Source organism: Leucopleurus acutus (genome assembly GCF_964270905.1).
Source record: "Leucopleurus acutus genome assembly, chromosome: 5".
Classification (NCBI taxonomy): Eukaryota; Metazoa; Chordata; class Mammalia; order Artiodactyla; family Delphinidae; genus Leucopleurus; species Leucopleurus acutus.
In genome coordinates this window covers 96,800,833-96,872,921 of record NC_139147.1, presented here as the reverse complement: position 1 = coordinate 96,872,921, position 72,089 = coordinate 96,800,833, and the positions used below count along the sequence as shown (strand labels likewise).

The following is a 72,089-nucleotide window of genomic DNA, read 5'->3' as shown; positions in this document are numbered from 1 at the left end:
TAGAAATCCACTTTACAAGAAATGCGTTGGTTGAGAGGATCAGAGGAGGGTCAGATCTAAAGGAAACCTCTCCAAAATCCTGGTCTCAATCCCCCAACCCGCTTTCTTCCTGGAGAAGGAACATGTAAGTGTGGGCCTTGGGTACAAAACTGACATTTTTTAATTTCTTTATTTCTTACTTTATTCCTCAAAAATATAAATGTATGAAGTTTAAAATTTTCTAGGCAAACCACACGTTGAAATTTTAAAAAATAAGCAAAAAACCTTCATGGGTATGTAACAAGATCTGAGCATAAATTTTAACAGAACTAGCTAAAAACTGTTAGCTTAACCTCTCTAATTCTCGCCTCAGACTGTCTACCTCTCCGTTCTCTTTGTTCACTGCATCCAGCAGCCTTTTCTTGGAGCCGCCCGCCTTTCTACCCTGGAGTCAAAGAAGGCATAGTTTTCATCTACTCATATACTTTTGTACCCCTTCAACCAAAATTTTAAAAGTAAGATTATACTGACATGCAAACTGTTTCTGTCTTCAGTTTTACAATTTTAAATAGACTGATTTCACTCTACAGGGTGGGAGGGAAAAAAATCTAAGTCTGTAGTCATTACTGTGATTGAGGTTTTTGCTACAGGTGAACAGATATTGCCATCTACTGTTGAGAAAAAATAAAATGGTTAAGCCAAAAGCTTTCAGCCTTAAGGTTTTGACAGATCATAAATTTAAAACAGAAAAAAAAAAAAAATGGTTTTGGGACTCCCCTGGTGGCGCAGTGGTTAAGAATCCGCCTGCCAATACAGGGAACCCGGATTCGAGCCCTGGTCCAGGAAGATCCCACATGTTGCGGAGCAACTAAGCCCGTGCACCAAAACTGCTGAGCCTGTGCCCTAGAGCCCGTGAGCCACAACTACTGAAGCCTGCATGCCTAGAGCCCGTGCTCCGCAACAAGAGAAGCCACCGCAATAAGCCCGCGCACCGCAATGAAGAGTAGCTCACGCTCGCCGCAACTAGAGAAAGCCCGCGTGTAGCAATGAAGACCCAACGCAGCCAAAAATAAATAAATAAATTTATTTTTTTTAAAAATGGTTTTATGAAAGTAGGATTTAGTATTCATAAGTAGTTTGAAAACTAAAGAGGATAGAAAATATAACAAACAAAACTTTCTTTCCTAAAATCAGAAAAATTGTTATGTGCAATTATTCCTACTTTTGATTAAAAGTTGAAAGCAAATCATTGCTTTATCGGTTTCTATTTGGCTCACCATTTTAGATACTACAGTGAAGAAGAAATATAAATAAATCATTCCTTTTTAATTATCTTACTTCATTTCAAAATTTAACTTAAGGTATATATTAACTTATTTTCTTTGTTTTCTCATAAAGCCACTAGAAGTGCTTATCAGTTTTTAACTTTAGATTTAGCTAGAAATAAATTTTCTTTAGAAAAATAGGGTAGTTAACACAGCCTTCTTTGGGGCCTCTAATAGTACATAGTTAAGCTCAAATATAGAGAAAGCCCCTTTAGGGCAAAAGGCTACCACGAAAGCAATGCATCTGAGTCAGAAAATCCAGGCACATTAAAACTCTCCTACTAGTAACAATCAACGTGAAGAATGACCTGTCATTTTTCTGATGGCTGGTGATGAGCTGGAGGAAATGATTTGGTGGCTGAAATTCAGTTGTTTTTATGCCTAAGAAAGTATTTTTCCCTTTAAAGAGTATTTATTTAACTCTATCAACAGTCGAGCACCCTGCAACGTCCTGTGTCAACTATCTCATGCTGGAGAGAAGTGGATGTGAAGCGTGATGTGTGGATGGTACCATGCAAGCCCCAATGTGAATGTCTATGTAAAGAAAGGAAAGAAACCTTTCATCTTTGTAGAGTGTTAATCCAAGTATAAAAGCTGACTACCCACCATGCACCGTGTATGGTGTGTACGTACGTATATTTGTGTGTGTATGCGTGTCTGTAAAGGACTTAAAGTTTTTAAAAATTGGTAATTGACTTTGCTATATCAGCATTTCTGGTTCCAACTATTATGGCTTATTACGCTGGATGCTTTAAGGGATTTTCATCATATCTAACACTGGTAGAGCATTTACTGTTTTCAAGGGGCCCTCACTCAAGTCAGTTTATTTGCTCATTTAACAAATGTGTACTGAACACCAGCCATGTGCATGGCTCTCACAAGCATCAGAAAGACAAAGCTGGAAGACAGACCAGCCTATCCTTCAAAGAGTCTCGAAGTCTAAGGGAGGTGAGAAAGAAGCATCCTCGCAACTGGGTTTACAGAACACTGTTAGAAGTTCCCTGGCAGAGGAATGAAGGAGCACCAGGTAAAATGAAAAATAACAGATCTGTTTCTGCTTGGGGAGTACGGCAGGAATCAGGAAAGTGCAGGTGATAGAAACCTGTATAGTACACGAACCAGCAGAGAGGACACTTTTTGAGAACCACAGGTCATTACTGGATGCCACATGCTCAGCAGGTATCGGCAGGTGAGTCTAGGGAGGAAATGTCATGCAAACAAGTCCCAGGTATATATGCCTAGTGTCGTATATGCAGGGAAGATAAAACGGTTATAGGAGAAGCTTATGAGCAGAGAAGTGGCGGAGTGTCTGTAATCCCTTGAACTCTCATTATAATTATAGATGCACAAGAATTTGCAAACATAGTACGGAGAAGTCCCATACACCCTTCACCCAGTTTCCCCTAATGAGACCATCTTACACAGCTATAGCACAATATCGAAACCAGGAAAATGACATTGGTACAATATATGTGTATAGTTCTTTGTCATTTTATCAAATATGATTTGTGTAGCCACCAATACAATTCTGAACTATTTCACGAAGATGTTCCTCATGCTACCCACTTACAGATACTTCCTCACCTACTTCCCTCCATCATCCCTATTTCTGGCAACCACGATCTCCCTCTCTATAATTTTTTCATTTTTAGAATGTCATGTAAGTGGAATCATACTTATATGATCTTGTGTGACTGACTTCTCTCACTCAGAGTAATTCCTGAGATGTATCCACGTTGTTGCAAGTATCAATGGTTCCTTTTTAGGGACTTCCCTGGTGGCACAGTGGTTAAGAATCCACCTGCCAATGCAGGGGACACAGGTTCGATCCCTGGTCCTGGAAGACCCCACATGCCGCGGAGCAACCAAGCCCGTGCGCCACAACAAAGAGTAGCCCTGGCTCACCGCAACTACAGAAAGCCCGCACGCAGCAGCGAAGACCCACTGCAGCCAACAACAAAAATAAAAATAATTTTTAAAAATCATTAAGAAAATTCAAACAATAGTAGCTACAATACAGTTTTGTACTAATAAAATAAGTATTTTAAAGTATTCAGTGAAGGGTTATTTGAGTATTAGAAGAATGAAGGAATCCTTGCAGGTGACCTAGGCTCTAACTTCATGTGGAGGGGTGGGACTGAAAGTTTCAACCCCTAATCCCCTGTTTGATTCCCCTAGCAACCAGCCCCCCAACCATAGGTACTTTCCAAAAGTCACCTTATTAACATAAACTCAGGTGTAGCTGAAAGGAGTTTGTTATGAATATCAAGACATCTTTATCACTCTTACCACTTAGGGAATTCCAAGGGTTTTTAAATTTTATTTTATTTTATTTTGCGGTACGTGGGCCTCTCACTGTTGCGGCCTCTCCCGTTGCGGAGCCCAGGCTCCGGACGCACAGGCTCAGCGGCCATGGCTCACGGGCCCAGCCGCTCCGCGGCATGTGGGATCTTCCTGGACCGGGGCACGAACCCGTGTCCCCTGCATCGGCACGCGGACTCTCAACCACTGCGCCACTAGGGAAGCCCGTAATTCCAAGGGTTTTAAGAGTTCTGTGCCAGAAAAGGGGAGGAAGACTAAACAGACATTTCTTTTTATAATATCACGCCTCCCTAATCCACGAAAACTAATATTACCAATACATAAGATGACCGTGTAACACACTGTATAAACCAAAATTTTTGAGAATGAAAGGGACATTTTTAATCACTACACTGGGATGATAGGCATAAACAGGGACTGTCCTACACACAAACTAGAACTAATGGCAACTGTATAATATTTCCATTTGGATGTTTCACATCTCACTCAACATAAAAACGCTGAATCATTGACGTTCCTACAAAATCTATTTTTCCTCATATTATTAAGTCCCTGTATCCATCCCATTTGCTCCAGCCAGAAACCTAGGAATTATGATCGATTCCCCCTTCCCCTCTCTCACATGCATTTCATAAATCTCTATCATAGATCTATCTACAAAGTATAATCCGAATATATACACCTCCCTCCTCCTCCATCTACCACCTAAGTCCTCCTCTCCCATCCATTGTATTCTAGCACAACACCCTGTTCATTTCCTTTACACTCTGTAATTATATATTTATTAGTTTATTTGTCACTGTCTGTCTTCTCTAGTTTACTGCCAAGGACCCTGAGCCTTGGTCACCCAGTGCCTGGCATTCCTAGCACCTAGCATAATGCTGACACATAGCAGGTACTCAATAAATGTTTATTGGGTGAATGAATACGTGAATAAAAGATGGAAAAATATAAGCAAATAGCTGTGGAACACTCTCAAGAAATACTAGCATAAACAGTGTGAAATTGAGAATAATATAGCTGAGTCCTTGTGCCCTATTAAAAAATCAGCGTCTGAATCTCTGAGACAAAGACCAAACAACCAAGTAGGTGGGGAAAGACAAAAATGAAGACAAGAGAGGAGAAAAGTAGAAAGAACTGGTGAATTCAAACCATTCCCTCTACTTAATATGATAATCTCTAGGTCCATCCATGTTTCTGCAAATGGCTTTTTTTCTTTCTTTTTTATGGCTGAGTAATATTCCACCATATATATACCACATCTTCTTTTTCCATTCATCTGTCAGTGGACACTTAGGTTGCTTCCATGTCTTGGCTACTGTAAATAGTGCTGCAATGAACACTGGGGTACATGTAACTTTTCGAATTAGTGTTTTCTCCAGATATATGCCTGGGAGTGGGATTGCAGGATCATATGTATTTTTTGTTTTTTAAGTTTAAAAAAAAATTTTCTGTAGTCCTCTCCTTTGCCCTCTATATACAGTAACTGTTTTAATTCCATATCTTGCACTAGCAGAGAAAATTACATTATTGAACATATAAGAACAATCTTTCTGGAACAGCATTCTGTCAGACAGAGAAGGGGAGACCTGTTGAAATGGAAGTCAACCCTTCAGAAGCATTATCATCAGCAGTGCTATTCTTTGCTAGAGTCAGCTTGTTGCAATGAATACCAAAGGAAGATTTGTTCTGTACCAGGAATAACACATTAGACAGTCATCCAATAACATGTATTAACTCTTTTTAAATGTTAACTTTTAGACAAAAATTAAAGTAGATGGATATTCTCACTTCAGTTATAACATTATTCATATGAATTTCCCTGTAATAAACAACCAACCAAATAAGGTGAGGGCCTGTTCTAGGGAAAGGAAAGTATGGGAGTGGGAGATGGAGAAGGGCAGAACTTCAAGTTTTCATTATTGTATATCTCATTATTGAAAAGCTACACATCAATACCCCCCCCCCCCCGCCCACACACACACACACACACACACAGAAAAGATTCTTTCTTCTCTTAGGATAAGCATTCCAAGCACACTCTGTGGTTTCAACTTCCTAGCCTTTGGGCCTATATCCTGAATAGCATAGGTCTATTGTCAAGATTGCTTCTGCCTCAACATTACAGCCCCTGTGCCTCTGCTGTTTGATATTATAAATAATCACAAGCCACATCCATGGCATTTGATAGCTACAAAGCATCTCTAATAGGATAAAATTTACTTGCAAATACAGTATCTGAAAGTTGCAAGTCCTGTCTTTAGAAAGGGCAATGCTGGGACTTCCCTGGTGGCCCAGTGGTTAAGACGCTGTACTTCCAATGCAGGGGGTGTGGGTTCGATCCCTTGTTCTTGGGAACTAAGATCCCACATGCCGCCTGGTGCCGTAAAAAAAAAAAAAAAAAAAGGCAAAGCCACTTATCATTGGGGGTCCAGGGTATGGGAGTTTAAAGTGGCAGAAGAGCAGATCCCAGAGGTCTCTGAGGCAGGCTTCCTATCTTACGGAGAACATTTCCTTCTAGGACAGAAGCCATCTTAACCCCTCTTTTAGGACAGGACCACTGTACCATTCCTTGGCAAGGTAGCAGTAAAACTGGCAGTCATGCCAGTCCTTCTGCATCGTTAACGTAATTTTAGTAGAAGCAACAAGAACCTCGACTCCAACTGGATTAAATAATCAAGGTGATCTATCAGTTCATGTATTTGAAAAGTCCAGAAGTAGAGCAAGATTTTCAGTACAGTACATTAAGGATTCCACCTCTCTCTCTGTGTTTCTCTGGATTCAGCCTTTCTTTATGTGTTGACTCTGTCCTCAGAATAGTTTCCCTCTTAGTTGCTAATAGCAGCAACACTCGTTTCTAGTTTCTTCATTCCCATCTGAAGAGAGAGACCCTTACTTCACTCAACCATTAAACTGAAGTGCTGGACTTGTTTCACCTGGACCATCCCAAAACAATCACAATGGCAAGGGAGATGGGATTAGAACCATTCCGGAAATAGGCAAGGGTCAATCCATCCCACCTACAATGCCTGGCTGCAACTGAATGCACGAGGAGGGTGTGATGTAGGAGAGGCACCATTATGTCCATGTTCAGCCTCTGCACCGATATGCTTTGTCCCTGTAACTCAGAACCACAAAGCTGCCCAAAAAATAGACTCACTCTGTTTTTAGCCATTCTCTCTCTCTCTCCCCTTTTTCTTCTCTCTTTCTCTCTCTCTCATTCCCCCTGTCATCTTTACCTTCTGCTTTGTTAAAACTGACTGGCTGTGAAAGCAAGGTAGGAAAGAGGATGAGGAATAAGACAGGAAAGATATAATGTGTCCTTCATTTTAGTAGAAGAACTCTAGAAAACTCTAGACTCTAGAAAACTTCTAGACTCTAGAAAATTTCTAGACTCTAGAAATCAATGATTAAATCTACACAGTTACCCAAAGTCTGAAGCTGTGGCCAGAACTAGTGCTCTAGATTAGCAGATGTATGTGGTAATCCAGAAAAAAATTTTATTTTGGGAAATTTTAGAAGAGAAAGCAAAATAGGTAGATTACCCAGACGTACTATACAAGTCTGGACAATTCTCCTTCAAACCAATACTATCCCTTGTGTTAGTCATGCACTCTGAGTAATTAAATAAATGAATAATCTAAAAATATGGCAGGGAGTTCCCTGGTGGCCTAGTGGTTAGGATTCTGGGCTTTCACTCCTGTGGTCGGGGTTCAATCCCTGGTGGGGGAACTAAGATCCCGCAGGCCACTCAACGTAGGCAAAAATAAAAATAAATTAAAATATGGCAAATGTGCATAATAATTATTCACAGTAGCAGGAAAATAATTGAAATTAACTTAAATATCCATCAGTAGGCAAAGTGTTATCTAGATTATTGTACAATCATTCAATGGAACATTAAGTAATAGTATTAAATAATGGTTCTGAAGGATCTGTAATATCAAAAAGTAATGCCTATGATTTACTACCAAGGGTAAAAAGCAGAATTTGAAAATTAATTACATTAAATGTACATATCAGCTATAATCATATAAAATATATGTACAAAAAGGAAATAGAAATATATCAATGGTACTTGAGTTTTACTGAAATGTGATTGTTTTCTACTTCTCAACGTTTTTGTGGTACTGTTACATTCATTTTATAACTGAAAAAAAATTAGAAAGCATTATTACTTGGCAGATATCTATTTAGCACTTTGCCTCTGTGCTGCTAAAATAGCAGTTACGATTAGGTGGTCTGTCCTCTGTCCCAATAGCACTCATTCATTTACTTGACAAATAATTATTCAGTACCTATTATGTACTAGGCACCAGGGATATTTCACTGAGGTAAATGACTTGGTCCCTGCCTCTATCCTTACAGCCCAGTGAGGGAGACAGACAATAAGCAAATCATTTATTACAAATCAGGAGAACATGGTATGAAGGTAACCAACATAATGTCATACTAGGAAGGGGAAGCTGCTTTAAAAGGGGGCCAGAGAGGCTTCCAAGGAAATGGTATCGAAATTGAGATGACGATGAGAAGGTGCCCAAAACTGCAAGTGCCAGGGCAGAGCAGTTTAAGCAGGGGAGCTAAGGTGAGAAAGATCTTAGCAAGTCCTGGGAACCGAAAGGAGGCGGCCCCGGGTGGCTGGAGCACAGTGCAAGAGGAGAAGAGGAGTTAAAATGAGGTTGGAGACGTAAGGAGGGACCAGATCATGCAAAACCTTGATCAGAATTTTGGATTTTATTCCCAGTGCAATGTGAAACTACTGAAGAGAAAAAATACGGTTCAGTTAGTATTTTAATAAGCTCACTCAGGCTACTTTGTGAAGAATGACTTGGTGGTGAGTAGAGGACATGACAAGAAGCAGAGAACTAGTCAGAAGGTCTATGAAGGACATGATAGTGAACTGGAGTAAGGTGGTGGCAATGGAATGAATTAGAGAAAGACCAGAGGATATGATGAGGTGAGGGGAGAATGAGGCAAGGGTGATGCCCAGATTACTGGTTTGAGCAATTGAGTGTATGGCAACGGTGTTTACCGAGATGGGAAAAGTGAGGAAGAATTTGGGGAATAAAATGAAGAATTTACTTAAATTTAAAGAACACTGAACTGCAAATTACAATCTGCTTATATAATCTTACTCTCCAGGAAGACCTTTAAGGATGGGGAATATGTTTTTCACCTTTGAAGTCTCAACAATGCAACATGTTACAGACTAGGCATTTAGTAAGTGTTTGTTAAATGAATGTCACAGCTTTGCAAATATTTCATTCCTTCCAGTGTAATAAGAGTCTACTTATTGTGCAAAGCCTGATTTTAGACAGTTTTCCTTACCAAGGCAAACAAGGACAAAATGATTGACCATTTATTATTCTCTAACTGAAAAGGAGAAAGAAAAAGTATGAGATGCTTATTTTTTAAATGCTTTGTTTAGTTTTCTGTAGTTAAACTAAAATGGGAGTTCAAAGCTTTAATGTGTATGTTTAAATTCTTGGGCCCGCTACTGACCTTCTTCAAGTGACTTTACCTCCCAGTGTCTTAGTTTCTCCATTTACAAGATGGAGATAATGGTAGTTGCCTTATCTCACAAGGATGTCATGAAAATAAGTCAGATAAATTGCTTTGCCCTCCTTAGAGAGGGGCTCTAGAAAGTAAGCATTATTAGATATGATGATGAATACCCACAACTTCAAAGATATTTTTAAATTGCCCCCCAAGTCTTTGAACATGTTAAGCCTATGAATAGCACCGTGTTAGGTGTTTATACATTTCTGGCAAGCTTTCACCTCTTGTTAAAGCAGTAAATGGTCTTTGAACAAATGTATTTCTCATTCTTTGATAACTGTGCTTCCTTGTTTGTACACTTGAAAGATGATTATCACCTGGCATATGAGGTCGAGTTGAACTCCTTGGTGCCATTACAGTTCAATTGCAGCTTTAATTGAGTTTTTCTCCCAAGGTTGAAAATAAGTCACTTGGTTCACTTTAGTAAGCTACTTTCTTTGTAAATAATGGTGAGATGAATTCAACTATTTTCTGCAAATGATATGTATAAACAATGCTTTTCATTTTAGCTATAATATCCTCATTCAAAAATTGACATAAAACTTCAGTATTTTTATTTCTTCATTGCTGTATTTTTTTTCTGATGGGTTTTCCTAGAATTGCTTTAAATATCTATATTTATTCATTTTAACATTTCTAACATAGACAGCCATGGTACACACATAAATATCACCAAAATAAACACCTACAACTCTCAAGACAAAATATAGGATAGTGAACATCATCTAGAACAACTTTATTATCTTTTTTGGCCAGCCGTGAAGCATGCTGGATCTCAGTTCCTTAATCAGGGATTGAACCCATGCCCCCTGAAGTGGAAGCATGGAATTTTAACCACTGGATCACCATGGAAGTCCCTAGAACAACATGTCTGATTGCAGATGTGCATCAAGTTCATAATCAGTGTTATATAAAAAACCTGACATTAGCACTTCCACCCTTATCCACACATCCTTTACCTGTATACCCAACACAAATCAAAACCACTTTCTGTTGGAGTAGCCACAATGCTCTTATCAGATTGCTGTAAAATCATTCCTTGCAAACTATGAGAATAAGACCTACCTCTCCTCTTTAATAAAACCATTAGAGGAGCTTCCGGGAAGATGGCGGAAGAGTAAGACGCGGAGATCACCTTCCTCCCCACAGATACACCAGAAATACATCTACACGTGGAACAACTCCTACAGAACACCTACTGAACACTGGCAGAAGACCTCAGACCTCCCAAAAGGCAAGAAACCCCCCACGTACCTGGGTAGGGCAAAAGAAAAAAGAATAAACAGAGACAAAAGAATAGGGACGGGACCTGCACCAGTGGGAGGGAGCTGTGAAGGAGGAAAGGTTCCCACACGCTAGGAAGCCCCTTCGCGGGCAGAGACTGCGGGTGGCGGAGGGGGAAAGCTTCGGGGCCGCGGAGGAGAGCGCAGCAACAGGGGTGCGGAGGGCAAAGCGGGGAGATTCCCGCACAGAGGATCAGGGCCGACCGGCACTCACCAGGCCGAGAGGCTTGTCTGCTCACCCACTGGGGCGGGCGGGGCTGGGAGCTGAGGCTTGGGCTTCGGTCTGTCAGAGCGCCGGGAGAGGACTGGGGTTGGCGGCGTGAACACAGCCTTCAGACTTTTCCGGGGAAAAGTCTGGACCTGCCGAAGAGGCAAGAGACTTTTTCTTCCCTCTTTATTTCCTGGTGCGCGAGGAGAAGGGATTAAGAGGAGCTCCAGAGACGGGCGCGAGCCGCGGCTAAAAGCACGGACCCCAGCGACGGGCATAAGACCCTAAGGCTGTTGCTGCCGCCACCAAGAAGCCTGTGTGCGAGCACAGGTCACTCTCCACACCCCCCTTCCGGGGAGCCTGTGCAGCCCGCCACTGCCAGGGTCCCGGGATCCAGGGACAACTCCCCCGGGAGAACGCACGGCGCGCCTTAGGCTGGTGCAACGTCACGCCAGCCTCTGCCGCCGCAGGCCCGCCCCGCACTCCGTGCCCCTCCCTCCCCCCCGGCCTGAGTGAGCCAGAGCCCCCGAATCAGCGGCTCCTTTAACCCTCTCCTGTCTGAGCAAAGAACAGACGCCCTCCGGCGACCTACACGCAGAGGCGGGGCCAAATCCAAAGCTGAGCCCCTGGGAGCTGTGCGAACAAAGAAGAGAAAGGGAAATCTCTCCCAGCAGCCTCAGAAACAAAGGATTAAAACTCCACAATCAACTTGATGTACCCTGCGTCTATGGAATCCATGAATAGACAGCAAATCATCCTGAATTGAGGAGGTGGACTTTGAGAGCAAGATTTATGATTTTTTCCGCTTTTCCTCTTTTTGTGAGTGTGTATGTGGATGCTTCTGTGTGACATTTTGTCTGTATAGCTTTGCTTCCACCATTTGTCCTAGGGTTCTATCCGTCCAGGTTTTTTTGTTTGTTTTGTTTTTCTTAATAATTTTATTTTAATAACTTTATTATATTTTATCTTACTTTATTTTATTTTACTTTATCTTCTTTCTTTTTTTCCTTCCTTCCCTCCTTCCTTCCTTCATTCCTTCCTCCCTCCCTCCCTCCATTGTTTCTTGCTTTCCTTCTTTCCTTCTACTTCTACTAATTCTTTCTTTCTACTTTTTCTGCCTTTTATTCTGAGCCGTGTGGATGAAAGGCTCTTGGTGCTGCAGTCAGGAGTCAGTGCTGTGCCTCTGAGGTGGGAGAGCCAACTTCAGGACACTGGTCCACAAAAGACGTCCCAGCTACACATAATATCAAACGGCGAAAATCTCCCAGAGATCTCCATCTCAACACCAGCACCCAGCTTCACTCAACGACCAGCAAGCTACAGTGCTGGACATCCTATGCCAAACAACTAGCAAGACAGGAACACAACCCCACACATTAGCAGAGAGGCTGCCTAAAATCATAATAAGTCCACAGACACCCCAAAACACACCACCAGATGTGGACCTGCCCACCAGAAAGACAAGATCCAGCCTCATCCACCAGAACACAGGCACTAGTCCCCTCCACCAGGAAGCCTACACAACCCACTGAACCAACCTTAGCCACTGGGGACAGACACCAAAATCAACGGGAACTACGAACCTGCAGCCTGCGAAAAGGAGACCCCAAATACAGTAAGATAAGCAAAATGAGAAGACAGGAAAACACACAGCAGATGAAGGAACAAGATAAAACCCCACCAGACCTAACAAATGAAGAGGAAATAGGCAGTCTACCTGAAAAAGAATTCAGAATAATGATAGTAAGGATGATCCAAAATCTTGGAAATAGAATGGACAAAATGCAAGAAACATTTAACAAGGACCTAGAAGAACTAAAGATGAAGCAAACAACGATGAACAACACAATAAATGAAATTAAAAATACTCTAGATGGGATCAATAGCAGAATAACTGAGGCAGAAGAATGGATAAGTGACCTGGAAGATAAAATAGTGGAAATAACTACTGCAGAGCAGAATAAAGAAAAAAGAATGAAAAGAACTGAAGACAGTCTCAGAGACCTCTGGGACAACATTTAACGCACCAACATTCGAATTATAGGGGTTCCAGAAGAAGAAGAGAAAAAGAAAGGGACTGAGAAAATATTTGAAGAGATTATAGTTGAAAACTTCCCTAATATGGGAAAGGAAATAGTTAACCAAGTCCAGGAAGCACAGAGAGTCCCATACAGGATAAATCCAAGGAGAAATATGGCAAGACACATATTAATCAAACTGTCAAAAATTAAATACAAAGAAAACATATTAAAAGCAGCAAGGGAAAAACAACAAATAACACACAAGGGAATCCCCATAAGGTTAACAGCTGATCTTTCAGCAGAAACTCTGCAAGCCAGAAGGGACTGGCAGAACATATTGAAAGTGATGAAGGAGAAAAACCTGCAACCAAGATTACTCTACCCAGCAAGGATCTCATTCAGATTTGATGGAGAAATTAAAACCTTTACAGACAAGCAAAAGCTGAGAGAGTTCAGCACCACCAAACCAGCTTTACAACAGCTGCTAAAGGAACTTCTCTAGGCAAGAAACACAGGAGAAGGAGAAGACCTACAACAACGAACCCAAAACAATTAAGAAAATGGGAATAGGAACATACACATCGATAATTACCTTAAATGTAAATGGACTAAATGCTCCCACCAAAAGACACAAATTGGCTGAATGGATACAAAAACAAGACCCATATATTTGCTGTCTACAAGAGACCCACTTCCGACCTAGAGACACATACAGACTGAAAGTAAGGGGATGGAAAAAGATATTCCATGCAAATGGAAACCAAAAGAAAGCTGGAGTAGCAATTCTCATATCAGACAAAATAGACTTTAAAATAAAGACTATTAGAAGAGACAAAGAAGGACACTACATAATGATCAAGGGATTGATCCAAGAAGAAGATATAACAATTGTAAATATTTATGCACCCAACATAAGAGCACCTCAATACATAAGGCAAATACTAACAGCCGTAAAAGGGGAAATCGACAGTAACACATTCATAGTAGGGGACTTTAACACCCCACTTTCACCAATGCAAAATGAAAATAAATAAGGAAGCAAGCTTTAAATGATACATTAAACAAGATGAACTTAATTGATATTTATAGGACATTCCATCCAAAAACAACAGAATACACATTTTTCTCAAGTGCTCATGGAACATTCTCCAGGATAGATCATATCTTGGGTCACAAGTCAAGCCTTGGTAAATTTAAGAAAATTGAAATCGTATCAAGTATCTTTTCCGACCACAACGCTATGAGACTAGATATCAATTACAGGAAAAGATCTGTAAAAAGTACAAACACGTGGAGGCTAAACAATACACTACTTAATAACGAAGTGATCACTGAAGAAATCAAAGAGGAAATAAAAAAATAAGGGTAGGGTAAGCTGTGACAAAGCGAGAGAGAGGCATGGACATATATACACTACCAAACGTAAGGTAGATAGCTAGTGGGAAGCAGCCGCATAGCACAGGGAGATCAGCTTGGTGCTTTGTGACCGCCTGGAGGGGTGGGATAGGGAGGGTGGGAGGGAGGGAGACGCAAGAGGGAAGAGATATGGGAACATATGTATATGTATAACTGATTCACTTTGTTATAAAGCAGAAACTAACATACCATTGTAAAGCAATTATACTCCAATAAAGATGTAAAAAAAACCATTAAAGGTAAGTCTTAGCATATCCATTTAATAAATGTGGAATCTGAAGTTGGGAGACTTATACTAGATTCTTTTGGCCAGGTCAGAACCCATGTTAAAATCGTTTGACCATTTCTTCCTGTTTCCTTTTTCTCTCAAGGAAGAAATGAGAATTTGAAGATACTGTTATAAAACAAAGTTTGTGTGCATGACGCAGAGTGAGGACAAATAAACCTAAACGTCAGAGTTTGGAGCAGAGAAAGGTTTATTGCAGGCCCAAGCAAAGAGAACTGGTGGCTTGTGCTCAGAAAACCTGAACTCCCCATTGGTTTTGGGGGAAGAGTTTTTATAGGCAAAATTTGGGGCGAGGGCTGCAGGGTGTATGACTTTCTTCTGATTGGCTGGTGGTGAGGTAACCCAGGGTGGTGCTCCAGGAATCTTGTGCTCAGCCTGAACTTGCCATCCTCTATCTGGGTGGGGACCTTAGTTCTGCCGAAGAACTCAAAGTTATTGTTATAAATATTCCTTGAGGAGGGACTGGGACCCTGCCCCAAGGCTACACTATTGCTTCTTGACTGCTCCTCCCTTGTTTCTGCATTCTCTCTCCTCCCTGATTAGCAACTGTTTGAACCTGCCCTTTGAAGCTCAGGGAAGTTCATGGAGGCTGAGTGAAGCCTATTTCCTACAAACTATTGGGTTGGCCAAAAAATGTGTTGGGGTTTTTCCATAAGATGTTATGGAAGGCACAGTGGTTAAGAATCTGCCTGCCAATGCAGGGGACATGGGTTCGATCCCTGGTCCGGGAAGATCTCACATGCCGCGGAGCACCTAAGCCTGTGCAACTAATGAGCCTGCGCTCTAGAGCCCACGAGCCACAACTACTGAGCCCACATGCTGCAACTACTGAAGCCTGTGTGCCTAGAGCCTGTGTTCCACAACAATAGAACCCACTGCAATGAGAAGCCCGCAACGAAGAGTAGTCCCTACTCGCCACAACTAGAGAAAGCCCATGCTCATCAATGAAGACCCAATGCAGCCAAAAAAAAAAATGTTATGGAAATACCTGAATGAACTTTTTGGCCAACCTAATAGAAATGGGCGACACAGAAAGGATTTGTACCCAGGAGCCCCACAGGGTCCTGCTTGGTTTCAATACTGCACACTGTGATGACTTTCTAAGAAGGGAGATCTAAACCAAGGTGGAGGAAGGGTATGGGAGAAATGTCCTCAATTCCACCAGGTGATGGTATAAGCCTCCTCATGTTACCAAGTCCAAGCTCGCTCTGCTTGCTGCATGACAGGCCAATGAGTCGGGAGATGAGGTGTTGAGATAAGGAATACGACTTTATTTGAAAAGTTGGCAGACCAAGAAGATGGCAGACTAGTGTCTCTGAAAAACCATCTTACTGGGGTTTGGATGCCAGTTTCTTTTGTAGAACAGAGAGGAGGAGGAAGTAAAGTAAGAAGGCCATAAGATTCACATATGTCCCCTGGAATGGCCAGCCTCGAGGAGGGGATATGTTAATTTCTTCTTTCTTCAGCTACCTACAGGTGGACAGGGTCAGGATGTTTCCCTGAACAAAGGCACTTTTGTTAAACATTCAGGCAGAGGGGCAGTGTTCCCTGAGGCAGGCCATTGTGTATAGACAGTATCCTTTTAGTGAACAAAAGCAACGGGAAGCAAAGGTTAAAGTAAAAGAAACAGATCCAGCTTGTAGTCAGATTTTGCTCTCCCATGTTACACTCACAGCCCCACCAGGATCTGATAGAATAGACACTGAAGGACAGGCCTATGCCTCAGGCTGATTCACAGAGCAAATATCGTAGGTGTCCTAAATGTGGGGGAGGAGTTCCAGTTCTATTTTCAGAATATTATTAAAGTTTTATTTTGAAATTTCTGTCTTTAGTGATATTCCCAGGGGCCTATAAAAGATGCTAAGAGCATAGCCTCCTTTCACATACAGTTACCTTGCATAGGCCTTTAACTTGTGGGATGGCCCAAACTCCCATACTTCTGGGAAAATCATTCCTGACTTCTAGTATCATTGAATTTGCGTAGGCCAAAGGTCACAGATTAGTAGCTATGATGGGCCAGATTTTTCCTCAAAAGGTTTTTTGAGTGGCCCATTGCAATGACTTCTGACACCAACACCCAAGTTAGGCCAAACTTCACAGATTAAGGGCACAGTTCTCCACAAGACTGCCCTTACTTCAGACACCAGCTTAAAGTCTGGGGTTCCCCAAGCCATCCCCACTTCTGACCAGCTGGCTACAATTCAGCTGGCTAACCCTCAGGTTAGATAATTCACTGGAATGACTTGCAGAACTCAGAAAAGTGCTATACTTACGATTACAGTTTTATTATAGAAAAAGGATTCAAATCCAAACCAGCCAAAGAGAGAAATGTATAGGGTGAGGTCTGGGAGGGCCCCCAATGTGAAGCTTTCTCACCCAAGCTTCAAAGTGTCCAGAGTTTTGACTGAGACTTCTTTACATCAGCATGATTTGTTGAGGCATTAGTCAGTCTCTAGCCCCACTCCTCTCCTAGGAGGTCTGGCTGATAAGGACATGTTTGGTATTGTTGATGTGACCAGTCCCATCTAGGTCATCCCATAAGCTATTAGGTGTTGTCTGAGGGGCCCACCAGGAATAAGAAAGGCACTCCTACCAATCAGGAAATTCCAAGGATATGGAAGCTACTTCTCAGGACTCAGGAATAAAAGCCATCCAAGTTCTTTATTATACACACACACAATATGTAATTTTATTTTAAATTTACTATCAACATTTTAAAATCAGTCTTCACGTAAACTAAACTTTTTGTCTCCCCCTGAAATATTTACAATTTTAGGCCTCCGTTCCCACAAGGCTGCTTCCCCTTTAAAAAGGATATTTCCCCACCATCTCCACAGTCTTATTCTTGGTGTGATTCACTCCTTTTGTTTCCTTCTGGTGCACTGCAGACATTTAAATTTGCAAACCTTGGCCTAAGCCTTGGTTGTTTTTGCTGTTTTTACTTCCATCACACATTATTACCTTAAAAGAATAAATGGGGAAGGAATGACAATTACCTTTTGTCATTTCATTCTCACCTTAGTTTAATTTAAAACTACTTTTCCTCTACACTTTGTGTGAGTGCGGGTGCAGGTGTCTTCTATTTGTCTCTTATGTCTTGAGCCAGGCCAACATGGAATTTTTGACCGCAGAACCAGGACAAACTAAATTAAAACTCACATCATCCTCAGAATCAAAAACTACAGCCAACCCAGGACCTTGGAAAAGAAGCCTCTCTTTCTAAAGACAAAACAAAACCCATGTTTCTCAATATTTTTAAAGCTGTAATTTCCTTCACAAGCATTAAATTCTCACATTCTCCTTTATTATTTGAAATTCATCATAAGTAACTAAAAATAAATAAATGAGACAAATAGTTATTTTCAAATTTCATTTACCCCTTCCCCCATTAAAACCCTTTGCAAATCACTGTTTAAATAATCTTAAAGGCATGAAATAAGCCCCAAGTACTTCAGGGGCCATGTGGATACATGCAGTCTCTCTCAGGTACAGGGGTTGCACAGACCTTGAAGTATAGGCAATCCTCAATATTCACAGATTCCATATTTGTAAATCCACCTACTAAAATTTACTTGTAACCCCAAAATCAATAGCTAAAGCGTTTTTACAGTCATTCATGGACACATGCTGAGCAGTGAAAAATTTGAGTCACTTGACACAAAGTTTCCCCACTGAGGTCCAACAAGGTGACACGCTGCCCACTTATTCCAAAAAGAACACTGTAAACAAGTGCCCTTTTTGTGATCTATTTAGTGGAACTTTTTTTTTTTTTTCATTTTTGTGGCTTGTTGATGATTTTGCTGTTTAAAATGACCCCAGGTATAGTGCTGAAGTGCTGTCTGGTGTTCCTAAGTGAAAGAAGGCTGTGATATGCCTACAGAAAATATATGTGTAGATAAGCTCATATACAGGCAAGAGCTATATATAGTGTTGTTGAATATGAGTTCAATGATAATGAATCAATAGTATATATTAAATAAGGTGTCTTTAAATAGAAACACACATAAAACAAGATTATTCATTGATCAGTTGATGAAAATGATGTGACTAGAGGCTCTCAGGAACCTAATCTTGTACTTCCCCTAGAAGAAATGGTTTCGTATCCACTAATTCAGTGTTACGGTGACTTTATAGAACGAACTACCACAAATAACAAGAATAAACTGTACTTGTAAACTAGTGAAACACACAATGGACTTTCCAGCACAAAATCCTATCAAAGAAGGTTGTAGAGGGAAGAGAGCAGGGGATGAAAACTAAGCTCACAGGCAAGTAACCTTTAAAGATGTTATTTTATTTTAAACTAGAAAATGGTGGTGGAGCTAACACTAATCTTTCCCAGGCAAGCCAGTGCAGCATTAAGGTGCCACATAGTAAACAGAACACTGGACTTTAAAGTTCAGGGGGCTAATTGCTGGTTCCAACTCCGCAAAAAATTAACTTAGCCAAGGGAGTTTCTTCATCTGGTAGAGGGACTCAAATCTTGTAGCAATAAGAAGTCACATTTGCCATAATTATTATCTCCAAAATGTTATCATGTAAATTATCTCATTGGTTGAACTCTATGGCCCCTTCTTGCTCCAAAATTATATAATTTAAGGAAGAGAATCATTCTGCCAAAACAGAAAAAAATATATCAAATGTTCATAATACTGAGAATTTTCCTTTGGAATGTTTATAAGACATTTGTCAAGGAGAGGATTTCAAGTATAAGAACTAGAAAACGGCTGTGGTCTTTTAAATTGTATTTATTAAATCACTACTTTCTTTTTTAAAAATGAGAGAGAGAGGGACTTCCCCGGCAGTCCAGTGGTTAAGACTCTAGGCTTCCACTGCAGGGGGCATGTGTTTGGGAAACCCTGCAGGCCTCAGGAGGCCGAAAGAAAAAAAGAAAAAAAAAAAAAAAAGAGCCTTGTCCCCAGTAGGTGGCCATCCTTGCCTCAGGGCAGACTCCATCACAAATTCTGTACATGTGGAGAAGCAAAAGTACCACTAGATGGAGCAGAAACAAAAGACATCTATTTATTTCTAGTTCAAGGAACCCTGGCAGTCTTCAAAAGCGATCTTAAAAGGTCACTTTCTGAGTAAATGGAAGCTTAGTGAAGCTAGCTGAGTTACCTGAAAAACCAAGAAAAATCTTTGGCAAAATCAGAACGAGAACGTCATTCACTAACTTACCCCATGTTCTTTCCACAAAACCATGCTGATGGGAAAACTTTTTCCTTCTTAGAGAACATTACCAGAAAGAGTGCAGTCCAGGTTTTTCACATTTCTTAACTGAAAGCTAAGAATTGTATTAGACGACACTGAGGGACCTACTTCAGGCAACAGGATGAAATGCTAGACATGTTCATGTAGATACTGACATGGTCCTGATTTTTCTTTTCCATTGTCGGGTCCAGCTCCAGGCTGGATATCACACTGATAATTTGCCTTTGCAATTCAGGCTGCAGGGTACTCTCTGTCCCAGCAATTGCCGCCAGAAGAGCTGTCTCAAGGAAGTGAAGGCACTGACTTCAATTCCCACATAAACCTGGAAGTTAGATTTCGGAGACGAATGGGCAAAATGACCTGTTGATTGTTTCCTAATGGGCCTTTTTCTTTTTTTCCCCCCCTTGGCAAAGAAACCTCACCCAATTCTTGGGGGGGGGGGCGGTGGGGGGTGGGATATATATTTCTTCGTACACTTTTCCGTCACCACTTAATACTTTGCACCCAAAGACGGAGACAAAGATGAAAAGCAACGACCATTAAGGAACAGAATTTACACTGTTTGAAGAACAGACTAGATCTTCCAGTTAACAAATATTAAGTGTTCAATAATCTCACAAAAAAACACTTCTCTTCCATACCCGATTGTCGGGACTGATCGGGATATACTTTGAAAGAGGCAAAAACCTCGACAAAATCCGCAGAGCAGGAACTGCGTTGTGATACTATGATAAAGGGCAACAAAACCAGAGGAGAGGGAGGACAAAAAAGCCCTACACAGGAACGGCCAGCTGGCTATTCGTCTCACTGCCCATTCACAGGGACCAATTTTGGAGGTGCCTCCACGGGTCCTTCTGACAGTTGATTTGCACGCACTGTGGTCCAATCTGCAAGTTTGGAGGCCCACAGGCCCACCACTGACGGCGAGGGAAGACGGACGCGCACCAACGGAGTCCCTCCCAGGGAGAAAACAGACTGCCCGCGCCCCACCCCCGCAGCTCCTCCGGCTGCAAGTGTCTGAGCCGAGTCCCGGGTGCACGTCCCACAGCTCAGGGAAGCGCACCGCGCGCGGGGACCGGCTCCGTTCCTTTCCCTGCGGTAAGAGCCTCGCCTCGGCCCCCCAAGCGACCCGCGGCTGACAGAGCCCAACTCTTCGCGGCGGCAGTGGGCGCCTCCGGAGAAGCCCCGGCCGACCGCGGCCTCAGGCGGGGCGCGGGGCCTGGGCGGGCGAGCCACGCAGGTTCCCGGGAGAGGTGAGCGAGCCAGCGGCTGACATTTTTTGTTTGCTTCAGTCTGGATTGTGGAAGGCGGTAGGCCGAGGCTTTTCCGCCCGCTGAAAGTCAGCGAGAAAAACAGCGCGCGGGGAGCAAAAGCGCAGCGCCTACGCCAGTCTCAGTTAGGGTTAGACACGAAATGGCAGCCACCACTCCCGGGCCCACCCTCCGCAACCCACAGCGCCTCCTCCAGCGTCTCCTTATAAAGGGAGCGGCCGCCGCCTGCGCGGATTGGCTGGGGCCAGCCCGCCGCGGCTCTCGCGAGAACCGGTCTCGCAAAATTTTTTTTTTTTTCAAAAGTTCTGTTTCCCGCCATGAGGACAATCGCCGCCCCACCCACATGTTCCTTACGGGAAGATTGGATCTTTTCGTCAGACGTATTAACTTGTAATTTGAAAACTAACTTGAATGCTTTTTAGCGCTGTTTTCCATCTCTTACAGACCAGGCGAGGTGCACGCTACTATCTTAAAGAAATGGAGTTCATACAAAAGTTGTAGGGCCAAATTCTCAGTTCGGATCATCACGTTTGTTAGAGAACTTTACCAAAATAGATTCCCGAACAGAATCTTGGCTTGGCTCATTGGGCTGCCTCCGCGATCCTGACCTGTTCCCTTCTTGAGCAGAGGTTGTTTTATTACGTATAACTACTCTCTTCTCGATCTCAACATTGAGGACTGAATCTCCCTTTTATTAGGAAATAGAGGCTTTTCAGTCATTGACTTTGCTTTAATGTTGTGTCGTGATTGTGTTAAAAAAAAAACAATGCACCATAAATTGTAGCAGGTTTTTATATTGGCCGGTACATGCTGTTTTTCATATAACTGGCTAATCTTAAAAGTTGAACTCTTCAATTGGGTGAACTTCATGGAGTTGTCGCTAGTGGCACCGCGATCTGAAAGAAAAGTAAAATGTTAAGGGGATTGGTTCGATATGGTTTAAGATAGGGGAAAATATAACTAAACGCAAATTTCACATTTTATTTCCTTTCCCTAGATTACCTGAAAAGGATCATCCATGACCCCAATGAAGAGGCTAGAGTCTGTACAGAATATTCCAGGCTAGTTGTTGGGTGAACTGCCTAAGAAACCACAGTTAAGGACCATGCCCCTGCCTAATCTAGCAAGCTACTTTGGAGAACACTTTAAATTTACATCTCAACTTCTTAATTTGTAAATGGAAATACTATTTGTCTTGCCCATCTCTCTGGGATGTTGAAGTTTAAATTAGATAAATGTATCTAAACAGGTTAGCCGAAACTTCTTTTAGGAAAAAAGCACTTTAAGAATTCTAAAGTGAGGGGGTTGGGATCATTCTGTTAGGGGAACCACTGACTGAAACCGCCTGCCCTGGCCAGGTACCATAGTAACCACTTGCAAGAGCTATCTTAAGCAGGAGGTCCTGGTAAGGAATGCGGAACTAATAAGCTACCACCAACCGGAAGAATTTGGGGAAGATCAAAAGGAGAGAGGAGGGCTTCCTTGGTGGCGCAGTGGCTGAGAGTCCGCCTGCCGATGCAAGGGACGCGGGTTCGTGTCCCGGTCCGCGAAGATCCAACATGCCGCGGAGCGACTGGGCCCGTGAGCTATGGCCGCTGAGCCTGCGCGTCCGGAGCCTGTGCTCCGCAACGGGAGAGGCCACAACAGTAAGAGGCCCGCGAACCACCCGCCCCCCCCAAAAAAAGGAGAGAGGAGACTCCAGTCCATGTGTTGTACCAACTTCCCAGAATCCTTCTCGCTAGAATCCATCTTGGCTGAGTGATGCGTGTGCCACCAGGAAGGATCCTGAGTCAGAGTGAGTGGCCAGAGACTACACAGAAATCAACCCAATTACCATAAAACCCGAGACTGCGAGCCACGTGGCAGCGCAGTTCTCCTGTGTTCCCTTACCCTGCTGCTCTGTGCCCCGCCGCCCCTTCCCAATAAAGCCTCTTGCTTTGTCAGCATGTGTGTCTCCTCGGACTATTCATTTCCGAGTGTTAGACAAGAGCCCACTCTCGGGCCCTGGAAGAAGGGGTCCCCCTTCCTGCAACAATTCTCTTTACAGTGCTTGTGACTCTAGTGAGTACGGCATCGACTATTCAAACTGCTCTCAGATAATCATTTTCTACACCTTATCCAATCTAGTAGTTTTGCTTACAATCACTAAAATGATAAACACATGTCAAAAAATGAAATGCACCTCTTCACAAATGCTTCAGGCCAAACTGAATTACTTCCTGCTGCTTGTACATGCCCATGATTTTTACACCTTGGAGGCTTTGCCCTCATGTTCCCTCTGCCATCAGTGTGCTTCTGGTCAATTCTATATAACTGCATATCTACTGGGAGTGCACCACAGAAGTCATCAGGGAAGGGGACAGAGATGAAAAGAGAAAGCCCACAATCCCTGTCCTCTAAGAACATATCTAGTAAGGGAGAAAGACAAGCAAACCAAAAGATAAGGCTGCATAAATTAAATGGTCAATAAAAGTACAAGTAATATAATGTGCTGAAGGATACAAATAATTGATTTTGACTATGGAGGAAGTAGCATGAGCTGGACCTATAAATAGTCTAATTCTATAAGCAAAAAATAACATTGTGAAAGTTCCCATAGAGACATTATCTCATTTGTATTTCATAAGGACCCTGTGAGACAGATAGGGGTTAGGATTAGCAACCCCACTTATCAATGAGGAAATTGAGCTTCAAAATATTTAAACAATTTGTTTAAATCATGCAGCTGGTAGGTGGCAGGGCCTGGACCTGAACCCACATATACTGCCCCTAAATTCAGAAGGATGGGCACTCTATTAGGTTTAAATTTCAGCTTCAAGCCCAGTCCCCAAAAGCCTTCCCTGAGCCTTCAAGTTGTTTTCCCTCCTATAAGTCCCTTTTTTTTTTTTTTTTTTTTTTTGTACGGGCTTACTCCCTGTTGTGGCCTCTCCCGTTGCGGAGCACGGGCTCCGCGGCCATGGCTCAACAGGCCCAGCCGCTCCGAAGCATAGTGGGATCCTCGCGGACCGGGTCACGAACCCGTGTCCCCTGCATCGGCAGGCGGACTCTCAACCACTGCGCCACCAGGGAAGCCCTGTAAGTCCTATTTTATACTTCTCTTAGAACACTAAATCACTTTCCACCTTATATTATTGCAATTAAAGTATGAATTTCACCTCTCACACTGGACTGCTGGCTTCTTAAGGACACAATCTGACTCCTGATTTAGCACTTGCTGCACTTAGCACAGTGCTTTCCATAGAGCAGATACTACATACTTTGAGTAATGTCAACATTGCCATCATTCTCTCAGCTACCTTCGTCATTTCAGACCCTTCTTTCCCCTTCATAACTAATTAGGCACCAAGACTTGTCAGTTTTTCATAATTTCTTCTTTTTAATTCCTATTGCTTATAATCTTGAGTATAAGACTTGACTACTTTATATCTACACTAACAACTTTCTAATTGATCACTGAATCTCCAGGGCCTTTCCCAGTCCAATTTAGCCTCCAAACTACTACCACATTCATCTTAATTTCCTTATGTCTCCTCTTTTCAAATCTTTAAAGGCTCCTTTTTGCCTATAGGACATTTAAAACAAAGCCTTCCAGTCTCTGGCCTTAATTTACCTTCCTAGTCATTGCTCTTAGTCTGCTCGATATGAGCTCTTCATTTTAACAAAACCAGTGTATTAAACATGCCTTGAGTATGCTTTGTTCATCCTCATATCTAGCTTCTTGCTCATTTCCACTATGCTCTTCTGAATATCTGCCCTCTTTTATTATGCTCCCACACCCATCCTAAGACCACCCCATTCATGATGGCATACCTCTGCTATGAAATCTTCCCTTATAGCAAACTTCCTTCCATAAACTTCAACAACCTTCAATCTGTATCACTCATTTGGCACATACCATGTTGTACCACAAATTGCTCTCTCCCTCCAAAGGAAGTGTAAGATCTCCAAGGTAAAGAATAACATCTTCTCAGGACTTCTCTGGTGGTGCAGTTGTTAAGACTCCATGCTCCCATGTTAGGTGGCCCGGCTTCCATCCCTGGTCAGGGAGCTAGATCCCAGATGCATGCTGCAACTAAGGAGCCCACCTGCTACAACTAAGACCCGGCACAGCCAAAGAAATAAAATTAAAAGAGTAATGTCTCCTCTAGCATTTAATTTGGTTCTACTCAATAAATATGTTATTTGACTGCGTCATCATTATTTTCCCCCATTATAGAAATGCAACAGAGACATGGACCTTCCAATAACTGAAATATTTTGTTCTCCCAGAAATATATAATATCCAAAGTTTTCTGTCACATGTACTCAAAACGTTTTCTTCTAACCATTTTATCTGTATTCAGAAGCATCTTTGGTGTACTATGTTGGGTCCGACTTCTTTAAATTCTGCAGCGGTGATCCACATGTGCTGGAAGGCAGAGAGGGATGCAAGAATAGAGCCTCCCACCCACACTGATATTTTCCTTTCTGGGGGAGCAATAACCTGCACAGGGGTGTTGGCAGGCACCACCTTTGCTATATCTTTAACTAGCCGCTTATCTAAACCAGGGAAAGAGGTTGATCCCCCAGCAAGGATAATATTGGAGAAAAAGGAATTCCTCAGATCTGTATCACATTTCATTATGCTGCTGAAGCACATCTTATCAATGCCAGGGGTCTCAAGATGCAGGAGACTTGGAGAGAAGAGGGCCTCTGGACAATGAAAGAGCTGGTCATGGAGTTTGATTGTCTTCCCATCAGGTAGTTGGTAAACCTTCTCTATACAATCAGCTTTCTTGGCCTTTTCCTCTTCAAAGTTCATTGCCACATAACAATAGGTTTCCTTAATGTCTGTGACAATCTTCCTGTCTGAAGCACTAAGCAGCATGATGCCGTGCTCCTTCAACAGCATCATGAGGTAGTTGGTAAGGTCAAGACCTGCCAGATCTAGCTGCTGGACACTATGAGGCAGACAGTAACCCTCAAAGATGGGTACACACTGGGTAACCCCAGCACCTGAATTCAGCACAAAGCCAGTTGTGAGGCCAGTAGCAAAGAGAGCTAGCACCCCCTGGATGGATATATAGAAGGCAGGAACCTCCAGATGCTCAAAAAACACTTCAGTGACCCGTTGCCGGTTGGCCAGTGGGTTCAGTGCTGACTCTGTAATCAAGACTGGGCCATCACAGGGCTTTAGCTTCAGGTTATCGTCGTAGATATGCTTCCACATGATCTCCATGTCCCCCCAGCAAGTAATGAGACCACGCTCCACTGGGTAGCTGTAGGAAAAGCAATAAGATAAATGGCAGCTTTAAATTTTTCCAGTGTCTACTCTCTTCAAACATGGGTTAATCCCCGTATTTATTACCAGTAGCACTTTATGGGCAGTGCCCGCCAGAGCCTCTCAGAGATGGTAACTGCCAGCAAAAGATAGCCCAGCTACCTTCCTCTGCAATTTTTGTTGCTTTCCATCTTCCCTGCCTCTTTGGAATACCCTTTTTGACTTTAAATATATATATAGGGAAATCTTCACAGTTTTAATATCAGTTAGTTGAAAACAAATAGCCCGGAAGACAAAGGTATCTTGAATTAACATTCCTAAATGAACTTGTATTTTATGAACGATAACTGTGTTTGTACGTTTGAATACATTTGAATAGATACAGCGAGCAAGTAATGTTCACTCTTTAGGTATGTGGTACCCTCAGAGATTTGCGGCTCGAGCGTTTGCAATAATGATAGCTGGCAGAGACTTTCCTGTTCCTCACTTCTTATCCTTTCTCTCGGTGTTGGGCCTCTCCTCTGGGATCCCCCTACTTTGCCTCCACGCGGGTCCTGCCCGCCGGGAGAAGGCGGTACCTGATGGAAAGTGCGCTTCTCCGCTGCTGCGCTCGGTCTCCCACGCACACTTCCTGCACGCCCTCTGCCCCCGAGGTCTGGCCTTTGGCACGGCCTATAAAGTTCGGGTAGACACACTGGGGCTCCCGGGACCCAGCCAGGCCCGCCTTGATCACTCCTGAGCCGTTGTCGATCACCACCGGTAGCTGGTAGTAGCTCATGACGCCGCCGCCTCCTGTCGCCCGGCCGCTCGGGCTGCCCTGGCTGCGGGCTAGGCGGGGAGCGCGGAAAGTGATGTGCCGGTCAGACGACCTGGAACGCCGCGTCATAGAGACCCCGGCACGGCCCCGCGGGGCCTGAGCCGGGCTGGAGGGAGCCGGGGGCTGGCGGGGAGGCGGGGGGGAGTCCCAGGCCGGGGACTCGATGGATGCAAGGTGCACTCTAAAGTGCCACCCACGATTGCGTCTCACCCGGGTTGGACCACTCCTCACCCCCTTGGAATCCGGGAATACCAATATCAGGAAAACCTGACTTTCTTCCCAGAAAGCTAGATACCAATCTAACCCTTCACAAGAGGCTTTCTCTAATACCTCGATGAGCCATAAAAACAGTTTTATTTCTCAACGTCATTACATTCTGGTTAATAGATGTCTGTCCAAGGGCCTGCGGGAAGCTCTGAAATGCGCCCTCGAAACTGGAAAAAGGTGGAGAGATTTGACAGGGTAAAGTGTCGTAGCGGGGGAGGTACGGTTCATGCTTCTGAACTTCTAAAAAGAGAATTTCGTCAACTTGTAAAAAGAGAAAGGGAAAAAGTGCTAGGACTTAAAGTGGGTTTTAAATACTTTTATTATTATTTCTATATATTCTGGGCAGTACTTTGTTGTGTTTCTTTCCCCGTGTTTTCTAAGCAAAATGTACTCAAAACCGAAAAAGTATAATCTCACTTCTAAATTTTTTAAGCAATCCCATCAGGTTACCCACCCCCCGCCCCCGCCCCCGGTGTAATACGGAAGCTCATTCTCATTCCCTAAAAATTCTTGATTTTTAGGCATAAGGATATGTCTGTCTCTTTGCAGGAAAAACGATATTCCTTAGGTCATATGAAACTCAGACTTAGAAAAATCTATTCATGTTGCGTGCCAAAAAAGTGCATCTCGATGTCTGATTTTCTTTTTTAATCTCTTCAATTTTGCACACCCTGTAGAAGATTTTAAAACAAGTGCCGTCTAAAACAAGTACAGAGCAGAGGAAATTCAAAAGTCCCTCCACCAGAGGCTGAAAGGATCGCTTTCTCGCTAGCTAAGTAACAGCTAGGGAGTTTGGTGCTGCGCAGAGCTGCGCCCCGCTGCGGGAGCCGGGACTCCGGGATTCGCGTGCGGCCAGCCCTTCCTAGCCCGCCAAAGCCCTGAAACTCAGCCGGTACTCTCAACAGAGTAACGCGAAATATAACACTTCTTTTCCGTAGAAGAAAGTAAACCGCAAAAAAGTGCAACCAACGGGTGCCCGATTTCTACCCAGGGGCTTTGCAAAAAGTGTATGCAAATTCCAACTTTTGAAATGGTAGTACTGTTCAACTGGACATACGGTTATTTTTCCTTTTTTTTTTTTTTGGTTTCATTGTTCTTTCTATTAAAAGTTACGCTAACCCTACCTTTAAGCGCTCGTGAATTGCACGTTACAACAGCGATATCAAGGACTTTCTCAGCCACTGCTGACAGGCGGGTTTCCGTAGTGTAGTGGTTATCACGTTCGCCTAACACGCGAAAGGTCCCCGGTTCGAAACCGGGCGGAAACAGTGTTCTTATTTTTTCCCGTTTACGTCCACTTAACAGAGTCTTATGATGTTCCTTATGTTTGCCCACTTACTTAACAGGGTCTTGTGATGATCCTTACGTTTGCTTTTTATTTGATCCTTACGTTTGCTTTTTATTTTATTTTTGTTTACTCCTTTTCCCCCTGTTTACGTCCACTTAAACAGGGTCTTGTGATATTCCTTATGTTTGCTTTTTATTTTTTTTAACATCTTTATTGGACTATAAGTGCTTTACAATGTTGTATTAGCTTCTGCTGTATAATAAAGTGAATCAACTATATGCATACGTACATCCCCACATCCCCTCCCTCTTGCGTCTCCCTCCCACCCTCCCTATCCCACCCCTCTAGGTGGTCACAAAGCACTGAGCTGATCTCCCTGTGCTATGCAGCTGCTTCCCACTTGCTATCTACTTCACTTTTGGGAGTGTGTATATGTCATATGTATATGTCTCTCAATTCGTCCCAGCTTACCCTTCCCCCACCCCGTGTCCTCAAGTCCATTCTCTATGTCTGCGTGTTTATTCCTGTGCTGCCCCTAGGTTCATCAGACCTTTTTTTTTTTTTAGATTCCATATATGTGTTAGCATACGGTATTTGTTTTTCTCTTTCTGACTTACTTCACTCTGTATGACAGACTCTAGGTCCATCCACCTCACTGCAAACAACTCAATTTTGCTTCTTTTTATGGCTGAATAATATTCCATTGTATATATGTGCCACATCTTCTTTATCCATTCATCTGTCAATGGACACCTTGGTTGCTTCCATGTCCTGGCTATTGTAAGTAGTGCTGCAATGAACATTGTGGTACATGACTCTTTTTGAATTACGGTTTTCTCAGGGTATATGCCCAGTAGTGGGATTGCTCGGTCATATGGTAGTTCTATTTTTAGTTTTTTAAGGAACCTCCATAGTGTTCTCTATAGTGGCTGTATCAATTTACATTCCCACCAACAGTGAAAGAGGGTTTCCTTTTCTCCATACCCTCTACAGCATTTGTAGATTTTTTGATGATGGCCATTCTGACTTGTGTGAGGTGATACCTAATTGTAGTTTTGATTTGCATTTCTCTAATGATTAGTGATGTTGAGCATCCTTTCATGTGTTTGTTGGCAATCTGTATATCTTCTTTGGAGAAATGTCTGTTTAGGTCTTCTGCCCATTTTTGGATTGGGTTATGTTGGCTTTTTAAAAAACATAATCCTGACAGTAATTTGCACTACCTTGGGAATTTGAACTTTCAACTTGGATGTTATTTTGCTTGTTCACCAAATGTTTTTTTATAAACGGCTTGCACATGGAAGAAGTGTTTCAGACTTTAAAAAAGTTTTTAAAACTCACAACCTGATACTGAAAAAATAATATAATGTACAGCCTAATAAGAGTAATCAAACACCGCGTAAAAAGTAAGCTCTGTTGCCCCCAGCACTCTTTGTATTACAAGTCATTTGGTTTTCCATTAGTTTTCCCCCTGAGATTGCTGATTTCTCTAAACGCCAGAGACCATGTTTTATGCTTTTTCCATATTCTTAGTATCTGACACCTAGTAGAGACAAATATTTCTGAATTAATAAATTACTGAAAAGGATTCTGACAAAAATAAAGTGGAATCAGAAAAAAATTATATTCGTAAAAATGAAATCAAGAAAGAACCAGCCTCATTTTTTTTTTCTTATAAACCTAACGGTTGTGGGTTTTTTCACAAACATGATTCTTACCGGGAAGAAAGAATTTACAAAGAGAGCAAACAGAATCTAGTTGTTAAAAATCTCAAGAGAGAAGAAAAGAATAAATTCAAGTTGAGACTGTCCTTTAATATAAAATCACGAGTAAATTTCCTGTGGTCCTGACACAACTTTTTTTTTAGTTGGAGTATAGTTGCTTTACAATGTTTTGTTAGTTTCTGCAGTACAGCGAAGTGAATCAGCTACATGAATCAGGATATATACATATATTCCCCCCTCCCTTGGACCTCCCTCCCACCCCATCCCCCAATCCCACCCATCTAGGTCATCACATAGCACCGAGCTGAGCTCCCTGTGCTACAACTTTTTTTTTTTTTAACATCTTTATTGGAGTATAATTGCTTTACAATGGTGTGTTAGTTTCCGCTCCATAACAAAGTGAATCAGCTATACACATACACACGTTCCCACATCTCCTCCCTCTTCCGTCTCCCTCCCTCCCACCCTCCCTATCCCACCCCCCCAGGCGGTCACAAAACACCGAGCTGATGTCCCTGTGCCATGCAGCTGCCTCCCACCAGCTATCTATTTTGTGCTACAACTTTTAACAAGAAAAAATGTTGACGTTTTGGTTTTCTTAGATTATGTTGTCCGCCGGTAGTACGAAAGAATTCACCCTAACATATCAGCACGACTTATCTTACCGTTTCTGCGTCTTTTTATATTACGCAGATAACTGGCACCCCTTTCCCTCACTGTACAAAATCTGTAAATAATTGTATTAAAAATTTTCTAGTCCAGACGCAGAAAAACCCTTTCCGGTACAAAGCCCACCTTTCCCCATGCGCATGCCCAGTGTACCCTACTGCTTTGCTCCGCTTTCATGCAGCTCAGACTTCAATCACCACGTAAGGGTATCCTGGAAACTGGGCTCCAGTTGGCTGATGCAAACAAGACTCGTGGGTTCCCAAGAGCTTTCGGGTACGTAAACTAAAAAGGGGTGATCAGTTTCAGCTCAAAAATTCCCATGGCCCAGAGCCGGAGTACACACAGCAGCTGTTCCTACTCGTGGGGCCACAGGGAAGGGGAGGATGATGGGAGAAGACGAGCAACTAACTACAAGCCCCAGCATGCAATGCGCTATTTGGCTCCTGGAAAGAGGCCCGCGGTGCAGCGCGGTTCAGCCTCGGCCCAGAACGCGGGCGGAGTGCAAGATGCTGACTGTCCTCCAACCAGAATGCTCAGAATGAAGAAGACAGGTGTGGCGCTGTGAGCGAGCCCTTAGATCTCGTATCCAAGACTCTCCCTGTTTCTCCCTAGCTCCTGGCATGCTAGGTAGCGGTGTCTCTGTACGCCAGACTATTCCTCACAGGCCGGCATCGGCCCTCCGATGTTGCCTACGGTGTTGCCACGGAACGCCCGGAGCCGGATGTGACGTCGCCGTGGAGGAAGAAGGGAGAGGTGGAGCGTGGCGCGGTGACGTCCTTCCAACATGGCGGAGAGAGAGTGAAGAAACTGTGTTCCCCTTTGGGTTACTATAGGTGAGTTCTGTCTTCGCCCTCAGCCTGCTGTCCCCGCTCTCTCCAGACCCAGGGGCATTGGAGGGCAGGCTCCTTGGAGTTCGCGCTCAGGGCGGAGTGAAGGTGTTAGTGTGGAAAGCTTGGGCGAGGCAGCCCCCGTGTTGGCCTTGGCCACAACCTCTGCTGTGGGAATTCGCGGGAGTGGGAGCTCGGCGAAGGGCAGAGAGGCGGAAGCCAGGAGAGACCGGCTTTCGCAGTCACTCTCCGATGCCACCTCGAGTGGAGGCGGGGTAGGGAGGGGTGTGGCCTCCTGGGGCGAGTGACCTGACCTTTGACAACTCTTGGCCCTGCTGGTTCTCCGCCCCCTGGGCGCCTACCTTGCGTTTGAAGCCACTATGCTCCGAGGAAGCTAACAGGTTTCAGTGATTTGAGAGCTTTACATTTGATCTTAGCCAAAAGGCCGAGAAGCGATTGAGAGCAATTTTAAAGAACTCATACCGTGTCCTTTCCCCCTTTGTCCCAAGAAATCATTTCTTAGTGGTTAATTAATTTTTTTTCGTAATATACGTGTGCCTGCTGAGCTTGAAAGTCTGAAGGTTCAACTGATGCAAAAGCGTGAAATTTTGCGGTGCTTTTTTTTTTCCACTTTGTGGAAAATGTTTTCGCACATCGCCATTTATTGACGTGTCTAAAGGATTGTGTTAGTTTACCAAGCTAAAATAAAAGCTAGAAAGGCATTTATCCCTTCGGCAGTTTTATCCATATCTGTTTGATAAGAATTTTCTGGGGATATAAAATGAGAACAGACTTTATTCTAGTTCATGTTCTGTGTCTCTTCACTCACCAATTGCTTGGGTGAAAAGTTTGATGAAAACTTAGGGTTACTGATTTACTATTTCTTTTTGTTTTTTAGAGCAAGGGTAAAATTCGATTCTGATATCAAAATGCAGTATTCGCACCACTGTGAGCACCTTTTAGAGAGACTGAACAAACAACGGGAAGCAGGTTTTCTTTGTGACTGCACCATAGTAATTGGGGAATTCCAGTTTAAAGCTCATAGGAATGTGCTTGCCTCGTTTAGTGAGTATTTTGGTGCGATCTACAGAAGCACTTCAGAGAACAATGTCTTTCTTGATCAGAGTCAGGTGAAGGCTGATGGATTTCAGAAACTGTTGGAATTTATATACACAGGAACTTTAAATCTTGACAGGTAAGGTACACATTTTATTTCCACTTATAAAAGCTGGTCAATAGTCTTTAGAGCTAAAGCAGATTAGTTTTTTTCCATTTAGTCCCTGAACTCTGAGTCTTCAAACATTGATGTGCACAGTATTGTTTTTAATAAAGAAGTGTCTCTGATTTGAGATAAACAGACCACATTTCATAAGCACAAAAAGTACAGATGTTAATACGATTAAAGTATGGTTTTTGACACATTTATCTACTGAAACAAAGCTTGTGATTTCAGTTATGTAAAGTTAAAGATCAAAATATGATGAATTTTAATTGAATTCCAATTTCTCCTTGCTTTTTGGTCTTTATGTTCCTCTGGTCTTCTCTCTCACTCTCTATCCCCTACCTCTTAAGGTGTTAGGGGTGGGGAGGTATAGGTGGAGAAAGAAGGAAGAATCTCTGTTCATTTAATAGTGCTCCCATTTCCAGGTGTAAATAGCAACCTGCAGGACCTCTTCCTGATCTTGATTCAGGAAAATAACTTCATTGGCGTGTTAATGGCCATGACTCCTGTTGCCTGGTAGAGCTATCAGTGTTAATGCTTAAGTCTGGTCTAAGATGCTAGGATGCTTCTCTGAGATGCTTAATGCTGTCACTGCACTGACAAGAAGTAGGTTCTGAGGAATCTGATAATGCAGGCATTTTGTGTCTTTCATACGTGATGAACTGTATAATTAGATTAATACTAATATGTTTACTCGTTGTTGAGGGAAAGGTGGTGGGGATAAAAGGAAAGAGAAACCAATCAACTTACTCCTGTCTTCTTTTCTCCATCTTTTATGAAAGTGTAAACATGAATAGATCATCATCTGACATAGAAAGATTATGGGCTTTAGAATTAGATCTTGCCTGTCAAGTCACCATGTCTCTGAGCAAGCTATAGCCTCTCTGGGCCTCAGTTTCTCCATTTGTAAAAATGAGATGATAACTACATTGGTTGTTACTGTGAAGATTTAGGATTTACTACATCCCAATGAACATTACTTTCCTTCCTTTATTTCCTCTTCTCTATCCTACTCTACAAGCCCATTAATTCTGCATTTATTGGAGAAAAAATTAGGGAAAAAACAAAAAAGGAAATACCTGAAATTCTGCCACCCACTGATAACCACTCTTAACACTTCGGTAAATATTCTTTCATTGTTTTCCAGATGATCTCTATAGATATATGCATGTACACATTAAGCAAAGTTCTTCCCTCTCTTTACACTGCAGCTTATCGTGGAAGTATTGAAAAGCTGGAATTAGGATGTTCCTTAATCCTATTGAAAAGGAACCATTCATGCTGTTTGGAATTGCTTTTAAATTTTGATGTAATGAAATTTTTGAGTCAGTTCCGTTTAAGTTGATTAAAGGAATAAAGCAGTGTCATAGATAAATGTCATATGATGTTATTTAAATTTACTGAATATTTGGCTATACAAGTGCCTCTGATCTAAAAATTTAGAATACATAATATAAAATAATCACAAAACCAGTGAATTTTGGTTGATCTTCAATTTAGTGGTTTCCCTTTTTCAAATAACTTTGCCAAAAATCTTTTTTTTTTTTTTTTTTTCGGTACGTGGGCCTCTCACTGCTGTGGCCTCTCCCGTTGCGGAGCACAAGGCTCCGGACGCGCAGGCTCAGCGGCCATGGCTCACGGGCCCAGCCGCTCTGCAGCATGTGGGATCTTCCCAGACCGGGGCACAAACCCGTGTCCCCTGCATCGGCAGGCGGACTCTCAACCACTGCGCCACCAGGGATGCCCCAAAAATCTTGAACTAATTGGAACACAATGAAGAGCGCCTTACTTTGAGCCTTCATGCAAAAAACCAATGTGAAGAAGAGCCAGATGTTTGGCTCAATTTTTTTTTTTTTTGATGTGGACCATTTTTAATGTCTTTATTGAATTTGTTACAACATTGCTTCTTTTTATGTTTTGTTTTTTTGGCCCCAAGGCACGTGGGCACGTGGGATCTTAGCTCCCTGACCAGGAAATAAACCCGCACACCCTGCATGAGAAGGTGAAGTCTTAACCACTGGACTGCCAGGGAAGTCGCTGGCTCAGTCTTTTTTGATACATGTCTTTCCTGGGGAGCTAATTGTTTGAGCTCAGACACAAATGCAAGAGAAGACATATACCAAAAATAGAAAGTCTGTACAATTTGGTGATTAAGAAAACAGAATAATAAAGAATTAAGTGGACTCAGGAGCTAGATTACCTTGGTCAAATCTTAGTTCTAACACTCTGTGATCTTGGACAAGTTACTTAACTTCTTTGGACCTCTGATCCTTCATTTGTATGTAAAATGGGGATTATAATTGCTCATATAAAGCAGTTAGCCATATACCTGGCAATATGTAATTAAATGACTTTCAGTGACTATTCAAAAAGTGAAAGCAAGTTTGCAGGCACTTTAACTTCATGCTTATAAACAAAAGCAGATCAGTTATTGACATAAACAAGTGCTGATTCTCTTAACTGTAACTGAGATTATAGGCTATCTGTGAAATAGATAAATAATTTGTATGAATTACTGTTTCAGTACTGAACAGTTAGTGTGTGACTCAATACTAGTTTGTATTGGTCTTAAAGGCTATCTCACCTTGTTGGTGATTCATTTTATGAAGCACTAAGCACAATTATAATTTAAGACCTAAGTATAATAAGTGATGGAGTAAATTTGGTTTTCATTCTAATAGTTTCTCTCATTTATTGTAACTTAATAATAGACTGTGTAACAGAATCAATAAAAATGCTTAAGAAACGTAATGTTTTTAGAGAGTGACAGTGCTATATACATGCAAAAAACATTTTGTATGGAAGATGAATAAGATTGTATTTATGTTTGGGGCATTCATGCTATATCTTTGCAAACGGAGTTAACTTGATTACAAAGATCATTCGTTGTTTGCTCCAGAATTATAGCCAAAGGCCATAAGAAAAGACTATTGTAAGTAATGTTTTCTTAGCTAAGGGAGTCAGTTTACAAACAGATTGTTTTCCAAAAGTTTATTTGTAGTATGTTTAGGAACTTGGGATGGATTTTCCCAGAGAATAAAATGTTCACTAAAAGTGGTGATTAGGTTTCCAAACTAGCCTATAAATCTACTTAATTTTTCTGAAGAATTAAATAATATCTGGGGAAAATGACAAGTAGGAAGGTTACTTGAGGGTGTGTGTGTGTGTGTGTGTATGTATGTATGTGTATGTTTATGTATGTATCCATTGTCAGATAATTAAAAGGGCATATTTTTAGTGTTAATACCAACTCAGCTCTCTGACTTTACAGCTAAGAAAATTGAAGCACCCAAAGATGCTGATTTATTCTAATTAATTCAGCTAGTGATCCAGAGCCATTGCTAGTGTAACTGAACAGCCAGCCTTTCACTACATTGTAAACTTCTGGAGGGCAGAGACTATTTGATATTTCTTAATATCGCTCTCAGTACCACACATGGTAAATGCTCAGTAAATTTTTTTTTTTGCTTTTTCTTTTCTTTTTTTTTCATATTTTATTCAATACATATAACAATACATATTAAAAGATTTAACAGTAAGGAGATTTTTAATTTTTTGCTTTTATAAATTGCTTTTCTTTTTAAAAAATTTTTTTAAAAAGTAAGCTGCAGGCTTTGGCTTTGGCTTGGAAAATACCAGGGGAGTGGGGGGCATAAACCTGAGGCTGCTGCCCCTTATCTGCCTTCACAGTACTGTCCCCTTCTCCCAGCTCCTCCCTGACTCTGTGAGCCAGGCCTCAGACCTTCCAGCTAACCACTTCCCATGAGCCACTACTCTGATGTCAGCCTATAGCCAAAGGAGCTGGGTGTCTGGGCCTGGTGACCAGCCCTTTGCCACCCACTCAGTCAGGGTGCTCCCCACCTGCAGGCAGGCAGCAACACCCTATCTGCTACCATCAGCCCCTTCCAGAGCCCACTGCCCCACCCCTCCCTGTCTAGCCCAGCCACATGCAGCTCTGCCTCATCCAGGGATGCTCTGCTCAGAGATGGGCCAGCAGGGCCGCCCCAGCCCCTCTGGTAGGCAAAGACTCTGGAAACTTCTGGGGTCCTGTGTTCGGCCATGTGATCCCAGGGGTGCACATGGGCCCCTTGGGTATCTGAACAGAAGGGCAGAGGAGGGAGGGCCGCACCCCTGCAGTCCTGCTCTGCTGGTCTAATGGGCAGCTGCCCACCCTACCCCACCCCGCACTGCAGGCTCCTGAGTTGGCAGATTAAGCATTTTGTAAAGTGAAATGCTCAGTAAATATTGATTGGAATGTTGAACATTAATTTTTTCTATATAACTCTAATATGACAAACTCTCTAGCTAATTTGGGTTGGGGATCATACACAAAAAAAGCTGGGAAGGTTGCTAGAGAGAGCTTAGTGCATTCTAAAACCTTGTTCTTCCAAACGTGATCCGTGGACCAACAGCACTGGCATCACCAGGGCGTATGTTAGAAATGCAGATGCTCAGGCCCAAAGCAGACCTGCTGAATCAGAATCCACATTTAACAAATCCCTGGGTGACTCACATGCACAGGGAAGTTTGAGAAGTGCAGTTGAAGTTCTTCACAGGGGAGCAGAGGAAGATAATAATTTCTTTAGACTCTTCTTGTTGCCAGTCCAGAAAAGTTGGTTGGTATCTGAAGAGGCCTCAGGAGAAATGGGAGGAGGCAGTAAGTTGCTAACAGCCACTTTCGTGTTCCAGCTGTTTTCTTAACAAGTAGAAATTTTAACATTTTGTTTTTCCATGGTTGTACATATGAATAATCCATTACTTTTCATCTTTTCAAGTTCTGTAAAACTGGAGATTTTTGCCTAAACATTCTGAGTGAATAAATTTTTTATAAATTTGTTCTCTTAGGCCTTTTGTATCATTCTACTTCATTAGGTCTTTAAAAGACAGAAATATTTGTGTAGCTCTGTTTCAAAAACGTTTTTTCTTTGATCAGAACATTGTCATTTAGCCTTGTTTCCTTACAGTTGGAATGTTAAAGAAATCCATCAGGCTGCTGACTATCTCAAAGTGGAAGAGGTGGTCACTAAATGTAAAATAAAGATGGAAGATTTTGCTTTTATTGCTAATCCCTCTTCTACAGAGATATCTAGTATTACCGGAAACATTGAATTGAATCAACAGACTTGTCTCCTTACTCTACGAGATTATAACAGTCGGGAGAAATCAGAAGGGTCTACAGATTTAGTTCAGGCAAATCCTAAACAAGGGGCTTTAGCAAAGAAGTCATCTCAAACTAAAAAGAAGAAGAAGGCCTTCAACTCCCAGAAAACAGGGCAGAATAAAACAGTGCAATATCCCAGTGACATTTTAGAGAATGCATCAGTTGAAGTATATCTAGATGCAAATAAATTGTCCACACCTGTAATAGAACAAGTTGCACAAAGAAATAATTCAGAACTTGAGTTGACATCAGTTGTGGAAAATACTTTTCCAGCACAAGATATTGTGCAAACTGTTACAGTGAAACGGAAACGTGGAAAATCACAGCCAAACTGTGCTCTGAAAGAACACTCTATGTCTAATATAGCCAGTGTCAAGAACTCTTATGAGCTGGAGAGCTCTGGGGAAGAGCTGGATCAGAGGTATTCCAAGGCCAAACCAATGTGTAACACATGTGGGAAAGTGTTTTCAGAAGCCAGCAGCTTGCGAAGGCACATGAGAATACATAAAGGAGTCAAACCTTATGTCTGCCACTTGTGTGGAAAGGCATTTACCCAATGTAACCAGCTGAAAACGCATGTAAGAACTCATACAGGTAAGACTGGTTTGTGGAAAGTATAATTGTTTTTATATTGTGACCGAAATAATATTTTTATAAACATATTAACATACAGTGTTGACTGTTTGTGACCAAAATTTGGTATATACTTGTATTCATAAAAGTATTGAGCATGTTAGACTTGAAAATGTCTTTGTAATTGTGACCAAGTATTTAATGGCTATTTGTTTTGTTGTAACTGATACTCTGAAGTCCCAGTGTGTGAACTCTTTAAAACATTTTCCCTCACAATTAAAATAAGCATAAATTTAGTTCTACCTTGCTAAATATTTAACAGACAATATATTAAAACTGATAAAAAGTAATTACAACTCAGGCTGATTCTCAGATTTTACCAACACATTTCACCACCTGTTTCTTTGTCGAACTTCTGAACATAAATTATATATACATTCCTTCCTCAGCCTCTATATTTACCTTTATTGGTACAGTTAGATTTGTGCTTTTTAAGATGCATTATGTATTTCTCTGATTGATAACTTTTCACTATTATGGACTAAGAAACACTAATTTCTTTTAACTCTACTGGTGGTTTCAGTAATCAATCTGGAAAAATATCCTATTTGCCTTTTTACTTCTAGAGTTAATATTTTCTGAATAGTGAAACTAGTACTGGTTGATGAACTCTTCTGAAAGCTTGTATGGCTTAATTTAAGCAACTAAAACAATATTTCCTTCTAAATATAAATTTTATTTACTTTTCTTTTAGGTGAGAAGCCATACAAATGTGAATTGTGTGATAAAGGATTTGCTCAGAAATGCCAGCTAGTCTTCCATAGTCGCATGCATCATGGTGAGGAAAAACCCTATAAATGTGATGTATGCAATTTACAATTTGCAACTTCTAGCAATCTCAAGATTCATGCAAGGTAAAAATAAAAACAAAAAAACAGATGTTTGATCTTTGAGTCTGTCATTCACTATAGCCTTCAATAGACTTGTATGAGAATTCAGGACAGTAGAGTTCTAATTGTGGTACCACCACACAGTATTCTTAGTACAGTGAAGGAACCGCAAGGGAGCCATGGTGCCTGGAGGGGAATAGTGAGGGAGGGAAATAAGATCAGAATGGTGTTAGGGTGTCCAGAAGGTGAAGGTTTTGTAGGTCATTGTAAAGCTTTTACTCTTGAGAATGAGAAGTAAGTGATGTAATCTTGCTTGCATTGTAAGAAGATCACTATGGATGCTATGTTAAGCAAAAGATTGTAGGATTGCAAGAGTGGAAGCAAAGTTACCAGTTAGGAAGCTATAGCTAAAACCCAAGTGAGAGTGACAGTGGTTCAGGTCCGGGAGATAGCAGTGGAAGAGATAAGTGGTAGTCAGATTCTGGATGTATTTTAAAGGTACAACAAACAGAATTTGCTGCACATTGGATGTGGGGTATGAAAGAAAAAAAGAAGAGTAGAATTAAAAATGATTCTCAGGTTTTGAGCCTGAGCATCTGAAAAGATAGAATTACCGTTAACTGAAGTGGAGATTTGTGGACAAAGCAGTTGAAGTAGGAGTACAGGAGTTGAGTAGAGTTCTGATCATGTTAAATTTGAGATGACTATTAGACATCTGAATGGAAACGTGCATTAGATAGTTGGTTATCTAAGTCTGGAAGTCAGGGGACTGGTTTGAGTAGATAGTATTTAAAGTCATAACATTAGATGAGGTCACCAAGAGAATGAAGATGGATAAAAAAGAGATCAAAGGATGGAGTCATAAGGCACACTAACTAAGAGTTCTGGGAGATGGGCAAGTCACTATAAGTGACTAGGAAGGACCAACCAATATAGGGGCAAACCAGAAGATTGGGCTGTCTTGGAATCCAGGTGGAGGAAATGATTTCAGAGGGAGTAATCATTGTGTCAAATTCTGATAGGGAGATTAAGAGTGAGAATTGACTATTGGATTTGGCAAAGTGAGAGGTTAGCAGTGGTTTTGACAAAAGCAGTGTTAGCAGAGGCTAGTAGAGAAGAAATGAAAGTAGAACCATTGGAGACTCAAGATTTTACTAAAGGGGAACAGAAAATAGAGGAGCAGGTAAGGTCAGGGGTCTTTTTTTTTTTTTTAAGATGGGAGATATTTCAGTATATTTGTACGCTACGATCCAAAGGGGAGGTGAAACTAGATGATATAGGATGGAGGAAATTGCAAGAGTGATCATTGAGTAGGCAAGGAGGATAGTAGCTTAAGTATATAAACTGGAGTACTTGGATTCAGAAGAACTGTCATTCTCATATTAGAGTTAAGAAAAGCAAACCCTATAGATACAGATGCCTATAGGTGGAGATTTGTGTGGTAGAAATTTACTTCTGATTCCTTAAATTTTTCTCAGTGAAACAGGAAGCAAGGACATCAGCTGAGAGTGAGGATGGGTGAGGAGGTGCTGAAGGTTTGAGGAAAGAGTTTTGAAGAGTGAGTGAATGGACAGACAAAAATAATTGCCTGCAGTATTATGGGCACACTTGACTACCACATAAGGCTGATGGCAAAACTTTGAACTAGTCTCAGAACTAATGTTTTGAAAATCAAAACATTTATTCTTGACAGTATACATTGAAAACTGTTGATTTTAAATACATATTGTTGATCTGTTAAGATGAAATGAAATAAGATACCGCATGAAGAATTTGTATGAAAAATGTTTGCTGTGTGGCATGATCCTTAGATTGTTTTACTTGCCAACATGTATCTTTATATTTATTTACTAACAGGAAGCATAGTGGAGAGAAGCCATATGTATGTGATAGGTGCGGACAGCGATTTGCCCAAGCCAGCACATTGACCTATCATGTTCGAAGGCATACGGGAGAAAAGCCTTACGTGTGTGACACCTGTGGGAAGGCATTTGCTGTCTCTAGTTCTCTTATTACTCATTCTCGAAAACATACCGGTAAGGATTTGACACAGAGGTGGCTTAAAACAAGGAAAGTTGTAAATAAAAGAAAAAGGGAAATTGAGCCTTTACAAAAAGTAGGTTATAGGCTTTGTAGTTATATATCTGTTGTGTCTGTGCTTCTTGAAGCTTTTTGTGTTTCTGATTTTCACATAAATATTAGATATAAAAGCAGACTTATTTTCTAGAATAATACACAGTGGGTGAAATTTTTTATCATGTAACTTATATACATTAAAATCAGATAATTTTGACAATATATAAACTTGAGTTAGTAAGACATTTTTTATGACCTTAGAAGAACTCCTTAGGGTCTTGAAGCTTCATTTCCCTTGGATAAAACTGTAAAGTTAAGGGGTTGGGGTGAATTTGGGTAGAACGTTGATTTAATAACTTCTTAGGACTTTTTCTACAGACATTGTAAGATTTGCAAATTAAATAGATACTTCAAACCCAAAGTATCAATTTTGAAGCAAAACCTGTTGTTCAAAAATTTTCATTTTTTGTAGGGTAATTTTTTAATAGATCTTTCCTAAATGATTTTATTCCCCTTTAATAATCTTATAGATAGCAAAAATTGAAATATGGATTGATGAATTTTCATGTTTTTAATTATATAAAAATCAGACTTTTTGCCCACCTCTAGTCTACTAGAAGGATATTTGGAGAAAGTTTTATTATATGAAAAGCATCAGGTTACATGCACAGTGTAAAGTAATTACTAATGTTCATTTAAGTTGGATCACACTGAAAATACCTCTGAAATACAATACAAAGAGGTTTTAATTTAAATAATATTTTAGAACAGCTTACTTTAGATTATTGTAATTGATAAATATTATATTGGTATAGTACACCACTTCGCTATCTTTTATTTTCCATCTAGGTGAAAAACCATACATATGTGGTATTTGTGGGAAAAGTTTTATTTCCTCAGGAGAGCTCAACAAACACTTTCGATCCCATACAGGTCTGTGTTTAGGGAGAACGTATTATTTTTTGTTCTCTCTAATTTCTTTTTATGTAAACCTTGACTTTAAACCATTATGGACTAGATGGTATCTAATCATACTCTAACTGTAGCTATATTTTAATGTATGAATATCAACTTTTTATTTGTTTATTTTTGTTTTTTTAGTTGTTTGGATTATGGATTAAATTTGGTCAAGAATTGTGTAGATTTTCTAAGAACTGTGCCAGATAATCAATGGTTTTTAAATGATTTGGATAAAATTACACAGATAATACCAAAAAATGAAAAGGAATAGATAATACCAAGATAATATCAGATTTTCTTATTAAACAATGTTCAGTATGCACGTTTTAGGAATATATTTTAATATTGACATGGTTATTGTAAAAGGTAGTATATAAGTAGTATGAAGAAAATATGAAATACACAAAAAAATTTTTAAAACAAAGGAGAACACCACTTTGAAAATGTACTGTACTTTTTCTTTCTAAAAGTTATTTCTTGTAATCCCTATCTAGTATTGTGTGAGCACCTAGTAGTAAACAGTTAATAAGTTTACTGGCAACTTCTATATCCTCAGTTCCTTACTTTGCATTATAAAGCAATGAACAGTTCTCATTTCAAAAGAATTATAATTTTGTAGTATTTTTATTCTGTGAGTATTTTTAAAGGATTTTCTAATTTATACGCTACCTGAGAGCAGAAACCATAATTACGCATTTTTCCTCCAGCTACATCTCTTAGCCAGAGTCTGGCATATAATTGGCACTCACTAAATGTCTGATAGAAATAAAAAAGTAAGTTTTTTTTAGTTTGAAGGTTCTGTTAGTGAAAATGCTCGATTTTTCCTTGAAATAGGTACACTTTGTATTATAAAGGAAAGGAGTGCCTATGCATATAGAAGTTTTCATGTCACTATATTAGAACGAAGAGATTAAAATGGTAACTTGAAACTAAATTTAAACAATATAATGTTTGCATTGTGTTCGTGAACATTGATATTTTTGCCTTAGTAGCTTCTGAAATACTGAGATTTTAATTTTTTAACTTGTTTTTCAGGAGAAAGACCATTTATCTGTGAATTATGTGGAAATTCTTACACAGATATTAAAAATTTAAAGAAGCACAAAACAAAAGTCCATTCTGGTAAATGCTTCTGTTTTTTAAAAATTTGGTGCTCTCATATTTGTACTATTCCTTAAAATGTTAAGATACACATTGTAACAGTTTATATTAGATATATATTTTTAAAAACTAGGTGCACACATATGAGGAAGGTAGCTTTATAATGTGCAGATGAGTTCACTCTGAATTTCTTTCCATATTGACCTTGTAATAAACATTGCTTGAAATACTTCCTCCTTTAAAAACCTGATATATATATATAAAGCAATTAAACTCCAATAAAGATGTTAATAAATAAATAAATAACCTAATATATGAACGATTGCAAGAATGAGAGAATACATAAACAACTATATATCACTCTTTCCCATACTAGAATCTAGGTTAACTGGGGTTTACTGTAGTTATGCGAAGAAAGGAGCATCATGAACGCTAGTCCAAAAATGTATAAGAGGAAATAGGGAAACAGGTATCCCCAAATTGTTATGATGCATGAAATGGAAAGCCAGACTACACAATTTTTAGTCTGTTATTTAAAATGAATCCTTGAGAAAGTTTCACTGTGCTTACCATTCTGTCATGATTAGAAACAAAACACTAGTCTTCTTCACTGTGTAGAGATGATAGTCTTTGATAGTAAATATAAACATCGTAAGGATTGAGGTAGTGATGTCTGAAAACTTCAGTGAGTCATTAATTCAGGCATTTATTAAATACCTCTAAAGTACACATAACTATGCAGGGTACATGAAGTTGAGCAAGGCATAGTCCTAGCTTACCATCTGGTGTGGGAGACCAGAAATCTACATAAATAACTGATTACAACACAAAATACAGGATATAATAGAGATGCAAGAATACTGAAGAAGAGATTAAGTCCTTCTGAGGTGAGTATTGGAAAGGCTTAATTCTAGGGAAACTGAAAGGTGGAGAAGAGTTCAAAGGGTGGAGATGGGAAAGGGAATGTTCATCCCAGGCAGAGAGAATATTGTGAAGAGAGTCATCGCAACAAGAGAGCGCAGGTTGTATTCTTGGCTGGCTGAACTGAAGAATAGTCTGGCAAAAACAGAATCATAACTTTAAAAAAGCAAATATGCAATTTTGTCTAACAAGGTTAGTGAGATTGAAATCATGTCAGTACTTGGAAGTGAGAAGAGCGTGCGTGGTAAAGCTAGTGGAAAATTTGAAGGGAAAAATGTATCTTTAGTCAGTGGGGTAATTACTCCCTTGAGTAACACAGAATTTCTTACTTCTGAAAATAAATGAAAGTGCCATACCTCTGAACTTGAACTCACAGAATAATATGAACTATTCATTAATACATTCACTGAATAAACTGGGTACTTACTATGTGTGTAGCACTATAAGGTACTTTGAAGGAATTAGAGAAGTATAATTAGACATTTACTTTGAAGGAATTTATAGTCTGTTGAGCATTCAAGGCACACCTAAGTAGAATGTTAAATACCAGTAAGATAGACAGATGTCACAAGGTGGTATATGAAAAACTGACAAATGAGTGATAAAGTAGATAGGAAACAGCTTACCCTGGTCTAGCACAGTTAAGTCCATTTTTATAATGGTGCTTAAACCTAATCTTGAGGCCCCGTAATGGATTTGTATAGATAATGCTAAGGGCAAATCAGCAAAAAGGAAACAGTGTGACTAAAGGTGTGGGGCTGAAATGCAAGTTCTGGGGGTGGTAAATAGATTGAGTCTTCCTTATGGTTTTTGTTTTGTTTTTAAAGATGGTGAATTTTTTTATCTTCCATTTCAGGTACAGATAAAATTCTAGATTCCAGTATAGAGGATCATCCCTTGAGTGAACAAGATTCCATACAAAAAAGTCCTTTATCAGAAACTTTGGATGTGAAGCCTTCTGATATGACTTTACCACTAACTCTTCCACTTGGGACTGAGGACCACCACATGCTTCTGCCTGTTACAGATAATCAGTCTCCTACATCAGATACATTGTTGAGGTCAACTGTGAACGGGTATTCAGAACCACAATTGATTTTTTTACAACAATTATACTGACTTTGTGAGGAATATGGAATTGCTAAATCGTCTCTGGTAGTAAACATAAACATCTCTGGTAAGGTGCATATATTCATATTAAATTAACCCTTCATTTGAGTTGTGGCCATTATTTTTCATTCACTGAAGTAAAAGCACCTGATGCTGCATCATAACTGTGCAATGCTTATTTTGATATTTGGCTTTTATGTCTACATTATACACACAGCTTTTAAAGGAATGAATTATACTACAGTAGCACTATTTGGGGTGGATAAGTTTTACTATCTTTTAGAGCTGCCTTAATTCCATATTTATTTTCATTTTAGAATTGCCTTTCATTTACTCAAGTGGAATCTATCAGTTTATGATTCACTTATGACCTGTGGGATGTGTTTATTTTCTTCCCCTCAAAATTTAAACAAAATCCATAATAGTATCAGCCCAAGAGTGGTGCTGTTACTAAGCGCCACAGACCAGTACATAAACTATGGGGAAAAAAAATTCGTATCTCTGCCTAAGAAAATTTAGGTACTGAGTAAGAATTGTGCTATTTCTCTATTAATATAGTCCATTGGAGGTAACTTTTCTAATGAAACAAAAAGTGCTTCTCTTAAAAACTAGAAAACTATGTATAAATTTTGTTCATTTAGAACTCAGTATTCTGGATAAAACCAATGGTCAGTACTTTTGATTTGAATTATCTGAGACTACATTTTCAAAGTGAATTTTAAATAGATATTTGGTGTTTTTATCTTATTAAAGACAGTTTCAGATTTGATGCAGATTGTTTTAATAGGTTTCTAGATTACTGGAGATGAGGAAAATATACTGAGTTTTGATAATTTTTGATAAGCCTGTCATATTCTTATGCACTTTTTAAAATATAAAATCCTAAAAAGAATTTTCTAAATAGAAACTTAATGCATAGTATAAAACACTTGTTTTCTGAATTTGTAATTATATTCATAAATAGTTAAGAAATTAACTTCAGTTATAAGTGAACATTTGAGTTATCAGAAAGCCAGTTTATTAAACATTTTATACTTGAGTTTTCTGTAAGTTTCGAGTTTCACATTTTTATCGATTAAACCACAACAGTTCATGGTGGTCGTAGTTTCACAGTAGTCCTTTTCCTTCCTAATGAACTTAGAAAATTCAGATTTATTCTGATATTTACTACCACTCTTCCCCCTCCCATTTTTCCCACATATTGATTTATTTCACTGCCTAATCTTTGGACAGTAAATTATCAGTTCCTCAAAGTCAGTTCCTATACTGCTGATCAAACACCATGGTGACATTATTTCTTATTTCTGCCGTGCATCATTTGTTTTCTGCTTTTAAACTATACCTGTAACAAAATTAATGTATTTTCTATTGGTATTGATTTCTTTAGTTGTATTTTCTCTGGGGTTCCTTGTCATAGGAACCAAGTAGAAGACTTAGTAAAACTAAATTCTTCTAAACTGTAGAGATCATCACCATTTTACAGCACATGCAGCATTTTTACAATAAATTGCCACCAGTGGGATTGACTTAATTAAATAGAGTTTGAAATACTGCCTTTGTATAACAGACATCAAACTTAGTATTTAATTTATCTAAGAAATCTAATTATGCATATGTATTAATTTAATATACTGGGTTTAAATACAATTTATAAAGTTACAAAAATGTTCAACTAATCTATTCTGGCTTAAATTCAATAGGAATTTATTGGAATGTGAAGAAATTAAAGAAAATTAAGACTCAGCCTTTTTAAGAAGTCTGCTGAAATGGAGAGGCTATATTTAATTCACATCTTCATTAATCCAAGCATCTAATGAACAAAATTTCTTTTTAAAAGCTGCTGTAGTGATGTCATAATTCTGTAAGGGTAGTAGTTACCAAATTTCCTCTAACATGATGATAATTAGCATTTGCCTTTACATAAATTAGTCTTTAAATTTATTATATTTAGGATTATTGGAGTGACTGAAGTTGATCTATTCTCTTCATCACATTATCTGCTTCTTAGCTAAAATAATTTTATTTTAAATTGACATGGCTTGACGCTCTTCCAGAATGACATGTAAAGAAAGCTTGAAGACTGAGTATCTTTGTCTTGTCATTCTTCTCATAATGCTGTATTATTCTTTATCATAACATGCATGTATTTTAGTTGTATCTGCTATCATTGTAACACTCACAATTATCAGTTAAGTTCATCTTTAAATATATTTGCTACAATGCAGTGTTTTGGGAAAGTTCTATTCTTAATTATGTAAGTATTACTAAGTTTTTTGAAATTCTTTTTAGGATGCTGAACATCTTATTGAGAAATTATTTTCTAAGTTAATTTTGTTTTGTATTTGTATTAGATTATTCTTTCTGTATCGTTAGGTTTTAGGCTTTTTAAAAAACCATAGATTATATATAAATGATTTTTTGCTGGTATTTGTTTTATGTTTAATTTCATAGAATGATTTTGATAGACAGATTTTAGAAAATTGTTTTATTTTTTTTCAAAAGAAAAGGTTCTGTCATTTCTCTTGCAACAATAGTGTGTCACTTTTCTGTATGTTTCATTTCTACAGCAATTGTACAAATGAGAGTAGTTGAAATGTGCTTATATAAAGACAATCTACATGTACTCATTTTTTTAAATATCCTAGAACAGTAACTGACATTTGATGCATATCAGAAACATAGCTTAAAAATAGTGGTGTCCAAGCCCCACCCCACCTTAGGCTCTCTGAATCAGACGATCTCCAGAACATGCTGAAAAGCTCCATAGGTAATCTTAATGCATACCAAACACTGAGAACTATTATCCTAAACATTTCTTGGTGTTCTTCCTTTGGGCTCTTGATATGTGATATGTAGGCTCTATTTTTTTTTCTCTTGGCCGCACCACGCGGCTTGCAGGGATCTTAGTTCCCCGACCAGGGATTGAACCCGGGCCCTCGGCAGTGAAAGTGCAGAGTCCTAACCACTGCACTGCCAGGGAAGTCTCTCTGTGGGCTCTTGATAAATGAAGCTCTTGATATAAGTTTTCACTTTTTACTCAGAGATTTTGAGTCTTTAGAACTTGGCTAGAAATACCACCAAATAAAAAGAAATTGTACTTTAATGCAATTTCTGTAAATTCTACATTTTTACTCATTATGTATGAACAATACCGATATTTAGTTATTGGAGCATTTCTTGAGACAGTGATATGGTCTACTCGTCTGTCCTCTACAACCCCTGCCCCCCCCTTCACTGAACAGAGATTTGGTATATTTGCTTAAGGAATTTAGATAATTATCATGTAAACACAGTAATCATTCAGAAATAGGGTATTTAATTTCAAGAATATACTGAAATAAACACCATGGATGTGAATCAGATATTTGGATTAAAATATCTGGCCATTATTTCAAGTGCTGGAAAATTATTGAAATCAGAATACATACAGCTGTAAAGATGAATAAAATGATCTCCTCTTTTAAGTTTACAGTCAAGTGGGAAAGACAAGCCTGAATGCCAAGTGTTATAGTGGAGGAAGGAAAGAAAGGAAATGCTGAGCAGTCAATGGAAGTTGAGTGGACAGAGAAAGGGCTGTTACTCCCCTGGATAGGCAAACAAGAGGAGATGGCTAATGGGAGGAATTTGTACACAGCTGACTGAGGTAGGGAGAATGGAGAGAAGGTCTGAAAGGTGGTGGCAGAGATAGGAATCAAAGACACATCTAGCACTATCTATACCACCTTGAAATAGTCCTCTACCTTTAGCCTGTGCTGAAAGAGTGGGATTAGATAGCCATGTTTATAATCCAGGATCTCACACACTCAACTACAGTTGACTGCTGAAGGGCAGGGATTAGACAGCCACACTTGTAACATATGATTCTATACTTGTGACCACAGCTGACGAACACCTTACCAGGGAGAAACAATTCTTAGGCCAAACGGAGCGACTTTCTTAAGAATTTGAGCTATGAAATTCAGAGACTTCCTAGGTATTGGTGTACATGGAAAAGATCATTTAGATCTGGTCCAGAGTCACTGAAGCAAGCCAAAGTCTAAAAGAAATAGTGAAGAAGCAGAGAAAGCTGACCTGTAGAGTGAAGCAAGGGGATGAAGTAGGTTTGCAGAACCAAGCGACTGAGGCCCTGTGAGAGAAGTGGCTTGGTTTCTGGCTTTGCAGACCTTTCTTGAGGTCACACAGCTATGTTTCATTTCCTTGTTCTGGATGCCAGTGATTTTTGCCTATTAAATTCTTACAGTAAAGCCCCCTTTCCTTTTTTTTCTTTTTTTTTTTTTTGCCGTGCCGCGCGGCCTGCAGCATCTTACTTCCTCAGCCAGGAACTGAACCCGCAAATTCCCTAAATCCACCTTTTCTTAAGCAGGCTTGAGTCAGTTTCTGTTGCATGTAGTTAGGCAGTTTCAACTTAGAATCCTAAGTTCTGATCCTCAGCGATTGAGTATATGGAGGTGCCATTAACTGCTAGGCAAGATAAGGGGGAGGTTTATGGAAGAGAAGACTTTATTTTGTATGTGCTGAATTTGATCAGTGGTGAGATACCTATGTGAAAATGTCTAGCAGTAGTTGGAAATGGGGACTGAAACCCAGCAGAGTTTAAAGCTAGAGAAACAGATCTTGCAGCATAAGGCTAATAATTATTGTGATAGAAATGATTTAGGCAACCCTGGGAGATGGTACAGAAGAACAAAAGATGAGGACAAAATCTTGGAGGAAATGCATTTTAAGAATGAGCAAAAGACAGAAAAGGAGATGGAAAGTGATAATAGGAAGAAAACCAGGGTGATGCAAGTTTCACGAAGACAAAAGTGGCTTTGTACTGATCACGTGGTACAGAGAAATTAGATAGGATGCAAATCAAAGACAACATTGGGTTGAGTAATTGGGTTGGGTAATTGGAGCATGATGATCCCCTGAGAAAGGCAGCTGCAGTAATAATAGTGGGAGTAGAACCCAGGTTGATATGGTTTGAGTAGTAGATAAGACATAATGAATACTACCATTTAGTTTGAAAAGCAGAGTGCGTACAGCAAACAAGATCATTTTATCAAATATCTAAAAGGTATAAACCACTTTATTTCTTGCTTTTTTGCTTCAAACTTGAAACTTTGTTAAATGATGAGCATAATAGAGTCTGTAACACTGTAATTTGAGCTGGATCTTAAAGGATGATTGCTCAGAGGAAAATGGAAGGAAATGTATAACATGTATATGATTGCAGATTTGCTCGTTACAATTCAGATGTGCAGAAGAAGGGGAATTTTCCTACAGAACTCTTGCACCCAGTGGGAAGTCTAGAAAAAAATTAACTTTTAGTCCTAGGCACTTTAAAACCTAATCTGATACAAAGCAGCTAGAATTTATAATATCTTAAGGTAGTGCTTAAACATTTTGAAAATTGCTGTCATTTCTACCCTTTGTCTTCTCTCTAAAATGCTGTCCACATATATGGGGAGGAGAGGAGGCTTGCATGACAAAATGGCATCAGGGAAGACACTGTCTTCACTCTATTCTCTGAGCATCCTGCTGGCCTCTCATGCAATAGGCAACAGCTTGTAAAATATGTCATCAGGTTTTCCTTAGCCTGGTCAGAGCCCAGTAATTCTTGGCTGACCTGGCTTCACCTTAGTTCTCTTGGATGTGGAGAAGAGAGCTCTGAGACTTCTGCAAAAATGTCTCAAGCAGTCCCGTGTAAGTCAGGTTGCAGGTTTAGCACATGCCACTCCACTGCAGGCTCCAGATAAGCCTACTTCCCATTTACCTATTTGCTTCCCACTCAGCTACCTTGTCAGTCTCCCCTTGGGAGAATAGAGGAACTTGTGGGTCCCCTCTGTAGTACAGAGGAACAGAGAGTAGCTTGGGAAAGCAAACTGCATTAGGAAGGTTTACTTTGATATGGCTGTGTCCTAGCCTGGGAGTATCTCTTCCAGAATCCTGTGGACTCCTACTACCCAGCATATTATGGAATACTTCAAAACAATGAAAGCTGAATAGACACTGCTACATTAAACAACATGAACGACTTGTACTAATATAATGTACAAAAAAGTCTGACACAAAGCGTATATATACTGTATGATTCCATTTATATAAAATTCCAAAACATGCAGAACTACTCTGTGATGTTAGACATCATGATAGTGGTTGTCTATTGGAAGATGGTTGGAGGTGGTTCTGGGGAAGCTTATGGCATTTACTATCTTTATCTGGGTCCTGGTTAACACAGATGGGTTAGCTTTGTGATAATTCATCTTGCTATTCACTTAGATACTTCCATTTAAAAGAAGTATATATTAAAGAAACTAATTTGAAGAAAGAAAACCAGAGCATTGGTTTTCAAACTTCAGTGAGATTAAAGATGACCTGGATTGAAAAACTGCGGATTCCCCAGACTGTCCTCAGAAATTCTGATTCAGTAGCTCTCACTCTAAGAATCTGTATTTTTAACATTTGCCCCAGGTGATTCTGATGCTCCATACTTTAAAAAATGCTGATTTAGTATCTTCAGTTTGAACTGTCTTTACTCTTTGGACAGATGTTCAAGTGTCTGTGACAGAAGTCTGTCATAGTGTTTCTCAAGTCTGAGTTTATTGGCTATCTAATTGCTAGGAGTAGCATTTCCTCACCAGCTTAATGTTTTCCAAATGTAATGACAGTTGTTAGAAATGTTTGTATTTTTTCCTACACCATGGTTTTCTTGCACTCATTGAATTCTGCAGTTTTTCAAATTTGATCAAAAGACAAAATTTTTTTAAATTTCCTATTGCATTTTTAACACTATAGACATGACTTTCCTCAGACACACAACTTTTTTTTAGATACAGTTAATTATTTCTAGCTATATTCAGCATGTAATAATGTAAAAGAACTTGGTAAAAAACAGCTAGTCTTTATATCTGCAGAGGAGAGATCTTAAAGTGGAAAGAAAGTAAGATCTGAAACATGTAGAGAACACTGGAAACTAAAGTTTGATAAAAGCTAATAACTAAGTAAAATAAGATTCATCTCTCTGAAAGCATGAGAATGGATTTGGTAAGGCATTTAGGTCTTTTCTGGCTCAGTAGCTCTAGAACATTAAATGTAAATCATGGCTCATATAATTTATTCAGATGTTCTTCCCATTTCATAACCACCACCACCACCATCTGTGCCACCCCCTCATCACCACCACCCCAGTTTCCCCAGGGAGTATGGAAGTGTGGTATGAGGTGCTGAACATAAGGAAAAACCTGTTAAACTTTAAGAATCATTAAGTAGTGAGTAGGGCATATTTAATTCTTTAATCTATTAAAGGAATGGACAATGACAGATGTGGGGGTTTTCTGTAATGTTAAATTTTTTGAATAAATACAGCTGTGATTTGAGGAATTCCCAGTACTTTAAGTGAAGGCCAATACTTTGACAACTGTAAAGCTATCACCTTTATTCCTCTCAACATTTAGAGACAGATGGTTTTTCCATTTAGACTGCAGAACTTCAAGTAACCTCTTTAAATTGTTCACATAAAATTTTTTTTCTCACACTTTGCCAGCTTTAGCAGTAATAAATCATTCAGATTAAACAGTTAAGTGGTATGTATGAATTAATTTGTGAACATGGGTGTGTAATCAAAGGATCGTGGTATCTGTTGCCTCTTCATAGAAATTTTAATTTGAAAACAGGATTGACCACAGACAACAGTAATTGTTTGCCATCAAATCATGAAAATGTTATTGGCATCCTCCAAAAGAGAGAATTATCTTTTTTAAAAGTTCACTGGCAGCACTGACTTGTTTGGAAAGTATACATTTATATGTATTTGTATATGTATATATATATTTGCCTGTATTTGTGAAATTGTATCAATACCCATTTGTAAAATACCTAAAATACTTTTTCAACCTCTAAACCCCTTGACAGTCCCTGGAATCTGCCACCTGAAACCTTTTTACCACTTCATGACAACTTTCAGTTAGGATACCTATAATGACCTTTCCTTGTATGCTACTTTACTCTTTGGGTATATTTTCTTTATAAAAAGAAATTAGTTCCTTGATTTCCTTCTCCAGGTGTTCAAATTTTAGTCCCTCTTTTGCTAAATTTCTTTGAAAAAATTACACTACTCAGTTTTTCACAATGGACAGTTACTCACAGTTTAGTATCTCTTTTCATTGTTCTAATTTATGAAAGAAAATTTAATAGACAATAAAATGTAATCTCCTTGAAGAGTAATAAGACAAATATATGAAAATTAAAGCTTGTTTTTCATAGATATTGACCTACTGGTACAAGAGTAAGACCTGCATTAGATGATAGGCTGCAAGCTTCTCCATAACCTGGTGTCCAGTAATAATGCCTTTTAAGGCCGTTGGAGACTTCTGCAAGGTACACGTGTCCATCCACCACATATGGCTCCACATCTGTATTGTCTGATTTTAGACGGCCCATGTGAATTAAATCTGAATATGCCTAGGATTTTTAAGAAAAACTGTATCATTAAGAAAACAGTTTATTCATTTTACAGTGCTTAAACAAATATCAACATTCAAATTAAATGTGATAATTTATAGTTTAAAATATTCTGTATAACACTGCTGAATTTTATTTTCCAGGCATTGTAGTTTTTATTAATTCCACACAATGTAATTACAATCTTGCAAAACTTACTTCTACATTTTAACGTTATTAGGCATGTTTTGTTGTTTCATGACTCCCAGAGATAACAATTCTATGTATTACCAATTTTGTGGACCAAAGGTCTCATGGTCAAAATTTTCAAGTCCTAAGGTGACTGACTCATAAATAAGGATGGAGTGCTGTTGTATATGCCCTTGAAGATCCGATGACAGCCAGGGATCCATTTTTCAGAAAAATAAACAATCACAGATTTTGGCATACAACTGTATGGAGTTCATGGACCCCCTGAAGATAATCTACAGATTTAGGCTTAGACTAGAGACCATTCCCATAGTATGAGATGCTGGCCTGGCTGGCCACTAATTATTTCTTCATTGTAGAATTTTCTTTGTATATCTCTTATGGATCATTGATATCTACATAAAAGTGTCGTACAAACACGTTAAACTAGTTTATCAGTAAGGTTGCGATTATAGAGAAAGGCAGAAATTAGACAGTAAAAGATTCAAAAGTCTAGTTGCTTTCTGCTGTAGCTTGTCATTAGTAGTTCCAACTCAGCTCAGCCTCTAGTGTATAGAATGTGGATATGATGTTTTTCTGAAATCAAGGGGTTTTTTTCTCTTTTTTCTTTTTTTTGCGGTACACAGGCCTCTCACTGTTGTGGCCTCTCCCGTTGCGGAGCACAGGCTCCGGATGCGCAGGCTCAGCGGCCATGGCTCACAGGCCCAGCCGCTCCGCGGCCTGTGGGATCTTCCCGGACCGGGGCATGAACCCGTGTCCCCTGCATTGGCAGGTGGACTCTCAACCACTGTGCCACCAGGGAAGCCCAAGGATTTTTTTTTTAATAGTGTACCTTTTATTAGCCTTTTTAGTGATAGAATTCTGGTTAGTCTTTTGGCAATTTTTGAGAATTCTAACATATATATATATTTTTTTGGCTGTCTTGGGTCTTTGTTGCTGCGCGTGGGCTCAGTAGTTGGGGCTCACCGGCTCTAGAGCGCACGGGCTCAGTATCTGTGACACACGGGCTTAGCTACTCCGCGACATGTGGGATCTTCCCGGACCAGGGCTTGAACCCATGTCCTCTGCAGTGGCAGGTGGACCCTTAACCACTGTGCCACCAGGGAAGTCCCCTAACATCTTGTTTTTCTTTCTCTTCTTTCCAAATGAAAACTATTTGTTACTATGCCTTTTGTGTGCGTTGAAAGCAGTATCAAGGGTTCTCTGTATTTACATAAGCAACACACCAAATATTTTGACAGCTTTTACTATATCTCTCTAAATTCTGTGTCTTGGTTTAATTATTGGGTAGCAGATTGGAGATTGTGCCACAGCAAATTTAAAATAAATCAACAATTGTGATTTTAAAAAACTTTGGAGAAATTGGGACTGTGTAATTCAGTGACCTTTATACTAATATGTAGTATTTGATATCTTTTCCTATTTCAACCACAAAACTTTCCAATAGCTAATTTTTAGGACTTAACATAAAATTTATCAAAACTGCAGTGTCTCGTTATACTTTGTAATCATGTCTAAGGCATCTGTATATAACATCTGACGTTATAGGGAAAACCCCAGAAAAAGCCTCAGTGAAGAAAAAAACTTACCACACATGTAGCTTCATCAAATTTGTTTCCCCAAAGGTAGATATTAGAGAGTGTGGGATTTGTTTTCATTGATTGTGAAAGTGCAACAAGTCCTTCTCCCTTTATGTTGTTGCTTACCACTGACAACCTTTGGAAAACCAAAAAGTAATAACCCTGGAAACCAACAGTTCTACAAAGAGAATGCGTAAGCTAGCAACAGCATTTATTACACACATTTTTTTGTGTTAAGTCTTAGCATTAAATACATTTAATGTATAATCAAAATATTGACCTAATAATTCCTAAAATCCAAGAAACTTAGTTTTCTAATTGGATACTTCATGTACCTAAGTAGAGCTACCTACATTTTGGAAATAAACAGCCTATTGTTTTCTATTTATTATTCAGTAAAGGTTTGGGGTGGATTACAGATATATTTTTCAAGATAAAGTCATCCAAGTAATATTTTCTTTGATTCATTCTTATTTTAGAGTCTTGATCATATTGAATGATTATAATTTTTCTGTTAGAATAATAAGAGTTTTCTCATTAATTTTAAGCAGTCATAACTAGAATCAATCTAATTTTTAAGATTACTTTTGAAAAATAGAAGAAATTGAAATGTTTCCTGTAACTTAATATGTCAATTTAGATACTGAGTTTTCATATTTCACCATGAATCTTAAGAGGTAAGAGGTTTAAGGTTAATATTCTAAAAAATTTAAGGTTTTCTTTGTTATTTTGGTTAAGTATAAAACCATACTAACGCTTTAAGAGTCCTGTTGTGTGAAGCAAGAGTGTCACTGAGATAGTTTGCTCCTGCATTTTCTATTCTGTTAAAAGAAAGATCTATTACTTCCAGGGTAGTATTCTTTTTCAGTACATCGGCCAAACACACCATTCCATCCTGAGTTATTTTATTGCTGGGAAAGGAAAAATATGTAGTTATATTTGGAAATATGAAGTATTCTTTTATTCATAGAGATAGCATGCTTGAAAACTTATATAGTAATAAGTACTTTCTATTTTAGTTAAGATTTATTTTAATCACTCAATTTCCAAAAAGTTAATAAAAAGTTGCCATAAAATGTTGCTTCTATTCTGGTTTACATATTTAAATTGCTCTCGAGTTATTATATCGGTATAAGCCGAATAAATACTAAGGCTCAAGATAAAAAGTTGACAACAATGGCTGCATTTTCTAATTTTTGGAATTAGTGTCTAACAAAGAATCTTATCTACAGTGAATATTTACAGAGATTATTCCCATGATTTAACTCCTGAATTAATATATAAGTTATCACTTACCAGCTTACATCAAGGTAGCGCAGGCTTCTGTTCAGATACAGTGCATCACATAACTGTTTCATACCACAGTTTTTTATGTCATGCTTACACAGGTGTAGTTCAACAAGGCACTGATTTTCTTTCATCATGTGGCCTAGATGAACTGTGGACTCTTCCTAAAAATAGATAGTCTTTTTTCTAGAATATAATTTTGAAGCAGTACATGTTTATTCCAAACATGCAAAGTTATTTAAATTAGCTTTTTAAAAAGATTTTATCAGTTAAGACTATTATTAGTCTACGATTTGCAATTTGTTTGGCATGGCTTTTTAAAAAAATCATTTTGCCACAAATATCTTTACTGTCTTAGAAACAGGCAGCAGGCAGTAGTAAAGTGCAGTGACTAAGTGATTTAAGAGATGCTGGTTAAAAAAAATCATTACTAAAAAAGCAACAATCATCTCAGCAGGAAAAATAAATCAAAATAATTGGTCCCATGATTGAGCATGAGGGAATTCCCTGGTGGTCCAGTGGTTAGGACTTGGAGCTTTCACTGCTGGAACTCAGGTTCAATCCCTGGTCAGGGAACTGAGATCCCACAAGCTGCACGGTGTGGCCAAAAAAAAAAAAAATTGAGCATGAAAGCTCCTTTACTGCTGTCCTCTCAAGACAAGGTGTTCTTGCCCCTTACAGATGTTTCTAAACTTTGCTCTTGATCTCCACTCTTTGTAGTTTTTAGACTCCCTCCCTCCCTCCCTCCCTTCCTCCCTTCCTTCCTTCTTCCCTTCCTCTGCTGCTTCCAGGCAAAAGGTATATAACCTCAGTGAGAATCTGAACACCAAGCACTTTAAATTTTTAACAAAATCAGAGCATGTCTTAAAATGAATGGGCCAAAGTATTTTATGATAAGAAGTCCTGATGCATTATTGCTGTTTTTATAAGTTTTATAGTCACTGGAAATGCTGATCATGGATAGCCATATATGCTCGAATTATCTAAAAGTACTTTGAGAAAAAATAAAAGTTAAATAAAATCATATAGCAATAGCAGATTGTACATGAGCTTTATAATAAAACTGTCCAAATGCTAGCTTTACCTTGTACTAACTTTATCACTTTGGGCTAATTATTTCATCTAGCTGAGTCCCAGTTCCCTTTTCTATATAAAATAGGTAAAATTTTACTTCCCTCACAGAAGTAAATAAATTAACAGAAGTACCTGGCACAAAATTGGTGTTCTATAGAAAACCACAAAGCATTTATTATTGTTCAATATTCTATAATACGGTATCTGATTTAAGTTATTGCTTTGACACTGAAAATACATATCCAGAGGGAAGCTGTAGTCTGAAATCTTAAATGAAAACTGACCACTTACGAGGTCCAGTATTGCTCTGCATAGTGCTGGAGCAGAGGATATACTCAATACAGATATGATGTATGTCTCGACTGCATTTTTAGGTCAAGAAATTTGAAAGAGGGACCATGCTTATTAAGAAAGGGAACTAGTATCACAAATAGTAAAGGGCTTTGTTTTTTGGTGGTGTTTTTAGCTCCACTCAGTTTGTGGCTTAGTTTGGCCTAGGGTGGCACCTAGCATCAGCATTTTTCTAAGCTCCCCGGATAATGAACAGTAAAACCCTTAAATGAAATAGGTTTGCTGGCTTGTATTTGGGAACAGCAGGTATGAGAAAGCACAAGAGGATTCTACTCCACAACCATTTAAGAGAATAGTACTGTCAGGGATAGAAGATGGTGGTTGCCTTGGAGAGGAATAGAAAGCAGGCTAGTTTAGCTGACTGTCCAGAAGCACCAGGCTAAGAGCAAGGTCTGGGGCCTGAGAAAGAGCCCTGGGCTTTTTAAATTTTTATTTATTTATTTATTTTTGGCTGTGTTGGGTCTTTGTTGCTGCGCGTGGGCTTTCTCTAGTGGGGGGGTGGGGGTGGGGTGGGGGTGGGGGGGTAGGGGGTGGGAGTGGGGGTGGGGGTGGGGGTGGGGGGGATGGGCCCTGGGCTTTCAATAACTATTCTCAGATGGATTTAGGAGTAATGACACTGCTCAACATTTAAAAGAGGAATTGTGCTTCTAATATAATTTCATATAGTTTAACATACTTCCTCAGGACTTTAATCCGGAAAAGTTTGACTCAGCCTTCATATCTCTTAACAGGTCCTCAATCTGAGAAGCTTCCCTGCCACCTCTCATCCCCCTGCATTGATTTCTATGTCTTTTCTCCTGCTCCCAAGGCACCCTGAGCATATCACTCTCCAGACTTGTGGATCTCCCTCCATGTGGACTGAAAAAAAGCTCTTTGAAAATGAGGGCTATGTGCTTTGAGATTGTCCCTGGCACCAGCATTGTTTCTTGTTTAGGGGTGCATTCAAATATTTACTGAGTGAAGAATGAGAAATGAAGCAATTTACTGAATGCTTACTTAGAGCCAGGTATTTTGCTGGTCTTTAAAGTAGGTTCTTCTATTTGAGGATTCTGGTTGTCTTTTTGAGATTAAATTTGTAAACATGAAGCAATTAACATATATAAAATTCCAAAATTTTTTGTACAGGAAAGTACAGAGATAATTCAAAGGGAGAGATCTATGTAGACAACGAATGCAAAATATACTTACAAATATGAAAAATATTTTAAAAATATGGTTAATTCTCAGTTACTCATACTAATGGGGAACAGTGAAGTAGCTGATTTAAAGACCAAAGTCCTTGAACTTTTTCTTTTAGTAGATATTCTGTTTTTGTTTAGACCAATAGTAAAACGAGTTCTTATTCCCTAGCATTTTGCTGATAAGAGAGGAGAGCCACCTAAGAGTGTTAAGGGGCAAGGAGAAGCCTTGAGAGTTGGAACCACGTTTTTACCGTCTTTCTGTCTCTAGCCTGCAGCTTACCTGAAGCACCAAGTCCAGACCTCCCAGACTGCTATTCATATGCAATTTGCCATTATAGCTCAGGATTTCAAATGTAATGGTTCATCACATCAGTGTAACAAGAACAAACAAATCACAAAACACTTCACACTGGGCTCTTATAATCCTCCAGCCTTTAAAACTTTCATCATTTATGCTTTCATCTTAAGCCCTCTGCCCCTCACAGGTTTACTCACTGAGAATGAGTTTATAAGAAAAATAGACATGTTTTCTGTTTAAATAAGCAACATCTAAAACCATATTTATAAAACTTTTACCAAGATTTTAAAATTTTCAAGTTTTTCTTTGTAAACAGTAGTTTACGGTTCTAAAAATACAATGCATTCATGAATCTTGACATAACCTTCAGTAAGTAGTACCTTCATTTTATTCACATGTAGCCTTATTAACTGCTCACTTTGAATACATACCTGTTCACCATAAAGTATAGGTCGGTTTAGGTTTAATCCCTTAATTGTTTGGTTTTGAGTTAGGACTGTAGCGAATGCTATCACACTCTGCATTCCCTAAAAACAGGTAAATTCATTAAGGAAACTGACAAAGTATATAAATTAACCCCTAATATTTCAAGATCAGTAATCTGGATTCTGACAAATCAAAATCGTGTTTTTAAAAAGTTTAAGTAATTTCCTGATCCTTCAATTGTAGGTTGATCAAATTCAGAAATGAATTGTTACTGTGTTATTTTCTCTCTGCCCTGAAATCTGTAACATTCATGGGGAGTTTCTTAAGGTTTCAGTATCCATTTCCTCCGGTGTTTACCTCTAGGTTTGCTCCTAACCCCTCAAGGTTCTATATGATGCACAGAAATACAGACATGCACGTGGATCCCAGCTAGGGCTCTATACTACTTATAGTGTATATCCTTAATGCAAGCTTTCTTTTACATTCATACTAGTACTTTAGGTGTGTGTTTGTGGCAGGAAAGGGTTACTAATCACATTTTTCACTGCTGCCACAGGCCTCGCTCTACCTTATTGGAAGGGCCTAGTCCTCCGCCATCTCTGTGATGCACACACATCTAGTTGTTATGCCAGAAAACCTGGGCTTTCTTCCACTTCACCAGTCAGTCCTCTTACTCTCCTATCAGTTGATCAGCAAGTCTTAAAGATTCTGCCTCCAAAAGATGTTTCAAATTAGTCCATCTCTGTAGCTACCACCCCAACGCCAGTCCTCATCACCCACCTGAATTACTGCAGAAACTGCCTAAGTGGTCACTGGGCTTCCTCTCACCACCCTCTAATTCCCCACAGAGAGACAAGAGTGATCTTTTACAAGCACCAATCATATCATGTGACCCCTCAACTTAAAGCCTTTCCATAATTTGCATTTAACTCCCTTTGTGTAGCTACTCTGGCTTTTTAGTTCTCAGACTCAGTATTTCATCATTCATGTACTCCCCTCATGATTTTTGCCATATCTGAGTATCAGTTTTACTCTTTACCTAATACTTTTCCATTAAATCAACTCACTTTTCACTTATATTTATTTTAAAACTGTTTCACTACCATAAATGGAAAGCCACAATCCCTTGAAATAAATAGAAAGCATTTGTAAAAATAAATATGTATTAAAATTACCTCAAATTATGTCAGTCAGTATGCTACCCATACCACACTTGGGGAAGCACTAACCTAGAGTCTGTGGGTTCTGGACCCCCTGCCTGGAATGTTCTGCCATGGACCCTCTTCAAGGGAGCTCTTTCTCATCCTTCACGACTCCTAAGTATGACCTCCTCAGGTCTTCAGGGAACCATCCTATCATGCATATTACCTTCTGCCCATTATCAGAGTACTTCGCCAACTTTGTAGCACTTTTCTCTAATTTACTGATGTTTTCCTAACTAAAATATAACCTTTATAAGGGCAGAGATCATATCTGATGCACTCCTGTATCCTTAGAATCTAGAATTGTGACTGGTATGTGTAGACAATACACAGTTGACCCTTAAAGGGTCAAGGATCAACTGTGTACCTTGGTAGCCATGGATTCAAACAACCTTGAATCCTGTAGCAACTGTAGTATTTACTATTGAAAAAAATCTGCATATAACTGGACCCCAGCAGTTCAACCCATGTTATCAAGAGTCAACTGTGTATTGAATTAATGCTTTCCCAAGACCATACTGGCTGCATCTACCCGCTTCTTAAGCTTTAGAGCCTATTACCCCAAAGAGCCTCCTTGGCCCATCTTACTGTTTTCCTGTCCCAGTAATTTTGCATTAACCTATTAAAAATAGGTTCCTAACAGTAGGCCTGAAGGTTTGAAGGCATGTTTGAGAAAATGAAGCCTAGAATTTGAAGACGTGCAAAACAGACAAACTTCTCATTATCAGTCCAGATGAAGGCTCAGAGCAGCTCTTAGCATCATCTTAGGTTTTATGCTATAACATAACTACTCACTGCAAAATGTTTCCATAAGTAAAAAATTTATATTATACAAATGAAGTAGTATTTGTTTAATTAAAAGGAACATAATCATCTTCTTTAGAAAGTCCCATACAAGTTAAGAAGGGTAACAGATGGAAGTTTAGGAAGATTTTTATTACACTGGATATTCTTCCATAATATTATTATAATCTGATTCTTATTTAAAAAAATATTTTCTCTGATATTAGACCTTAGAGACAAGCTTAATCATTCATAAGACTGTCATTTAGCTGGTCTCTGACACTTCTCTATGCTAGTTTCCAGGGAGAATGATCCAATATCTGAGTGACTATCTCATACCCAATTTTACTCACCAGATCACAGTCACCCAGATCTAATTTCTCTAAGGATGAATTAATTTGTAGCATTGCAGCAAAAAACATTCCACCCTTATTTTCAATCTTGTTTCCAGTCATTCTTAGGTGTTTCAGAGTTGTATTCTTCTGAAAAGGAAAAGAGGCAAAACTTGGTTAAAATTTTAACCCATCGAATTCTCTTTAGATTACATGAGTTAGGAGACTATATTACTATTTGCAGACTCATCAGTTTTTCATGCAGATAGAACAGGATATATTCCTTAAAGGTAACATTCAATTTCCCATAACAGATAAAAATCTAGTTTAATAGTTTAGTAGAAAGAATGCCCAGGAAATAGATACCAAAATAATGACCAGTGAATGAAGCAGATTTTAATAACTTTCCTTTCATTAGAAAATCTATAAATTTATCTTCTAAGAAAATTATACCACCTTTTAAAATTGAGATGAAATTCACATAACACAAAATTAACCATTTTGAAATGTACAATTTGGGACTTCCCTGGCGGTCCAGTGGTTAGGACTCCATGCTCTCGCTGCTGAGGGCCTGGGATCAATCCCTGGTTGGGGAGCTAAGATCCCGCAAGCAGCAAGGTGCAGAAAAAAAAAATAAGCAAGAAAATGTACAATTCACTGGATTTTACTACATTCACAGTGCTGTGTAGCCATCACCTCTAGCTAATTCCAAAACATTTTTATCACCCCTAAAGGAGACCCTGTACCCATTAAGCAATCACTTCACATTCCCCCGTATCGTTTTGAAAGTGATACAATTTCTCAGACATTTGCAAAGTTTAATTCCTTCTCTTATTTCATTTCCTTTGATAAATCTTTCACAAAATTACAGACATTTCATTGTCCTAGTGAATAAATATCTGGACATACAAGTGTAAATAATTAACTTTAAAATTAAGTCAAACCCCTTTAAGAGTGGGAAGAAGTCAAGGATGTCCACTCTCACCACTTCTATTTGACATTGTACTGGAGGGTCTAGATAGGACAATTAGGCAAGAAAAAGAAACAAAAAAGGCATCCAGGTTGGAAAAGAAGTAAAACTCTTGTTTGCATATGACATGATCTTATATGTGGAAAATTCTAAGGAATCCACCAAAAAAAACCAAACCAAAACAAAACAAAAGCTGTTAGAACTAATAAATGGGGAATTCCTTGGCAGTCCAGTGGTTAGGGCTCTGTGTTCTCACTGCTGAGGGCCCAGGTTCAATCCCTGGTCAGGGAACTAAAATCCCACAAGCCGGCCAAAAAAAAAAAAAAAAGAAGAACTAATAAATGAGTTCAGCAAGACTGCAGGACACAAGATCAATATACAGAAATAACTGTATTTCCATACACTAGCAATGAACAATTCAAAAATGAAATTAAGAAAATTCCATTTATAATAACATCAAAAAGAATAAAACATTAGGAATAAATTTAACAAAAGGGCAAGACTTGCACATTGAAAACTACAAAGCATCAAAGCATGGTTGAAAGAAATTAAAAACAACCTAAACAGGGACTTCCTTGGCAGTCCAGTGGTTAAGACTCCGAACTTCCACTGCAAGATGCATGGGTTCAATCCCTGGTCGGGGAACTAAGATCCCACATGTTGTGCAATGTGGCCAAAAATAAATAAATATTAAAAAAGTAAAAAACTAAAATAAAAACAACCTAAGTAAATGTAAACACATCCCATGTTCCTGGATTGGAAGACTTAATATTAAGATGGCAATATTCCCCAAATTGATCTAAATATTTAAAGCAATGCCTCTCAAAATCCCAGTTGCATTTTTTGCAGAAATTGATAAACTGATCTTAAAATTCATGTGGAAATGCAAGGGACCCAGAAGAACCAACACAATCTTGAATAAAACAAAGAGGACTCACTTCTTGACTTTAAAACTTACTACAAAACTACAGTAGTCGAGATAGTGTGAGACTGGCCTAAGAATAGACATATAGATTAAAAGAATAGAATGGAGAGTACAGAAATAAACCCTCACATTTATAATCAACTGACTTTCAACAAGGATGTCAAAATTAATGGGGAAAGAACAGTCTTAACAAAAGGTGTTGGGTCAAATGGATATCCACATGAAAAAGAATGAAATTAGACTCCTACTTCACATCATATATAAAAATTAACTCAAAATGTATCAGAGAACTAAAAGAGCCAAATCAAAAAGCTGTTAAAAGAAAACGTAAGTGTAAATCTTCATGACTTTGGATTAGGCAAAGTCATGAAGTTGTAGCCTTCTTAGGTACATCACCAAAAGCCCAAACAACAAAAGAAAAAATAGATCAAATGAATTTTATCAAAATTAAAAAATTTTGTGCTTCAAAAGACACCACTAAGGAAGTTAAAGGCAACCTACAGAATGTGCGAAAATATTTGCAAATCACGTATCTAATAAGGGGCTCCAGAAAGGGCAAAAGATTTGAACAGATAGTTCTCCAAAGAAGATATACAAATGACTAATTAGCATATAAAAAGATACTCAACATCTTTATTCATTAGGGAAATGCAAATCAAAACCACAAAACCTCTTCATACCCACTAGGATAGCTCAAATCAAAGAGACAATACGGCTTCCCTGGTGGCGCAGTGGTTGGGAGTCCGCCTGCTGATTCAGGGGACACGGGTTCGTGCCCCGGTCCGGGAAGATCCCACATGCCGCGGACCCGCTGGGCCCGTGAGCCTTGGCCGCTGAGCCTGCACGTCCGGAGCCTGTGCTCCGCAACGGGAGAGGCCACAACAGTGAGAGGCCCGTGTACCGCAAAAAAAAAAAAGACAATAACAAGTACTGGTGAGGATATGGAGAAATCAGAACACCCATACATTGTTGGTGGAATTGTAAAAAGGGACAGCCACTTTGGAAAACAGTTTGGCAGTCACTCAAAATGTTAAACAGAGTTTCCAAATGAACCATTTCACTCCTAGGTATGTACCCTAGAAAACTGAAAACATACATGCACAGAAAAATGTGTGCAAAAGTGGAAACCCAAATGTCCATTAACTAATGGATGAACAAATGTGATATTTCCAAACAATGGAATATTACTTGGCAATAAAAAGAAATGAAGCATGTTACAACATGGATAAAATCTGAAAGCATTAGGCCAGTCACTAAAGGCCACAAACTGTACGATTCCATTTATAAGTGGCCAGAATCGGCAATCTACAGGTAGAAAGTAGATGTGACTGCCAGGTGCTGGAGAGTGAGAGAGAGAAGCACAGAGAGGGATTACTAACAGGTACAGGGCTTCTTTTTTGGGGGAAAATGCTCTAAAAACAGTGATGGTGCTGATGGTCACATAACTGTGAATATAACTGACTGTTGAACAACACAGGGGTTAGGGGCGACGACCCTCTGTGCAGTTGAAAATGAGTTTAACTTTACATTTGGCCCTCTGTATCCGAGGTCCTGCATCCTCAGATTCAACTGACAGTAGATTGTGTGGTACTGCAGCATGTATTTAGTGAAAGAAATCTACATATGAGTGGACCCATACAGTTCAAATCTGTGCTGTTCAAGGGTCCACTGTATTCAATATACTAAAAAAACACCGAATTGAACACTTACAAAGGGTAAATTTTGTATATGTGAATTATATCTTAATAAAGCTCTTTATGTTTTTATTCTCTATTTTTTTAACTGAAGTATAGTTGATTTACAATGTTGTGCTAATTTCTGCTGTACAGCAAAGTGACTCAGTTATACACATATATACATTCTTTTTTTATATTTTCCATTATGTTTTATCCATAAAGCTGTTTATTTTTAAAAATGAGTTCAAAAGTGCTCATGTAATGTCCAGATTTTAATAAATTGAAGTGAAATAAAAAATATACATTCGCACAATATTAAAATAAGTTGACATTAACATTTGTTTCTGTTGGTTCCAAGCTAAAACTAAAGAAGTTAAAATTCCCAAATAAAATGTTAGTTTGAGGTATACGAATGCTTACATGTAGTGCTTTAGCAATCAGTTCTCCACCTTCAGGCCCGATGTCATTAAACATAAGGTTTAAGTAAATGAGATTATGTTGTCTCTAAAATAAGGAGAGAAAAGAAGCTATTACATATATATTATTAGAAATCAATAATATGTAAGAGCTGCTTTTTAAGTAAAAGTGTTTACCTCCAAAAAAAATCTTTATAACCAGGAAATTTCAAGGTCCAGCAAAAGAAAGGACCATTAAGGGAAAAAATCAACATGATCATTTAAACAAATATAATGGCAATATAAAGAAAAGAACTATATTCATTTTTGATCAATGATTCAAAGTATGGATGTGCTTTATGTACTTAACCATAGTGTATGAGTTTGCAAAAGATGACTCAGGAGGATCTAGGTACCAGCTCTACTGAGACCAAATACACAAATGGGTTTTTAGTATATTTCAAGTGTTATAAATATGGCACAGAGTCAGGACACTTGACATTTTGACTAGTGTTTTGTGTGTGTGTCATTAGACTAGGTGATTTCACCGTCAACAGAACTAAGAATATTTTGATGACGATGCTTTTGCAGCATTTTTATTTGTGGTTGATGAAAATAACTTGGTTACTTCACTTTTTTTTTTTTAATCCTCACTCTGTCCTTACATTGTGTGCCATTTCATGGACATGAGAATTTTAAGTTCATTTTAAGCTCATTAGAAGCACTTGTAGCAGATGAGAATGGAACAAATAGGAAATTAAAAAGCCAATTTAAGGGAAGGATAAAAAATGATATATGCTGCTTTAAACATTTTATTTTAACTGAAAATACAGACATACATACGTATGTGCCAATCTTCTGAGGTTGAAACAAAGCCTTTTCTTTAACGACACCTATTCTGATTGGTGGGCCACACTGTCTTTCGCAAATAAAATGCAACCATAAAACAGCATTTCAGCTTGGGTATCTCCAAAGTGAAGTCTGCAATAAAGGGTTAGCTTAGCAGGCTAGGGGTGCTGAAACCCTGCACGTTCCAAAGAAAGGGCTGGTTCTTAACTGGGTCCTGGGAGAAAAAAAAAATTAACCAAGAACATTTTGTAGTAAAATAATACCTGAAGCAGTTCTGCAGCATAGGATGCACCAACATCACTTATGAGGTTATATCTAACATCCAAACCTGAAGAATACAGATGAATAGAAGCTGATATTCCTTCTAGTGAACACTTAAAATCAGGAAAATGAAAGCTGGAAGGAATGATTCTTAAGGAGACATACCATTAATATATGGATTATTCTTTAAAATTCTGCAAAGAATCCAAAAATCTTCACCTGTTACTCTTTCTACTGGCATTAAGCGACAGTTACCAGCAACATTTAATGTGATTCCTGCCAATCTGTTAAAATATAAAAAAGAAATCCAGTAAAGAAATAAAAGTATTTTTCCTTCATGTTTAGTAACATCATGGATAGAATTTACTGGAACCAAGTATGTACCACAGTACAGGTTTATATCAAGTAACTTAAAACTACTGAATATGCTACAGCTTTTGCAAAGCACCTTAATATATGCATAGTTTAGGGCTTCCCTGGTGGCACAGTGGTTGACCGTCCGCCTGCCGATGGAGGGGACGCGGGTTCGTGCCCCGGTCTGGGAAGATCCCACATGCCGTGGAGCAGCTGGGCCCGTAAGCCATGGCCGCTGAGCCTGCATATATATATATATATATATATATATATATATATATATATATATATATGCATAGTTTAATTTCTCAACCACAAGAAAACCAAAGTATTCCCACTTGACAGATAATGACATTGAAGACTTCAATGATTTGCATAAGTAAACACAGCTCACAGGAGTTAAGGACAAATCTGGAACTCAGTAAACTCCACTACCTCCAAGACCTAACTATGTCAATCATCTGTGCTGAATCAAAAAGTATGTCCACTTTATCAAGCATTTGCAAATGGCTTTCAAATCACTCAGTGTTCCAGTATTTTCACACAGATGAATATCAGTGAATGTTACTGATGTGATCAAGTATTTGTCTTCCTTACCCCTTTTCAATTTCTTCATCCACTTTTTGGAGTATATGCAATATAAAAGGTTTAATTTCCTGGGACTTTTCCACACATAGCTCATAATAATATTCCTGTAGACCGCCAATAGGTTCTGCAGCTTCTGAAAAATAAATGCGTTACCCTTCATCACATATACATTATCCCAGGAGCTTCCCCCCCGCCAAAAGAAAATCAAACTTCTTTCAAAGATACAAATGTGTGCGTATAGAGTTGAGGGCAGGGTGAAGAATAGGAGATGACGTTAAGAATACAGAAAGGGAAGAAAAATAAGAAGGAATGGGAGAGAAGAAAAATGCTGTTTGGAGAACTAGGGCCATAGAAGTACCCACTGAGGGTGGGCAGACACTTCGAAGTACCCACTGAGGGTGGGCAGACACTTCGAAGTGACACAAAGGGAGAACTAACCTCTGTTATGTAACAGGCCTGGCAGCTGAGGAAAATGATGTCCAGAGAAATTACGTATTTTGCCTAAAATCATACAGATAAATAAGGGCAGAGTACAGAATCATACTGACTCCAAAGTCTCTTCCTACTCTGCTATAATGCGTTAGGGTGACTCAAGGTTGCTTATCACGGCTTCAAACAAAGACAATTTTATCACAGAGTCTAAACTCAAAAGGGATCTGAAAAATCACCAAGTCCAACAGGCTTCTTGGAGACCCTCTATACAATGCACGTTGATGGCATTTGAATACAGCTCTGTCTGTGCTTCCCAACACCAAGTTGAGGCCTAGCTCACAGAAGCACTTCACCTACCCAGGCCTTCCATTTCCTCTTTCTAAAGGTGATTTTCCCTGTCCAGTCCTTAGTAAGGAAGACAGAAACAAAACAGGAGTTAACTTGTTCCTCTGTTATACCTGCACTTTTCCTTAATGGTCTTATTATTTTCGATATTACTTTTTAAAAAATTTTTATTGGAGTATAGTTGATTTACAATGTTGTGTTGGTTTCAGGTGTACAGCATAGTGAATCAGTTATACATATACATATATCCACTCTTTTTAAGATTCTTTTCCCATATAGGTCATTACAGAGTATTGAGTAGAGTTCCCTGTGCTATACAGTAGGTCCTTATTAGTTATCCATTTTATATACAGTAATGTGTATATATCAATCCCAGTCTTCCAATTTATCCCTCCCCCCTCCCCTTCGCTATTACTTTAAAAGCATCCTTTTTGAGGCCCAGGCCTTCTTGGGTAGAAGGTATGCTGACACTTTTCTTAGAAGCACACACCACTGTCTGTATTTTCTGTCCTACCTTTTTGGTATGTCTCTTTAAGAGTCCATGCTCAGATATCACTACTCAATCAGCCTGAGGTCTTTAGGATCCAGCTTCTCTAAGTCTCTACATCTCAAAGATCTTATTTGCTGAGTGGATTTCTGCACTATATGAACTAAAGAGTTTGCTAAACAAATATGCAAAACAAGATTTAAGATGAGGAACATCATATTACAAGTGCAAGCAAATAAACTTTTCTTATAGTTTTTTAAAATAAACTTTAAAAAAATAAATTTAGGGGACTTCCCTGGTGGTCCAGTAGTTAGGACTCTGTGCTTTCACTGCACTGCAATGCAGCCCTAATAAATAAATAAATAAATTTAACCCACACTATTTCAGATAACTTGGAAATTTCAATATCAAAAAGAAAAAAGAAAAGAAAAGAAACATTCATCAGCAATCCCACTACCAAAGAACCACCACAACTGAGGTCTGGGGCTATTTCTTCCCTATAATTTTTCTTTTTCTATATCCTTTTTTTCTTAAGTTAACATTGTGAGCAGCTTTCCCATATCATTAGATATTCTCTGAAAATTTTTAATATCAGCATAATTTCTGTCTTGTGGATAGATGTACATAAGAAATCTTTCACTTACCAGATATAAAATAGATAAACAACAAGGACCTACTATATAGCACAGGGAACTATATTCAGTATCTTGTAATAGCCTATAATGGAAAAGAATGTGAAGAAGAATATACTTATATATACGTATGTATAACTGAATCACTGTGCTATACACCTGAAACTAACACAACGTTGTAAATCAACTACAATTTAAAAAAATTTTTTTAAAGAAATCTTTCACTTACTTTAGGAAATTTTCATGTATTTAAATAATACTTTAGCACAATATTTCCCAAATTGTGTTTTGTGGAATACTAATCTACAAGATGCTCCAAACAGAATAGGTTTTACTGTCAAATAAGTTTGGGAAATGATGAATTGAACAATGCTAAACAGATTCCTATCTACAACACTTCTCAGGACATTTAAAACTCTCAGGTGCTCAAAGATTCCTCAGATTGTTGAGCCTGGCGGGGAGGGAGGTTAAAAGTGCTCCCAGACTTAGGACTTTCGTGACCATGGTTAACATGGAATGCAATCCAAAAAATGCTAGTTTAGCGTCCTCAACAGAAAACAAAGCAAGTAGATCTCAAACGGATTTACTTCCTGGAGCTGGGCTCCCACTGGGTTTCTTTCCTCTCTTCTGGCTACTACTTTCCTCGGTATTAAAAATGTTAAACAAAATTTCAGAAATAGAGACCAGATTGAAATAAAGACGTGTTTATTTGGGGTTTGTTAGGACTGCAACCCAGGAGACACAGATCCAAGAAGCACTTGAACTGTGTTCCACCAGACTACAAAATGGTGGGGGCTTATAAATGCAAAAAGCCCACAAGGTTACATAAATTGTCAAGAATTAGGATTGGAGCTGGCAAGAAGTAAGGGTGCTTGGTAAGCAAGGACTGGTTAGGAGTCTGAAACAATTACAAAATTGCAAAGGTGGGGGTAATTTGAAACTACAAGGTTGCAACTAGCAGCTGCTAGCAGATTCTGTTTTGAAAACAGCTGGTAGTGTCCTTGAGTCTGATACAGTTTAGAGAAAATTCAAGTTCTCAGTGATGAAGGAATGCATCTGAAATCATATCCACAATGGCCACTTGGCTCCATGTTGCATGCCTGTACCACAGTTACTCCATTTTGATTTCTAAACGATCTTAAGTATGTCATCAAAGAAGAGAGGATTGCCCTGAGAATTTCTCTGAGGTTCATTCTGCCTGCCCTCAGCTGGCACAACCGTATCAGGACATGCAGACAGACAGACTTACAGGTCATGTTTTTGTGAAGACATGAAGGAAT

General features: G+C 39.2%; 3 protein-coding genes across 6 annotated transcripts; 1 reads left to right on the top strand and 2 right to left on the bottom strand.

The window, feature by feature from the left end:
• Window positions 1-25,220: 25,220 nt before the first annotated feature.
• Window positions 25,221-26,919, bottom strand: ACTRT3 (actin related protein T3; the record flags this gene model as incomplete). Its single annotated transcript, XM_082839663.1, has 2 exons — window positions 25,221-26,139; window positions 26,720-26,919. 2 exons carry the CDS (start codon window positions 26,917-26,919, stop codon window positions 25,221-25,223), a joined length of 1,119 nt encoding a protein of 372 aa, XP_082695789.1.
• Window positions 26,920-31,143: 4,224 nt separating this feature from the next.
• Window positions 31,144-51,712, top strand: MYNN (myoneurin). Of its 4 annotated transcripts, XM_082840001.1 has the most exons (9): window positions 31,144-31,179; window positions 31,519-31,739; window positions 32,632-32,928; window positions 37,920-38,710; window positions 39,444-39,603; window positions 41,437-41,615; window positions 42,505-42,588; window positions 43,651-43,737; window positions 45,494-51,712. In XM_082840001.1, exons 3-9 carry the CDS (start codon window positions 32,663-32,665, stop codon window positions 45,754-45,756), a joined length of 1,830 nt encoding a protein of 609 aa, XP_082696127.1. In that variant the 5' UTR covers window positions 31,144-31,179; window positions 31,519-31,739; window positions 32,632-32,662; the 3' UTR covers window positions 45,757-51,712. The 4 variants fall into 4 exon arrangements, 3 of the variants coding, with proteins under 3 accessions (XP_082696127.1, XP_082696125.1, XP_082696126.1); XR_014326233.1 differs by lacking the exons at window positions 31,144-31,179; window positions 31,519-31,739 and having other exon boundaries at window positions 32,406-32,928; window positions 45,494-45,814; window positions 47,448-51,712; XM_082839999.1 differs by lacking the exons at window positions 31,144-31,179; window positions 31,519-31,739 and having other exon boundaries at window positions 32,406-32,928.
• Window positions 51,713-53,988: 2,276 nt separating this feature from the next.
• LRRC34 (leucine rich repeat containing 34) lies at window positions 53,989-69,424 on the bottom strand (the record flags this gene model as incomplete). Its single annotated transcript, XM_082839481.1, has 11 exons — window positions 53,989-54,192; window positions 55,971-56,097; window positions 56,717-56,872; window positions 57,258-57,412; window positions 60,584-60,679; window positions 62,917-63,045; window positions 66,887-66,970; window positions 67,974-68,038; window positions 68,137-68,255; window positions 68,923-69,046; window positions 69,352-69,424. 11 exons carry the CDS (start codon window positions 69,422-69,424, stop codon window positions 53,989-53,991), a joined length of 1,332 nt encoding a protein of 443 aa, XP_082695607.1.
• Between the last annotated feature and the right edge of the window lie 2,665 nt (window positions 69,425-72,089).

What these genes read in the sequence shown, in the direction of transcription:
- MYNN (XM_082839999.1), top strand. Translation starts at nt 32,540, where the DNA reads ATGTTCTGTGTCTCTTCACTCACCAATTGCTTGGGTGAAAAGTTTGAT. An exon ending in AATCTCAAGATTCATGCAAG is followed by an intron (nt 39,604 to 41,436) that starts GTAAAAATAAAA and finishes ATTTACTAACAG; the next exon opens with GAAGCATAGTGGAGAGAAGC. An exon ending in ACACTTTCGATCCCATACAG is followed by an intron (nt 42,589 to 43,650) that starts GTCTGTGTTTAG and finishes CTTGTTTTTCAG; the next exon opens with GAGAAAGACCATTTATCTGT.